Source organism: Peromyscus leucopus, chromosome 22, assembly GCF_004664715.2.
Source record: "Peromyscus leucopus breed LL Stock chromosome 22, UCI_PerLeu_2.1, whole genome shotgun sequence".
Lineage (NCBI taxonomy): Eukaryota > Metazoa > Chordata > Mammalia > Rodentia > Cricetidae > Peromyscus > Peromyscus leucopus.
The window spans coordinates 53630834-53702922 of NC_051081.1; positions in this window are offsets into that span (position 1 = coordinate 53630834).

Below are 72089 nucleotides of genomic sequence, written 5' to 3' on the forward strand. Positions count from 1 at the left end.
TAAATCAGCCACCTGCCAGGGCAGAGGCCGCCTGGCTCCGAGGCTCTGGGGCAGGGTCTGCAAGTGCCCCTTAGAAAGGAAGCCTGCAGCTCCCGGCACTCAGCACTGACATGAAATGTGCTGACCTCTTAGAATGTCTGACTGAGCCTCTGTCCTTGTCTCCCTAGTACAGAGGCCAACACCCCCCTTTTGTTTTTCATGGTTTCCACTACAGATTCTCAGCGTTAGACTCTCTTCCTGGCTCACAGAGGAAGAAAAATACATCCCTGAGGGGGGGGGTGTATTTCCCCTCAAGCACAATATTAAAGATGTATAGATATCTCCATGCAGTTAAAAGGCCATATTTTCACAGGACATCTCAGTACTGGTAATCTGCAAAGTAGGTATGTATAGAGGAATATTAAAAATTAGAATACCCATTCAGATTTTTTTCAGGACAATCTTAGTTCACAGTCCTCACCATGGCACGAAGGTGACCTTTGCAGGACAGTTTCCCGCTGGAATCCACTCCAGGGCAATGACCCGTTTCCCCAGCCAACCAGGGCTGGCATTTTTCAGGTGCCCTTGCACAGTGCTGGCTCCAGCACTTGGATGCCCGCTCCAGGGCCATGGCCAGCTGCCACACCAGAGCCAGGGCTGGGCGTTTCTCTGGAAGTTCCATGTCCACACGTGAAATGCAGGCTCTGGCACTCAGATGGTCAGTGAACTCCTAGAAAGTAGAGCTGACAGATTGGACTGAATTCACAGAACTAAGAACATCCTTCCCCTTTTCCTGTCTCCTCCAGTAGAAAAAGTGTCAATGTTTATACATTTTAATTGGGTTTTTTGAAGTGTCATTTTCTCTGGGAAATCTGCTGTTCTGTCAGATTCCAAGGTCCCCTGAAGCTCCATTTCAATCCACCTGTCACTGAAGTGGAAGGCACTTCAAAGTAATGCTGAAGGGACAGGACTCCATCATAACCAGACAACCCTGGGGGCTGGAGAGATGATGTTGTTGATAAAGTGTTTGCTGGGTGAGCAAGCATGGGGACCTGAGTCTGTCCTTAGAATCCAAGCCCGGTGGAGTACTTTTGAAACCCGGTGCTGAGGAGACGGCGATGAGCAGATCTCAGAGCTCATTGCCATCCAGTGCAGTCTCACTGGTGAGCTACAGGTCTGAGGGAGAGGTCTCCACAAACAAAGCAGATTGCACCAAAAGAGTGACCTGAGGCTGACCTCTGGCTTCAACACACATGTACACACATGTACACCCGCCCCCACACACGCATATGAACAAAACAATTTGACAGTCTCTGAAGGTGTATTGAGAAGAACCAGCAGCCTAGCTTCCACATGATCCAGGCTACATTCATCCACCTTAGTGGCTTCAGTGCCTTCGGGGTTCTGTTACAGTCTCCTCTGTACTTTGAAGACAGAACTTTTGGATTAAAAGAAAAGTTTATTTTTACTACGAGTAACAGTTTCCTTAACTGTTTCTTAAGATTTTTTTTTTTGATGTTGTCTTAGTCAGTGTTCTATTGCTGTGAAGAGACACCCTGACCATGGCAACTCTTATAAAAGAAAGTATTTCATAGGGGCTTGCATAGGTTTCAGAGGTTTAGTCCATTATCAGTATGGCAAGAAGCATACATTCACATAGGCAGAAACGGTGCTGGAGAAGGAGCTGAGAGTCCCACGACCAGATCCATAGGCAGCAGGAAGAAGAGAGGGACGTTGGGCCTGGCTTGGGATTTTGAAACCTCAAAGCCTACCCCCAGTGACACACTTCCTCTAACAAGGCCACACCTCCTAATGGTTCTTAAGTAATACCACTCCCTGATGACCAAGCATTCAGATGTATGTGCCTTGGAGGGGAGACATTCTTATTCAACCAGATATATATTCTAAAATGCAAGAAATTATGCTACAGTCTCATTCCAGTTAGCAATTTCTGAAACATCCCAGGCTCTCAGAAAACAGACACCCAAGAGAACCGGGATCTATGGGGGTTAGAAACAAAGCCCCTCCCCATTCCCTGTGACCAGAGTCATGGCTCCCATCCTCCCCAGCTGGGCAGGACCTTGGAAACAACTTGCTGCAGATGTCCAGACCCTCCAGACACTGGCTATCAACCATTCTTGTCGGCTCATGGATCCCCAAAGCCATCACGAAACTTAAGGAAGAATTTTCTTGGTTTAAATTCACTTAAGTCCAAACAGCAGTCAGTCGGAGCTGCCTGAGACAGTCTGGATTAACAGCAGCCTGATTCAGGAGTCAGACCCAGGAAGAATCAGCTATTGGCCTCACTGACCCACGCAAACCCTCTGCTGGTGCTAAACTCCAGCCATTGCCTTGACTCAAGGCTACAGACCCTCAAGTCACTGGTAATGTGGAGACTCCTGTGGGAATTCAATTAAGATCCCGTGTGGTGTCGGACAGAGAATGGCCCCCATAGGCCCAAATATTTGAATGCTTAGTCTTCAGGGAGTGGCACTACTTGAGAAGGATTAGGAGGTGTGGACTTGTTGGAGTAGGCATGGCCTTGTTGGAGGAAGTGTGTCACGGGGGATGGGTTTGAGGTCTCAGAAGCCCGAAGCCAGGCCTAGCGTCAGACTCTCCCTGTTGCCTATGGATCGGGATGCAGAACTCTCAAGTTCTTCTCCAGCACCGTGTCTGTCTGCATGCCCCCATGCTTCCCACCATGCCGATAATGGACGGAACCTCTGAAACTGTGAGCCAGCCCCAATTAAATGCTTTCTTGTATAAGAGTTGCCATGGTCACGATGTCTCTTTGCAGCAATGGAACACCGACTAAGGCAATTATGGACCGCCTGCTTGCTGCCCAGTAGGCACCCAAGAGGCTTGTCTCTCACCCCACAGAGCTGCAGACTTGTAGGTGGAAGGACACAGTGCTCACCTCCCGTTGCCCTCTTCGTCCCCCTGCAACATCTTTCAGGCCTCATGAAATATTGACAACGGAATGAGATTGAGCCTCATCTTGGATGCAACCCCCTAGCCGAGCCATTGGGAACAGATCTTGTATAACCTTGTTTGTTAGCTGAGGTGTGTGACATCACCAGCTCTGGGACTCTGAAGGCGGCAACACTAATCCTGTGTTCTAATGCAAAGTCAGAGCTCCATTTGCAACAGGCCTGCAGAAAATATTCCTGCTCTGGCTTTGCCATCCCAGACTAGGAATCCTGCTCCCCAGTCTTCTTCCATGTCTTTTTCATCGGGAAGACTAAAGGGGGAGATGCTCCAAGTGCAGGAGCTCACTCAAGCTCTCCTTGCACCTTTCCTTCCAGCCGCTACCCCCTGCCCCTCACAACCAGAACACACAAGGCCCTACTATAGCAAGCCCACAGCTCAGAAGCTGGCATCTGACTCCACATTTGTGCGTCCATGGCTGTCCTGAATATAGCGCCAAACGTCCAATACTCACTCTGTCTGTTTTGTTATTTATGGAGTTTTTGTTTGTTCGCTTGTATTTGGTTTAGGGGTCTTGACTGTGTCTTGTTTTTCTTTATTTTGAGGCCACATTTGTTGTGAGATTAATGGTCTCATATTGAAGCCTGTGAGTAATTGGCATTTACTAGACACAGGCGTGGAATTTTACAAGCCAGAAGGGGTTACACTGACTCTCTTTACTGTTTCCTGAGAAATCAACACCACCAGATTGTGGAAGGCCAATTACCACTGCACACAAGGTTAGGCTGCTTGGCCATGACAGCTTAATTGGGAGGTAAAAATAAAATTGAGAACAGGCATGCTGCAAGATCGTAGGCATTGTAGGGCTCTCAGCTTTTGGCATGGAGAACCATCAATGGACTTTGGGTGAATGGGTGAAGAAATGAATTAGATTTACAAAATAGCATAGTTTCCTTCTTTGCTATCTCCCTTCAAAGCATGGTTTGAAGTGAAGGAAAATACATTGATTTAAAAAGTTGTATAAGAGACAGAAGTGGCAGAGGTTTATATTAATAGATTGTGTGGGTAACAGGAACCAGGTGTCAAGCTTTTGATCTCATTCCTGTGAATAAAAGTATAGAATGAGTCCCTCAGCCTGAAGTATTGGAAGATGCTTTTCATACTCTCTACCTGCTCAGGCCTGGGGCAGCAGGCTGCAGGATCCTGGAATTACTTACCCCTGGCTTAGAGCAGCTATGGGACTCACCTGGGCTGGGGTATTCCCAGGTGAGCTGCAGAGTGGCTGTATCCTTCCAGGGCACAGTAAAGGATTTTCATGATGAGGAAAATCCCATCATCTGCCCTCAGAACCCAAAGATAGCTGTTTCGGCCCAAATTCTAGGGCTGGATTAGAAGACAGTTCCCTAAATAAATATGTCACTTTGTTGGAACTGTTCCCAGTTAAATGACACTCCCTGGGGTCACAAAGGAGTCCCCAAGTGGGCACTTCTTCACAAAAAGAGCATACGTACCCTACAAGCACGGGACAGCCCTGTGTGGCAGTTTGTAAGGACCACTGCGGGTGTTGAAAGTGTGCTCACTTCTGCTGAGGGATCTAGGAACTGGACACAGAGAAGGAATCGCCAGCTCAGCTCCTGCAGTCTTATGGAAAGTGATGTTCAGAGAACGTGCGTTCCAGGATCCTGGCAAGCAGGGCCTTCAGCCAGGGCCCATCCTGACACGTGCTGGGGCACACCCTGGGGTCACAGCCAGGGTTCATCACAGCAGTGTGATACCACCCATCTGTGAGTCTGTCTAGGGGATGAAGGCAGCAGACACTGCTCACAACATTTGCATTTCATGAGCTAACATTATTACCCTTGCTGTCACTGTGTCCAAACCAGAACAATCCAAAGGTGTAGAAACTCTCAGCTTGAGATTCTCCTAATTAACACATTGTCCACTTGGTAAGTAAAACTTTTTGTTTATACTTTGTGATTAGATGTATCTATACACAACACTGTAAGTAGAATAAAAGAAGCAAGTGTGCATATGTGTGTGCATGTGAGTGTGTGTGTTTGTATGTATAGATGTGTGTACATGTGTATATTTGTCTCTGAGTATTTGTGTATGTGAGTGTGTATTCATATGTGTGTGTCTCTGTATGTTTGTGCATGAGAGTGCATGTATATATGTGCGTGTGTTTGTATATGTGTCTCTCTGTGTTTATGCATGTGAGTGTATGTGTTTGTCTCTGTGTGTTTGTGTATGCACGTGTCCATGTGAGTGCATATTTGTAGGGAGGGCTCACTGAGCTCTTCTTACCTCAAACATTTGCACAGGTTTCATTACTGCTCCTCAAGGTCTTGCATAGTGGGTGGCATCATCTCTACACTTGTGTCTAAACCAATGGACACGGGGGCAGTGACATCCCCAACCTGCCCAGTGAGAACACAGGTCCGTGGGTTAGGGACAACGCACCTTACTCCCGAGTCCATGATCGTGTGTTGAACCTGGTGAAAGTATCTGTTCCACACTAATGGAGGACATGAGTGGGGCAGTAACCTGAAACCCAGTCTGCAGGATCCATCTCCTCTCTCAGAGACCCCCATCTTGAGCAATTCTCACCCTGGATGAAGGCCAGAATCCCCAGGGGACTTTTATGGAGCTGGCATGGCTGTGCTCCCGACCTGGGAGACTAGCACCTGGAGAGTTTAAGGCTCACCAGAGTGTGTGGTGAACAGGCAGGTGAAACACCTTCCTACCTGTGGCAAAAGGAACTTTCTTACCTGAGAACACAAAAGGTAGGGAGAAGGTTCAATGCCTCTACGCGTAGTGGGGACTTTCCCTGCCCTCTTACTTCTTTTTGGTAGGGTGGGTTGTGGGGTTTGAGACAGGGTTTCTTTGTGTTGCCCTGGCTGCCCTGGATTTCACTCTGTAGACCAGGCTGGCCTCGAACTCACAGAGATCCACTTGCCTCTCCCTCCCGAATGCTGGGATTAAAGGCGTGCGCCACCACCTCCCGGCTCCCTTTCACATCTAAACATGGGGGTTTTAAGTCCTTTTGGCTCTTGATACCACTGCCCTTGTGGGGACCGAGTTGCAGATAATTAACTTCTCCTCAGATTTTCAAATTGTTCGCCAACTTCCTAAGAGAGCAGGCTTGCTCCTTAGCCTGTATGATCAGTGTTGGCTGAGTCAAGTTTTACTATGTTGTTGCAATTTTTTTCCCTTTAGAATTCAGGAACAAGCAAGCAGGCCAAGTGGAGGCACATTTATTCTAGAAGGATTATCTCCACCTGCATCATTTGCCAGCTCTCACCCTGGGGAGGCAGACAGCATCAAAAAGGCACAGGGCATTTGGAGGGCGAATGCTTTGAAAGGATGAGTCTCTTTAGACTGCCAAATCAGACGTCTACCACAGGTTTTCCAGCTCAGGTGTGACTTTCCCAGTACTGAGCAGTTGTCCAGACCTTGGGGTCTCCTAGGAACATAGGCTCCATCTGTCCTGGAATTCAAGGGCACTCTGGAAGTCATGGGATAATTTACCGGGGCAAAGGACTGTTCATGCTCAAACTCTGGAGTCTGTTATACACACATTTGTATATAGTGAAAAACATGTATATATAATAAAAGGAAGGTAACTATAAGAGTCTAAGTGTGTGGCTTGGTATTTCTGTGTTTGCCAGGCCAGTGTGAGTCCCTGAGTAGAAAGTCAGGTCAGTGTTCTGACTCCATGATCAGGTCTGTGACTTGGGGTGGTCTCAGCTTCTCGTGACTACATGTGGCCTGCCTCTGTCTTTCAAGGGTTTTCCCCTTTACCACTGTCAAGAGCAATTCTGTGGATCCTGTGATGTGGTTCACCACCACCGATAGAAATCACTAATAACGTAGGAATGTGAGCATTAGGTCAAGAGCAGATACAAATACACTCCTGTCCACATGCACACTCACATTTAAAATAAACAAGGTTAACTCAGTACGGGAACCCCGGTCCTGGCTGCATTCCCAGAAAGTCTTGTTTTTAAATCTATTCTTTTGCACTTTCATATGTATGATATTCATTTCCATCTCTTCCCAGCAGGTCTTCTTACTTCAATGTCTGTAACTCCAGTGTGTGTGTGTGTGTGTGTGTGTGTGTGTGTGTGTGTGTGTGTGACATTACAGGCATACACCACCACATCCAGCTACTTGGTGATTTTGATTGGCTATCCATAGCCAAGTAACTTCCAGGGTCCCCACCTCACATGTGGCAGTCAGAGTGGGAACCAGAGCACGGTCCTAGTTCTTTCCTTTAATACTGCTGGCTCCAAGCTGGGCCAGAGGAAAGGGAAAGAGGACGGAGCGTGGAATGACTCCTCTGTTGCTAGAATATTTTTTTATGATTTGGTCACAGAAAATGAAGTCTATTGTGGCAGCACTCTGCTGTTTTTTTGGCTAGTGCTGTGATGACCGTCGCTTCTTTTATTAAGTGAACGTAGTGGGGATAACGAGGGAAACACCAGGGCGTAACCAGGACCAGGGGCTCCAGAACTCTGTGGAAGAAAGCCTGGGGGCATGGGAGATGACAGCCATGACTGCGTCTTTGGAAACATGCAGCTTCATGTTTACACACAGCGGAATCCACCACCTTCATAGTGAGGAAATGGATGGTCATTAGGCATGGACCTTCTGGGCAGTTTCTCAGAACTCTTGTGTGATTCCTATCTTTTTGGAAGTGCTAAGTGAGACTTGCTGGGATGACACTAAACACACATCACATGGATTTTTGGCATTAAAACTATGTTTCTTATCAGAAATTCAGTCCAACTCTATCTCAAGCTCTGTCCAGATGTTCCCCCTGTGGAATTTATTCTTTAGAGAATGGTGTTATAGAGCTCCACAGCCAGAGAAACAGTGACACAGGACAGGAGTCTGAACAACAATATTTACAACACATGGCAACACGGTAGTCTTGCAGAATAATGGGCTCAGCAGTACCAGGGAGGTTTTAGCTCTCAGCCTTGACCCTCACTTCTATTAAGAATATTTTCTGGGCCTAGAAGGATGGGTCAGTAGTTAAGAGTTCTTATACAAAATAAACATCCAGCATCTGGAAGCTAATAACCACTTATAACTCCAGCTCCAGGGGACCCACATCATCTTCTGGCCTCTACAGGAACTGTACACACATACACACACACACACACACACACACACACACACACACAATTAAATGTAAAAATGATATCTTTAATTATATATATATATATATATATATATATATATATATATATATATACATATATGCCATACTTCATTATGTAATGATTGTCCCTTGGTTGATTTTCCTGTTCATTAGCAGGTGACGACCTCCAGCCCTCACAATTACACATCATAACACATTAAGACCACTAGACAGCTGTTCACAACCTACCACCCCATCTGGTCCAGAAATGGGACACTTGTCCTTCTCTGAGCCGATCATGGCATCCTGTCCTTAAACATATCAGCTAGGGATAGAGTCTGCTTGCTAACAGTGATGTATTGTACTTGAATTTTGCTAAAGAGCACAAATGTAATGTTTAGAATTCTGACTACCCCAACTACCAAAAACAACATAACAAAACAAAAATAACACCAAGGGAAATGGGATGGATCCTGAGAAAGTGATTTACATGTGCATGGATTGATGGTGGTCATATTTACCCTCAGACTCACTGGGTTGGTGACATTAAATAGATAGCTATTTATACATCGGTAATATTTGTATAAATGGGCTAAAAAAGTAAAAGCAGTTAGGTAGTAGTTACCGCCACCTGTAAACATGCTTCTAAAGAGACTGTGGAAAGAGTCATTTGTGTAGAAAGCTGAGCCAGCATTACAAAAGCCTGATGTCACTAGGGTCAGAGACAAAAGAGCTGTGCAAAGTTTCAGAGTCAGTTTATTAACCATGGAGCACGCACACGTGTGTCCATAGACACGCTGAGCATAAGTGTCATTTTCAAACAGTGGGATGGGTAGAAAAGCAGATTAGAAGCGTACAGTTTGAGGAGAAGTGATCAAGATCCGCTGAGTCAGGCTAACAGCTGACACCCATGGCAGTACTTAATGAAAACATTTTACGTTCACCTCGATGAGACTCTGTGCCCTGGGAGGAAGACAGAAGTAAAGGGGGCAGATGTGAAAGCTGGGATCGCAGGAGGGCGAAGCTTGCATACACACTAAGTGAGGGCATTTCCAGAAGTTATGTCTTGCATGATAAGAATTAAAAACAAAAATACTCTTGGAATGTGTAGCTGTCCTGCGATGTGTCCTTTGTTTGGTGCACAGGGAAAAAAAAAATGTTTCCACAAGATGATGCAAGTTAGAGCCACTCACAAGTGTTATGTTATCCCGGGAATAGAGAATTGTGCAAGCAGTGGGGGACAGCATGTGCAAAGCTCAAGCCAGAAAGGTGTAACTTCTGGAGGATGTGCCAAGGAAGATGGAGTGAGGAAGCCCTGGGAGAGGAGGGAAAAGGCCATCTTTCCAGAGAGATGTGAAGGCCAGTGGATGGTCACTGAAGTCCTTTCGGCAGGAGACTGACACCTTTAACCATAGAACAAAGGTATGGGAGTAGAGAATGGGATGCAGGAAACCCAGGGAGGTGCTTTACTGTTATGGTGTCCTGGTAGGACCACAGTGCCATGTCCCAGACACTGAAATGACCATCAGGAAGTATGTGGGTCTGTTGAGAAGCTGTGTACAAAAGAATTTATTCAAAATTAAAGTGAAGGAGACAGAAAGGGAATAGGACCCACTTTGATTCATTGGCCATTAACAGGAAGGTGTGCCATGGTGTATACAAGGGTTGTATCAGAGTAAGAGTTCAGGTGGGTAGGGACAGAGACGCATCTTACCTCCTCCTGTGGCATACCTGCTCCTCTGTTATTGCACTGAACTCTTCACAGTCTCACTGGCGGGGAAACACCAAACCTTTTGATATGAAAGAGCATAAAACCTGAAACCCTTCAGATCTCACTGGTATAAAGCAACTGAGATGGAGTGGCGATGAAGCCGTAATTTAAATCTCTGTGAATCTGGAGTCACTTCTCAGCTGTCGACCACTACAGTGTGACACTTCCTGTTTACAGAACATCACACAAGCGTGATTACGCCGCCCTAGAGCCGGTGCTGCTGTCCGCCCTGATGGAGGGCTTGAGTTCCCATCCTTCAGTACAGGCTCCCCTCTGGGCATGGTGTGGAAACTAAAGATGTGAGTATTTAATATGCTGCTTACTGATGTGCTGAAGCCAGGTCCATGGGGTGAACTTTACTTGGGAAATAGCCCCGGACATAGAGATATCCCTTTCTTGTTTTGATCGTGTGCATTGTATAAACAGGAGCATGCACTACAAATTACAACTGGGGGCAAATAAAAAGAAGTCTTGGCTAATTAAAATACTAACCATTTGAATAAAATGATTCAGTTGTGAGACGCTGTGTTGTAAGCTCACATGGAACAAAGATTCGGCATGCAATGTCTTCTAGGTTGAATGTTCTGCCCCAAACATGTTTGAAGTCACAAATAAACATCGTTGCTTAAAAAAACAAAACAAAACTGCAAATGGAGATTAGGAGCAAGCAGACAAATGAGCCCTTTATAGAAATGGTTCTTCCTCCCTTTAACGCTGACTAATTGAGGACTGTGTGAGTCTTTCCTTTTTCTGTTTCTTTCCAGAGGGAGGAAGAGATTTGAGTTGGCCGAGATCCCATCACTGGCTGGAGAGGGGCCATCTGTCCCAGCTGCTGCGCCTTCAACTGCCACCACGATTGACAATGAACCCAGAGACCTGCAATAATTGTGACTTGGGCAGGTAATTCCCTCCCTTTAGAGCCCATCTGTGCCTGCTCTGTGCCTCTCTCCTGGGGACACCGCTCTCTAGAAGGTAGCAGAACTGCTTGGGCTCAGGATCGATCTTGGAGGAGAGTCTGTACCAGGGCGTGGAGACCGCAGCCCATAGAGCAACTGACAACGTGTGAGGTTGTAATCCTGTCACCGGGAACTCACCGCATCTGCCCCTCGGCCTGCGCTGCTTGGGGAGACTTGAACCAACTGTTTTTGCTTGCCAAGCTTTGCTTGTGAGAAATACGTATTTCTGGGAGTTGGTTTTTCTTTATTTCTTTGCTTTGTCGAATTTACCTTAAGACCTTTTCTCTTTTTTTTCTTTCTTTTTTTTAAGTGTGTGTGTGTGTGTGTGTGTGTGTGTGTATGTGTGTATGTGGTATGTGTGTGTGTGTCTGTGGCATGTATGTGGTGTGTATGTATGTGTGTGTATATGTGGTGTGTGTGGTGTGTGTGTGTGGTTGTATGTGGTGTGTTTGTCTGTGGTGTGTGTGTATGTAGTGTGTATGTGTATCTGTGGTGTGTGTGTAGTGTGTGTGTGTGTGTGTGTGTGGTATGTGTGTATGTGGTGTGTGTATGTATGTGTGTGCATGTGGTATGTGTGTATGTGGTGTGTGTGTGTATATTTGCATGTACATGCACATGCTATTGTATGTGTGCATGCATGATGTATGTGGAAGTGGAGATCAAAGGGCAGCCTCAGACTTCATCCTTGGAAATACTGCCAATCTTCTTTGGGACCAAGACTCTCATTGGCTTAGAGCCCGCCAATTTAGCCAGAAATCCTGGCTCTTAAACTGCAGGGTTCCTCCTGTCTCTGACTTCCTCGTGGTGGAACTACAGGGGCATGCCACCACAGTGGGCTTTTCACATGGGTTGTGGGTCTCTAAACTCAGGTCCTCATGTGTAGCCATGTGGTAATGAGGACATCTCCCAGCCTTTCTCTTTTCTTCTAATGTCTGGCTTCTATAAAGCAAAACAATGGTGTAGGACGCCATGCTTCCATCCTGGGATTTCACTGTAGCTGAACCCAGCAGCCATGACCTGAGTCTCCTATACTGAACATGACTCCAAGAGGTTTACTATTTTTATTTGGTTTTTTGTTTGTTTGGTTTGGTTTGGTTTGGGTTTTTAGTTTTTGGGTGTTTTTTTGTCTTTTGTTTTTTTACAACTTCAGAGTCTGAAAACACCCATTTCATGATGTGCCCTGCTGACTAGACACCACAGACACACACACACACACACACACTACATACACACCACAACCACCTGGTGAGACAGATGTGAGAGGCTCAGCCAAGGGGCCAGGCCTTGGTAGCGTGGAAGGCTGTCCTGCTGCTCGGAGCCTGACTATGGTCGGCATCTACTTCAAACGCAGGCGAGGGAGGCCGCAGCCACGTCCCCACGGATCTCAGGGAGCTTGCTAAAGTAAATCCTTCCCCTTATGCTGCCTGCTTCTAACGTTGTCTTGTTTTGTACCCTTGAAGCACATGAAATCTAGATCCCAACTGCCAGGAAAGCATGGAAGGAAGATGCAGGGTGACTAGGGTTAGTAGGCTCCCAGGATGCAGAGACAAACTCAAGACAAGCCTTTTGTTCAGTCCTGGTTCTGGAATGCCTATAAAAAAAAAAAAACAAAACTTGGTAATCCCACAGAAAGCATCACCTTGGCCTCGCATGAACCGTTCAGACACTGGTAGCAGACACTAGGGACGTGGTGACCTTGGCTCCCCACACATTCCTAAGAAAGCCTCACATGGCCAGACCAGCCAGTCTACAGGGAAGCTTTAGAAGGTGGGAGTTGGCCCAACCAGGATCAAGAGACGTTGCCTTTCTCTGGGGGCTGAGAGGAGGGTGGAGAGGCTGGAAACCACTCCTCCTAAAGCAAGAAGAGGGAGGAAGGGGTAGGCACTGAGCCTGAGAGTTCGGATTTTGCGCAGGGAGGGAAAGCCACAGGCTTCCTACTGGAAGGAGAACTGAGCAGGCCAAGTGGGCAAGCCAGAGCCAACAGACAAGATTGGGACAGGAAATTAACTCAAGGAAGCAATGGGGATGGTCTCTTCAGGCCACAGACCTTAGCAAGATCTCCACAGTGCCGCGAGTTCCACCTGTAGACACAGGCCCTCCCTTACTACAAAGTCCATCTTCAGTTCCTCAAGATGTAGCAAAAACAAACAGAAATGAGCAATAAGTGTCAAATGAGCTGCTTGGATGTGTTAGGTCGGGCTTAAGGTGGGCATGATGATTAAGGCTCTCCTTGGGTCAGACCTGTCCAGCCAACCTTCCTTATTTGGTGAGCCCCATATCTGAGTGAGAGACTCTGCCTTCAAAAACTGGGTGAGATCTGGATATGTCAGAACACGCCTTTAATCCCAGAACATGGGAGGCAGAGGCAGGTGGATCTCTGTGAGTTCAAGGCCAGCCTGGTCTACATAGAGCATTCCAGGACAGCCAGGACTAAATAGAAAGACTCAGTATCAAAAGAAAAAAAAAACAATGGAGGCTGAGTGAAGGTCAAAGGTTGACTTCTGACCTACACACACACACACACACACACAGAGGAATGAACACAATTCTCTCTCTCTCTCTCTCTCTCTCTCTCTCTAAGAGTTTTCAGACCATTGGTGAGATAACTTAAAATCTTGGAGCTGACGCCAATTCTCTGAACCTTAGGGGTAATTTTCTCCTTGTCCCTATTCTTCTAAGTGACACCCCTTCATTCCATGCTAATTAATTCCTTTCACTCCCTCTCTTCCCTCCCTAGCGGCTGCTTAAGTCACATCCCCTTTTCAATACCAGACTTGGGTCCTTTGCAATCTTTCCCTTTCTGAGCCAGTCCTTCCAATTGATGTACATTATTGTGAGCTCTAGAAAAGCCAATTTTCTAAAAATGAGCTTATTTTTAGATGCAGGACCATCAGCGTCATTACACGTTGCTTTGTTTGTCGTCTTGTGCTCTCTGGCGTTGACTGTTCTTCGGTCACTCTTTCCTTCATACACGTGTGCATGCATCGTGTGTAATTCCTTATCTATTCACAGAGCAGAAGTTCCACCTAAGCCACTGTTTCTGGGGATGCTATGTCAGGGAGGCCAAGTAAAACAGATGTGCCTCAGGTCTCCCATGGGTCAAACATCTGCCTGTGGGAGTTGATACAACATTTACAAGCTGTGAGATAGCTTGACCCAAGTACCAACAGAGTGGCCCCAGGTGGGGACAAGATGTACCTAATGATGGAGGATGGAAGGAAGGGAGTCCACTCAGTGATGCTTATGTCGCTGGATCCTAGCAGGGACTGGGACAAGTAGCTATAGTGTCACAGAGACTGAGGTGGAGGGATGTCATTGTAACTGACACAGGCATGGGAGGGTCAAGAGGAGGAAAGAGAAACGTCAGAATGGTGACAACTTGGAAGGGATATGCTTGAGAGAGAACACAAAAACCTAAAGGTGGCAACTGCTCTATCTTGAGTTGGCTAAGGGGGACTTTCCAGGGAGGTGAAGACTTCAGGAGAGCATGTGGATCTTCCCATGGAGTGAAGACTTCAGGAGAGCATGGTGGATCTTCCCAGGTAGGTGAAGACTTCAGGAGAGCATGGTGGATCTTCCCAGGGAGTGAAGACTTCAGGAGAGCATGTGGATCTTCCCAGGGAGGTGAAGACTTCAGGAGAGCATGTGGATCTTCCCATGGAGTGAAGACTTCAGGAGAGCATGGTGGATCTTCCCAGGGAGTGAAGACTTCAGGAGAGCATGTGGATCTTCCCAGGGAGTGAAGACTTCAGGAGAGCATGTGGATCTTCCCAGGAGGTGAAAACTTCAGGAGAGCATGTGGATCTTCCCAGGGAGGTGAAGACTTTAGGGGAGCATGGTGCATCTCCCCAGGGAGTGAAGACTTCAGGAGAGCATGGTGGATCTCCCCAGGGAGTGAAGACTTCAGGAGAGCATGGTGGATCTCCCCAGGGAGTGGAGACTTCAGGAGAGCATGGTGGATCTGTGTAGACAGGAGCAGTGTAACAGGGCTGACGGTGATGGAGGTGATGGAAGCAGAACACATCCCAGTATAGTCTCAGTTCTCAAATCTTCCGAGGGTAAATAAGGAAAACCCTGTGTGGTTGATATATTGTGCATCCCAATAAACTTATCTGGGGTCAGAGAACAGAACAGCCACTAGACAGACTTAGAAGCCAGGCATGGTGGCATACACCTTTAGTCCCAGGTCTTGAGATCTCACGTCTTGCTTGGGAAAGACACACGCCTTTAATCCCAGGAAGTGATGACAGAAAGCAGAAAGGTATATGAGGCATGAGGACCAGGAACTAGAGGTCTTTTTAAGCTTTTAGCTTTTAGCAGTAGTTCAGCTGAGATCCATTCTGGATGAGAAATTGTCAAGGTGAGGTTAGCTGTGGCTTGTTCTACTTCTCTGACCTTTCAGAATTCACCCCAATATCTGGCTCCCAGGTTTGTTTTAATTAATAAGACCTTTTAAGATTTGTGCTACAGACCTGATGCGTCAGGTGTTTGTCTTTTTTTTTTTTTTTTTTTTTTTTTTGGTTCTTGGGGCTTGCTTCACCCTCTTAGGAGCTGAGCAAGCCCTTCTGCCCACCTCCAGCCTCTAAATCCTCACAGTGTTTGTCAGATCATGTCCACCATGAGTAGGAGAAACTTGAGATGCTCCCATTGCCTTCTCCACAGCTGGCCCAGGGATTTCCCATTCTGCTCTGTGTGCCTGGAGCCCTCTGTGTGATGAAGTACTGGCTCTCTCATCACCTGTCAGCACCTCAGAGGGATGACTAGATACTGATCATCAAGCACTCTAGTAAAGGCACGCACACCCCACATGGCTTCTTTCTGCGGTGCCGCTCTCTGGTGACCAGAAGTGGGAGGGTCGCCATGTTCCACTGTCACTCAGTTGACTTTCTCAGAACACCGCGCCTAAGACTGATATAAAAATGAGATGTGGTACTTGGGCCCCTCTGCGTGGTGGGTTTTGTTTGTTTGTTTGGTTTGGTTTGGTTTTTCGAGACAGAGTTTCTCTGTGTAGTTTTGGTCTCTGTTGTAAATCTCACACTGTAGACCAGGCTGGCCCAGAACTCACAGAGATCCACCTGGCTGTGTCTCCTGAGTGCTGGGATTAAAGGTGAGCACCACTGCCGCCCGGCTCTGGGTGTGTTTTGAATGATGCTTGTACAAACTGTGTGGTTTTCATAGGTTACTTATGTCTCCACAGTAAGCATCTGCACAGCCCTTCTTCCTCAGTTCTGTATGACACTTTCAAAAGGACACCCTTGAAATGTGTTAACACCTGAGGGTAGGGTGTGTGTTCCCTCTGACACCACTTCCCGGTTCTTGCTGGGACAGGTACAATTTGTCTTTCCCCTCACAGGATCAAGTTTGGGTTCTGTTTGTTCACCACTTTTAATTTGTGACCAGGTCTTTCTCTGTAAATGAGGCTTTAGCTATAGATTGTGTGGAAGCTATTTTCTTGGATCAGCTGTAGATATGCTGTCTTGTTTCAGGTATTTCTGATGATAATGTTGGTGAGTTCTTCTACCACAGGCCTGAGTAAGAACTGACTTAATTCCATGCTGTGTTTTGTCCTGCTCCATTCATGTAAAGGATTTGTTGCATCGCTGAATATTTTAGACTCATGAAGGCCATTGACGCTATGCTTGAATATTTCCGAGCATAAATAATTTGATTTAGAACTATTGTGGAACAGGCTTGTTTTGATACCATTCTCATAGCGTGAGTCATCAGGAAGACTATTAAGGAAGGTTCTACTAAGATACTTTATTAAATGTCTGTGATTTGGATAACACTATGGAGAAGCATATGAACAAGGTATGGCATGCAATCTTGCCCTCAGGAAATTTTACACACATATTTACAAGATTATCCTTATTTATAATATGTACCTGGATAGTTTTTAAATTAGAAAAAAAAACCAGTGTGAAGAAAGTCTCATAGACAGCAGAAGTAGGTTCCCATTTTGTTCTTCGTGATTCTAAGCATTGGTGTGCACCTCTCTCCCTGTGATCACTCTCCAGTGGATGGTGATACTTTCTCTGTGTGTAGGCACTACAATTTTCTTCTTCATCTGTCCATCAGACTGTGGGGTCATGTGCAAATCTTCACTATAGGAGGAGGATGTACTGTAGGTACCCATTTGAGACATGCATTCCATTTCCCCTAGGGGTGCAAACAAGGTGGATTTATGGGCCTTCTATGAGTCATGTTATTAAATTCTTTAGAAACACTCACTTTTCCATAATGCCTGAGCCAGTGTGTGTTCCTGACTGTGTAAGCCTTCCCTTTTTACCATATTCTAGCCAAGATCTGTTCACTTTTGACTGTTTGATAGTAGCCCCCCTAGAAGGTGCAGGATAGCACCTCACTGTGGATTTTTTGCATCTCCTGCTGACAGCTGTTTCCTACCCATGTTGGCCATCATTATGTCTTCTTTGGAGAAGTTTCTTTTCAAGTCTTCTGCTCATTAATCAGATCAATGATCAATTTTACAAATGGAGTTGAATCTGATATTAACCCCAGAGGTACCACTGCAAATATTTTCCCTCATTTATAAACTAATGTTTAACTTTTGCTATTCCATTTGCTGTACAGTCTTCTATTGTTGGACTGATATATTGCTGTTTATTTACTTCTGGTTCTGCAACCTGAATGTCTGTCATACTATGGAAATCATCATTGGCAGGGCCCATGTTAATGAGCCTTTCGTGTTCTCCCCCAGGGAATCTGTTATATCTGGTCTTGCATTTGATTCTTGCTCATCTTAAATTTTTGTATTTGTCCATGATGACAATAGAGCCAAACATCATCCCTTTGCCTATAGAAATGGAAGGAGAGGATAATGCCTTACTGAACTGGTAAGCAGGCCCTGTCCCTGCTGCTCATGTCCTCTGGCCTCCCTGTGTCTATTTCAAGGTTGAATATACTTGATCTGTGGTTTTCACATAGCACTAATGATATTTTTCACACTGGGAAGAAAATGTTTGAAATCTCAGAAACTCTGCAAACAGATATTTCAATTATCTCTAAAGTTACGCCCACCATGACGTGATCAAGAGAGAGACGACTGTTGGTCTCCATACTCAGATGGAGATCATCGCAGAAGCAAACATCTGAACATAATTAGTGCAAAGCTCCCTCCAGGCATCTTTCAACGAACATATAGAATAACACAAAGAAAAAATGAAAAGCACCATGTCTAAGTTCTTTGTCAAGGAAGGGTCTATCAGGAAATGGCCAGAGTGGCTTTGGTCCATTAGGACTAATGTCATCATTTATTTAAAAAAAAAAACAAACATTGATGGTAAACTTGGACCAAGAAGACTCAAAAGAGAAATAAATTTTAAAAATGTTTTCAGCCTTCATTTTTAGACAGTTTAAATTCCCCTGCAGATCCACGGCAGAGGTTTTCCTTACATCTCTGGATTTCTATTGAAGAGAAAAAACAAACAAACAGAAAACCAAGAATATGGGGCTGGAGAGGGAGCAGAGTAACACAGTCAGTCTTCTGTATACAAAGCTCTATGTTGGAAGGTGGCCATTTAGAAGCGGCACCAACTGGGGGAGCAGGGTCGCATTTTGGTAGGCAACCGTGCCTTTGGTGACAACGGAGCAATCCATGGGCAATCCAGGACCAGACCAAAGAAAGGGAAAGCTCAAGTCAAAGGATAGGTTTGCCAATGGAGAAAAGAAGGAAGGGAGCTTCTGAAAATGCCCCAGTAGATATGGCATGCCCTTTCTCTGGCAGACTGTATGCCAGGCTTCCTTCTCACAGTCACAGATGCTCATCAAACTGGAATGTCACTTTGTGTGTGTTGGGGGGGGGGAATTGAGACAGAGTTTCTCTGTAAAACCCTGGCTGTCCTGAAACTCACTCTGTAGACCAGGCTGGCCTCCAACTCATGGAGCTCTGCCTGCCTCTGTCTCTGGAGTGCTGGGAATAAAGGTGTGCACCACCACCACCTGGCTTGGGATGTTACATATAACATGAAGTTATATGCCCAGAGTCCTTGGCCCCTCCCTCACTAACCATCACAATACAAGCTCTGCTTGCAGGAAGGGCAAAGAGCAGAGGCCCCAGTACAATATCTCTCGTCCACTAAACCCTGCAGAATCAACAAGCTGACTCAGAAGTAGGTCCTGCCCCAGCTGGATTTTTGAGGGGAGTGTGGTCTAGGTGATGCTCTGCCATGCAACCCCACATCCCCTGACTATAGGCACCTGAGTCTTGTTCAAAGCTGTTGAGTTGTCGTGTAGCAGGAGGTGACTTTGTCATCGGTGTTGGCCATAGGCGCTAACGCCACATGTGTTGTTCAAAGCATCTGATTGGCTAATGCTAAGATGATTCTGTGGTTGACAATCGTTCTCAAAGGTTCTGAACACAGAATTCAGAGGTCACCCTGAAAAAGCACCTTTCATCCATGATACACAGAACGGGAGGGAGAGAGATTGCCCACAGCAAGATGAAGGCAGGTTGAAGAATTAGCAGAGTACAGGATGGCAGTTCCCAGAGGCTGGGGTGGTCATGGGACAGTCAAACCTTCACTTCGGTAAGAGCTCCGTGTCTGAGAAATCTGTTGCATGACATGGTGGGCGGTTAAAGTACAGCGTTGCACTCTTGAACACGCTGTCAATTTTTCACCTCAGACAATAAGTGAACGTACGCATCTGACATTCCACAATGATGCATCGTGTTTCAGATTATCATGTTATAGACAAGTACAAATAACTGAATGATTCTTGGCAATTAAGATAATTTTTTTAAAATATATGAAGTTTGGTTAAAAGCTGTTCTTTAACAGTTCAGTAAAATGATCATGTTAAAAAAAATTTTTTTTTTTTGAAGAGTTGGCTATAGTTTCTAAACGCCCAAATTAGAGGTCTGTAAATTATGGTCTTTGGCCACAATGTCATTTACTTTCTGTTTTTATAAATGAGGCTTTTTTTTTTTGGCACACCTTCATGAACATTTATTCACACAATACCATGGATGCTTTGTTCAACGACCCCAGAGGTGAGATGTTACAACACAGTATATCCACGAAGGCTTAAAACTGTATACACTTCTTCTGAGCCTACTGAAAATATTTGCGGAATCCTTCTCTTAAGAGAGATGGAAATACAAAATCAGAACAGCAAAAATAAGTCACCTTTTGGGAGCAGACGCACACCACATGTGCACACCACAGCTAACACCTTCTGCGTCATGACTGAGGAGCCGTGAGACCTTTTTTTTTACCAAATCTTCACTCAGTAATTACAAATGTTATAACAGAGATTGCTGTATTGTGTCTTGTGCTGGTGATTAAATTTCCAGCTCCTAGTTGGGAGAATTTTCAGGCTAATAGGCACCCTACAGTTCATTGAGTCTGTGTCCTTTTATATGAGGTATCTCTTTCATTAAATGAGATAATGAAATCAAGGCATTGGTGACTTACTGTCCTGCTCTGCTCAGTTCAGGAGCCTTGAGTTCTTCTGGCCTCCCCTTGACATCTAGTCCATAGCACTCCATACTTCTTGACGCCTGCTTAATGGATTCACTCAAGGAAGTTCTATGGCATCTTCAGTGGCCAACACCCAACAAAACAGGTGAATGACCTTAAAGCAGCCTCTGCTTTGAGCGGGTCTGAGACCAGGCAGTCAATGGGAAGAAAAATGACCTAAGTCACTTCCTGGTTTAACCTTCATGGGACTAAGATTCCGGAAGACTCTGCCAAAGAAAGTCCCATGGGAGCCATCCTCAGGGAGGAGAGCCCATAGAGCAGCACCCCCCTCCACAGATGGTAACACAATGAGAACTGAGCTGAGCCGACACCCGAGCAGGTTCACCACAGTGACTGCAGTCCCACAACTGTGCTTGTGTGGAGCCCTGCGGCTCAGCATGAAGGGGGTTCACTGAAAATTAAAATGACAGAAGCCAGCTCCAAGTGATGAAAGTGAGTTTTCAAGGTCTATGAGGTCATCAGCCTTCCTCGTTATAGTTCTCTCCTGCTCCAAAGACAAGTCAGTCACACTCTAGATGGAAAACTATGACTCATCAACGGCACCAGTGACAGTCGCTGTTAGCTTTCACTTGTGTTTGTCCTTGGTAGCACACAGCAGCCTGAAATAAATATTGGTGCTACATGAAAATGAACTTGATGGTCTGATTTCTCAGCCTGTAAAATTAAACAATTATCAGCAGTCTAGGCACACACACACACACACACACACACACACACACACACACACACACCAACATAAACAGAAGATATTAAAACTAGCAGGAGGGGCTAGCTCCCATAATACAACAGCTGTTTATGAAAAGCCCCCTTGATACTTGAAAGAATGAACTCCCCATCAGTTTCTGTCTTTGTGTCCATGGACCCTAGGAACTATACTGAGTTTAGAAGAAAATAGTGAGAAAGATTAAGCCTCCTGAATGGGCTCACAAGGAATCCCAGGAGAGTGTCACTCAATTTTCTGCTGATATGGTAAAATGCCTAAAGAAATCAGCTTACAGGAAAAGAGACTTGTTTCTATCCTCAGCTTCAGAGGCATTGGTCCCTGGCTCCGTTGCTTTTAAAGGACTGAGCAAAGTCCAGAGTCAGTGTGAAAGGTGTCAGATTATAATGAAGACCACAAGTAAAGGGTTCCAACTGGAAGACCTGGGGTCTGACAGACACAAGCCCACTTAGGTACTCAGAGACAGAAAAACTGAATGGTTGTGGGAGGCGGCTCCTTCAGTTCTCCAGGCTAGCAAGAAGTCTGGGCTTTAGTCTCAACTGATGGGAGTCCATTAGGGTGCTGAAAACAGGGGAGGAACGGAGCTTGAAACAAGGCAGAGGAGCCAGAATCTGTATTAAGTACTGTGGGGGCTGCTGAGATGGCTCAGCGGATAAACACTCACCAAGCCTGACACCCTGGGTTCTGTACCTGGGAACTAATGTAGTGGAAGGGCTTTCTGAGAACTAGAGACCTGGGGAGATGGGCAAAGTGCATACTGTGCAGCTAGTGGACCAGAAGGACCTGAGTCTGGATCTGCAGAACTCACATAAAAAGCCAGGAATGGTAGCACATACCTCTAAACCCAGGCCTGGGGAGGCGGAGACGGGTGGATCCTGTGACCTTGTTGGCCAGACAGTCTGGACAAAATTTTGAGCTCTAGGTTCAGTGAAAGACCCTGTCTCAAAAAGTGAGGCGGAGAGTGATTAAGGAAGGCACTCAGTGTTGACCTCTGACCTCTACACATGCACATGTGAATGAATACAGAGAGAGAGAGAGAGAGAGACAGAGAGAGAGAGAGACAGAGACAGAGAGAGACAGAGAGAGAGACAGAGACAGAGAGAGAGACTCATTTTGAGTTGAGGACAGCAAATAATAGGAAAAGACAGCCTAAGACCAGGTAGTCATACTTGAAGGTAACAGCAGTGGAGTTGAGAAGCTGCCATATAGATGAGGACTGAATAGCAAGAGTAAGAGACAGCAGGTAGGCTGAAGTCTTAGGCATGGATACTGCAGGAAGGGGGAGAATAAAGGATATTTGCTGATGTTACTTAAGAACATGTTAGTGTAGTGTGCACACACATGTGCTGTTAACTGCTTTCTACCTCTGTGCTTGCTGATATGTTATATATATTTTGCAAATCCATTTTTCTTTCCTGGGAACTATTTCATCAAAATATAAAAATAAAATAAGATGCCAAACTCGCACTGCCTTATCTAAACCTGTGAGACAAATGTATGCACATTAGTCCGTGGCTGATTGTTATTTCCACTCCAGAATCAATGCATGGGGGAGTTCTAGTGCAGCCACATGGATATGGAGAGGAGACTGAGAGGACTCCAAGAGGGCTAAACCATTCTCAGAGGCACACTGTCATCACCGACCTTTCAGCCTTCAGCCTTCATAATTCTGGGAAGACAAAGCTGAACTCTGTCATTAACCACATCCCCAAAGACTCCTAAGTTCATAAAAGATAGACCAGAATGTTTGGGGGAGCTTTGCTATTGGTGCATTCCTCAGTACATAAACAGAGCCTTTGACAAACTGCCTTGAACCAATGGGACCAGACACTCGGAGCACCGCACTTTTTACTCGAGCAGACCGTTGCCCTCTGCTCACAGGTCTCCCTACAAGGGCAGGGATGTTGGCACTGAACCCTCTCACCTACAATTCTCAGTCGTAGAGAAAAACCAGAAAGATGTACAACATTTGAATCTGCAAGCAAACCCCACCCACCCCAACCAGATAGAGGTTTGTGACTTATTTATACTTTTATTTCCTGCTCTGAAGGAGAAACTCTACATTTTCTCACCTTCTCAGTAGGCTCGCGACTCCAAGCTGAATGTCTACCCAGTGGCAAGCCACTCATTATCTGAGCAGTCTGGGGCCATTATCTTCACAGCAATGTATTAATGCGAGGCCATTAAACAAACGGGGTGCTCTTTGGAAATGGTTGATGAGGCTCATTTTGGATTATGAATATCATATTTATTGCTGTTTTATGTGTAATACTCAAATTGATGGTTAATCCTTCTACCAGCAGCTCATAGTGAGGACCATTAAAAGGGGGGTAGTCATTTTCCCCCTTTTAAATAGGTAGGATGTGACCTAATTTTAATAGGAAAACAAACAAAATGGTTACCTTTTTAACACTTTTGAAACCTGAAGCTGGGAAGATGACTGCTCAGTGGGTGAAACGTCTGGCATGCAAGAGGCACAAGGACCCGCGTTCAGATCCCATGTAACACCAGATGTGTAGGGCACACCTGTAATTCCAGTGCGCTCACAGGAAGATGAGAGCAGACAGAGACAGGAGAGTTCCCAGAAACTCATGAGCCAGCATGCCTGTGTGCAGCCATGTGAAAAGCAAGAGTCCTTCTAGACAAGCCTGGGACTTTCATGTCAATGTGAATGTCAGACTAGATAGGAGAGCTGGGGCCACATGGAAAGATCGTATAGAGCAGTGGGCCTCAACCTTCCTCATGCTACGACCCTGCAATACAGTTCCTCGTGTTATGGTGACCCCCTAATCATAAAATTATTTTTTATTGCTCCTTCAGAGTTGTAACTTTGCTACTGTTATGAATCATAATGTAAATATCTGATACGCAGGGCATCTGATATGCCATCCCCAAAGGGGTCGTGACCCACAAGATGAGAACAGCCAGCAATAAAGAACAATAAAGCAAAAAAACCCAATTGACAAGTCTAGAACCCGTTCTTGTGGAGGGGATAGACTCAGCAAGGGATTCAGGGCATGGAACATTCCTTAAAAGCCAAATATTTTCCAAGTACAGCTCAACTCAACGGTTCTTATTGAAATACCATGAGCAGTTAAATTTCACCAAGCTCCTCAAACTGAGGCCATCTCTATATTAGCATCATTGTGACAAATCGGTTGTGATGTTATTGCATTCTGAATGAGCATGGATAGGATGTTTGTAGTTGAGAGTGTGTATGGGAAGCCTTTGTCTTGAGGAGCCACCATCATCAAAGTTCTTGGGACAAATGGCTTCCCATAAAGACTATGCTAAGAAAACCTGGAGCCAGGGAGTCATAGATAGAAAAAAAAATATCAGCAAGACTGCAAACAGAAATCGTAATCCAGTCATTTGAAGAAATAAGCTGTATTGCTACATTATGATGAGGTACTAAAATCTGTTCACCTGCAGTAGATAGAATCTTCCAGAGCAGCCTGGGATGCTTAGACAGATCTATCCATGCTGTTCCTTTGCCTTTGTAGTGAGGACAGACATACTGCTCAGCACAGCCACCAGAAACACATGCGACTTGATGTGAACTGGAGTGACCAAGGAGCTGAGTTCCTCGTTGTACTTTTAAGTGATTGACTTAAAATTCCATGAAGCCCCTTGTGGCTGGCAGAAACCATCCCCACCAAACAGGATAGTGGTTACAAGAGCATTAGACTCCTCTGAGCTGGACAGCTGCTCCTTCATTCAACTGATCAAAGTCATGGGATATGTCCACTCCTGAGTTTGGTGATGATGGATAAAGGAGCGATGATGGTGAGACATGGATAAAAGAGTGGCCCCACCCTGAGAATCCTGCATCTGGTAGGGGACAGAGACAAAGAATGAAATGTGCACCAGTCTCTGGTCTCTGAGGCAGAGGGGAAGATATATGTGAGCAGTGAATTTAGATGGACTCTGGACTTGGAGTGGTTGGAGTGAGCATGCATTTGGAAGACTGATTTGTTTTCTTTTGCCATTTTAGAGACTGAAATTTATCAGGAACTGAAACATTTCGCTCAAGGCCCTGAAGTTTGAGGAGTCCAAGGACATGGGCATCTACTCAGTATCTAGTGAGCTCTCCTTGCTCCATTTAACACAGCAGAGGCATCACACAGCAAGACTCATCAGTATGCTAGCTCAGAACTCCCTCCTTTTCATAGAGTACCCAAGGGCATGATGTGGTCTGACCCTCAGGACCTCACCTAGTTTATGACTATAAATACCTCCAAATGCCCCACCCCCAATTGCATTAATATGTGATTCTCAAACATGAGCTTTTAAAGAACATCCTTAAACTATAGCAGTAAAGAAAGACCAACTAGGACATTCCAGAGAGAAGAAATGTATAAACCAATAGTAGAACGCAACATTGTATATAGCAAGTTAGCTATATACAATATTGCTATATCCAATACATCTATATACAATATAGCTATATACAATATAGCTATATCCAATACATCTATATACAATATAGCTATATACAATATAGCTAAATATAATATAGCTATATACAATATAGCTAAATATAATATAGCTAAATACAAAATACCTATAGAGGCAATAAAGCTGCTTCCTCTGAATTCTAACATTCTCTCCTGGAAAGAACAGGAAGGTTCACGACACTTGGCAAGTAGAGAGTGTCACAAGTTCAGGAAGCTACTGAGTTTAGATGATTCTCAGAGCCCTGCTCAAGATTACATATACAGTAATGGTTGCTGGGGAGAGACGTGGCTTCAAGGCATGCAGGAAGATCCAGAGAGTCAGGTTTCATGAGCATAACCCATGCTAGGTGGAATGTGGTGCTTCAGATGCCTCTGAATCACCCATGTTCTTGTGAGTAACTACAAAAAAAACCCATGGTTCACTCAGCCACACTTGGGTGGCATCATTCTTTAGGTCTGTCATTGTTGAGCTATCTGTGGTAAAAAAGATGTTTTCTCTTAGATTCCCAGGGAAAGCCACACATCCTGTGGCACCTAGATGCAAGGAAACCTCTCCTTCACACTGCCTTCATCTGAATGCCTGTTCCCCGTGAAGCTTTTGTGTGCTTACCACTCAACCCACAGGCTTCTCCAGGGTCCCCTTCCCTACATGTCTGTGTTTCTACTCTGGCCAGTTGCTATGGTGGTATTGTGTTCCCCAAAATATTGTGTACCCTAATAAACTTATCTGGGGTCAAAGAACAGAACAGCCATTAGATACAGAGGCTAGAAAATGGTGGCACTCACGCCTTGAATCCTAGCATTCTAGAGGCAGAAATCCCTCTGAATCTCTGTGAGTTCAAGGCCACATTGGAAACAGCCAGGCTTGGTGACTCACTCCTTTAATCCCAAGAAGTGAGCCTTTAATCCCAGGGGGTGATGGCAGATAGCAGAAAGGTATATAAGGTGTGAAGACCAGGAACTAGAAGCATTTGGCTGGTTAAGCATTTGGCTGGTTAAGCTTTCTGGCTTTCAGGCAGCACAGTTCAGCTGAGATTCATTCTGGATGAGGACTCAGAGGCTTCCAGTCGGAGGAAACAGGATCAGCTGAGGAACTGGTGAGGTGAGGTTAGCTGTGGCATGTTCTGCTTCTCTGATCTTCCAGCGTTCACCCCAACACCTGGCCTCAGGTTTGATTTTATTAATAAGACCCTCTAAGATCCCTGCTACAAGTTGCTATTCAGCTGACAAGTGCCAGTCCCTGTGGCTCATAGCCTGCTCATGGGAGACATTCCTATTGAATCATCATGTGACTAAATATCAAGAAAAGCAGTTAAGAGGAGAAAAGTTGCATATTTAAACATTAGCAAAACAACTGCAGGAGTCTGGAGGAAGGGCCATGAAACAGAAAGGGTTTTGTTGAATTGCTCTGCATTCCATTTTAAAGACCAAATCTGGAAGTTGTATCGAAGGCATACATCTTCGATTTGTATAAGAAAAATAACGCTCAACTCAGCCAATCTACACTCAGAGAGATCTTGGCGGTATGTCAGTATTTGGCAAATGGGTGTGAATTTTTATCTTTTCCTGTGATAGTAAGATACTGAAGACACTGTGTATCAATTTTCTGACATGTTGTTTACGCCAATTTTTCAATTAACTGACGAATTGCCTCTCTGGTTTCTATCTTGTTGTGACCTCTATACTGAGCAGTCCATCATGGCAAGAGTTTAGTGTGGCATGGAGATAAAAAGGGGCTCTATGGAGGACAGCGCCACGCCCATGATCAAGGCAGTTCGTGCTTCACTAGTCACAGAGGCAGAACAGTGGATCAACAGGGTCAGAAGGGAGTGGATCTCCCAAGCCACAGCTGCATTTCATTCTAAGGAGATGGGACCTGAGCTGAGAGCGTGAGATACAAGAAGCTTCATGAACAGGCTGAGAAAGCAGACATCAAGTGGTACCTTAGCAGTAGCAGCAAGAAGTGGAATTAGGGGCTGAAGAGATGACTCAGTGATTAAGAGTATCCAGTATTCTCCCAGAGGACCTGGGTTTAATTCCCAGCATGGACTACTCCATAATCCTAAAATTTTCTTTGTATCCCCATAAGATACAGCGCCCCCCCCCTCCAGCAGGAAGTAGTAAGAGAAGCTACGCCCAAATTCCCAAATTATATGTAATTTTACTTTGTTAAGGTTAAAACCTTCCTTTCTGAAAAAAAAAGGGGGGGGGGAAGTGCTGTGGGATGTTCTGTATGTCCTGTGGGAGCCCGTTCTCGGGTTCCTCGTGATTTTACCCATAGAGCTCATAAGGGTCTGTAACTCCAGTTCCAGGAATTCAATGCTCTCTTCTCACCTCCTTGGACACCAGGCAAAAACATGGTCTACATATATACATGCAAGTAAAACAGTCATACACATAGAATAAAATAAATAATTGTTTTTTCTAAAAAGAAAGTGCAATTGTTCTGTTCTTAGAAATCCAGCCAGGATGGGAGCTGAAGACCTGAGTTTGATCCCCAGAACACATGTGAAAAGAGACGAGGAGGCCATGGTGGCAATGTTTGTAATCCCAGTGCTGAGGCGGTGGAGACAGAAAGGTTGTTATGGCTACTGCCCAGGTAGACTGGCTGAATTGGCGATGCCCAGGCAAGTGAGAGACCTTGTCTCAAAAAAAAACAAGATGGAGAGCAACTGAGGAATGACAGCTGAAGTTGATGTCTGGCATCTACATGTCAGCATGCACACACACATGCAGCTGCACATACATGCACGCTCACAAACACACACATGCACACACATATGCATGCACACCACACACGAAGCACCACACACGAAGTGAAACTGAAGAAGAAATCCAGAGGAGACACAGAGTGAACCAGAATGTTCAGGGCAAAGACATCTCAACCTGTCATTGGACTTGTATCCTTTCCTCATGCACATGGGATGTGAGAGGGTAGAATTGAACCTACAACTGTAGAAGGAACCCTGGACAACCCACAGGAAGCAACAGACAGCCCTCACGGATGACCAGCCTTTATGGATGAAGGCAAAGGCATGAAGGAAGGGAAGGTGAGAACACATGTCAGCTGACCAGTCAGGGTGTGAACTAGGTGAGCACATCTGGGAAGCATGGCCTGAGCAAGACTCTACATCTCTGTGCCGTTAGACCCGTTCTAGACATCAAAGCCCATGTTGCTAGTGGCTAGCCATGCGAACACAAGAAGCATGTGGTATTTCCAGCAGGACTGCGATTTTCCTGTCTCACAGTTTTTAACTCAGCGTTATGACTAAGTTGCAGATATATGCTAATAAGGTACATAAATATGATACGATATGTGAATTTAGAGTGACACATACCTAATCCTTCTCTTTGTTGTGCAGATATGGGCTGTGAGGTCAGAGACCTCTGGGTGAAGATTTGGCTTAGTGAAGAAAGGGTCGTCAGCAAAAGGGAGGAGTTGCCTCATGCCAGTCAGGGAAGGCACTGAGCCCTTGGCAAATTTCCTCTGAGGTCTGAATGCCAGTCCTTACAGGGGGATCGGGATCTGTCCCTGGTGCATGGGCAGGCTTCTGGAATCCAGTGCCTGTGGTGTGACACCTTGCACAGTCTTGGTGCAGTGGGAAGGGGTTTGGACCTGCCTAGGCTCAGTGAGCTGGGCTCTGCTGACTCCCCATGGGAGACCTCGATTTGGGGGGTGTGGGGATGCAGGGTGGCTTGGGAAAGAGGGCTGGGGGTGGGAGGAGGGAGGAGGGGTGGTCTGTGGATAGCATGTGGAGTAGGTAGAAATTTTCTTAATAAAGAATTTTAAAAAAAGATTTTAAGCTGTAATAAATTTCAAATCCATATGTTTTGTTTACATATTCCAGGTCCTTTCTTTTTGTAACAATTTTACTGTATTAAAGTTTCCAATAAAAAAATGTATGTTAAGTTTTTTTTTTTTTAAATGCCTTCCAAAGAAGCTAGACAGTTCGATAATCAGAGAAAGGCTCTTTTGTGAACACACTGGGCACATTCTAGGTGTCTGGTGCCTCAGGGTCAGAGGTTAATGGCAGTTAATCTATTTAATATTTTAAAATTTAATTTTATGTGTATGGATGTTTTGTTCACTTGTATGTCCCTATAGCGTGTGTATGTCGGGAGGCATGGGATCTCCTGGAACTGGAGTTACAGAAAGTTGTGAGCTACCACGTGGGTGCTGGGAATCAAACCAGAGTAAACCAGCACTCTTCCTTACTGAGCTAATTAAGACCTACACCCCCAGCTAATGCATCTATATACAAATAACGGCATGGCTAAGCTTTAGATGCCTCTGCAGTATTTATAAAACAAAGGCAGAATAAACTTACATGCACCTGTGTGTATTTTATAGAGAATAGTATTTATCATGACAGATAATAAAGTCATAATTACAGCTACACATAAAGGGTTAATGTATGAGTGTGGGTGGTGCTGAGAAATCTCACGATCTGTGATGACAGGTCAGTGTGCCTTTTCTCCGCCATTTTCACGTCACTGCAAAAACAAGCAACATTTTAGTTAACTGGGTGTTAAAGGACCAGTAGCTTTGCCCGAGGTCTGGAATATTGTCTCAGTCATCCTTATAAGCTTTCAGAACTTCCGTTTTACACATCAACATTCAATGCATTCTGTGGTACAATTTTTTTTCCCAGAGCCTTCAAGAAAAGGATGGTTTTCTTTCCTATCAAGGCCTCCAGGGGTGTCAGAGAATACTGACAACTCAAAACTTAAATTCCAGCTTCTCTCCTTACAAATGTCCGGGAACATGTTAAGTAATTGTCTAAGACCTTATTCTATATGTGAGCTTAATAAAGGCCGCAACCCCAACCTCCTAGTGTATCAGAGTAAACACCAGCATCGTGCAGCCATTTTGCACAATGACCAGTACGTGATAATAGGCCAATAAACATTGGCTATTACCACAGTACATCAAATAATTACGTCTGGGATGATTAGAAAATACAAACAACACCTTGGAGGTAATGATGAAGGTCGACTGCAGGTCTGACATGTCAGGGAAGAGCCTGATAATCTTTCCATCAGGGCTCAGCACACTGTATTATTTATAGAAACAACAGCTCTCATTATTGTTTTTAAATGGAATTATGTGCTGGGGACACAGCTCAGTGGAAAAGGCACCTGGATTTGATCCCCAGAACCCTGTAAGAAGGCTAGGGTGGTGGACTGTACTTGCAATCCCCTGCACTGGGGACGTGGAGCCAGGGAATCCCTGGGACTCCTTAGTCACCCAGTCTAGCCTGTCTGATGAGTCTCAGGCCAGGGAGAGACCTTGTCCCAAAACACAAGATGAATGATGCCTGAGGAGGGTCACTCAAGGTTGTCCTCTGGCCTCCACCCACATGTGTACCGACATGAATATGAAAACGCACATGTATATAAGCACATAAATATACACAAAACAACACAACAGATTATTTGAATGATTACACAAATTTGGAACAGTCAGCTGAATCCTAGAGATACTCACAAAGTAAGAGTTTTCTAGTCCATTGACCATGAGTGGGATCAATTCCAGAAAGACTCTGTCATTAAGTAGGGCAAGTCTAAGGGTCTATATGATCCTCTCTAAAATGGAGACTCCTGGGAGTAAGGGAGCCATCACCATGGGTCTAGGTGGGATCCATCAAACACACTCAGACCTCAGGACTGGAGGTTCCACAAAAAGAGGGGAAAAACAAACAAAAACCTAAAACCTCTAAAGGCAAAATTTATCTTCTGATCCTCCCAAAGGACCATCTTCCATGAAACACAAGCCTTCTGAGATTGGCCATAGGAATCATGACCATCTGGGGACAGGAGTAGGGAATTTCCAGCCCAGATAGAACACGGATAAGACAGCAGAAGGCCAAAGAGCAGGGGAAGGGGACAGCTGTCGAGGACAGAGAGACTGCACCTGCTCTGGTGATCTGACTCACAAGAGGCCAGCAGAGGGGTGGAGCTGGGTAGGACCAGACAGAACCCACACTGACCACACAGAAGGCCGTGGGTGGCATCAGGCAAGAGGAGCCCAAGAGCCCGGGTGAAGGTCTGCTTTTTTCAAGAAGCTGCAAGCCCAGAAGAGATCTGGACATGGTGAGAGAGCGCTTCAACCCACAAACACCCAGGAACAACCATGGTGACTGCCCCACTCACTGCTTCAGAGCCTTGGTGGTGATGCGGGGGTGGTATGTGCATTGTAGGGCATCTGACAGCACCCTGAGCATCTACCCACTCGATGCCAGCAGCAGCCCACCCCTGTCTGCAGCTGTTTCCAGATGTCTCTTGCTTGAGGAACATGGTCAGAATAACCTACAGAAAGAAGCTCCTGTTTCTCACTCATGAGGTTTCATCTTGGCTGAGAAGGGCTTTCAAGGGAGCGGCTGGTGTTTCCGGACCCGACCCTTCCTCAAGTTATGAAAGCAGGTGAAGGCAGCCATGCATTCGCAAGCATGACAACACACACAGCAGGTATCATTCATTGATTGTTTTCCTTGAACCTTGTGTCACCACGGGAAGCCCACTGCACTGTAGTGAGGGGCCGCTTCACCTCTCATGGGCTGTGCCTCCTTCCTACTTATATCCCGGAAGCCCAACAGGGTTTGTGACAATGCTACTTTCTCCATGAACATTTATTAGTTAGTTAGTTAATTAGTTAGTTAGTTGTTAGTTAGTTGAATAAAATAATGAATGAAGCAAGGAGTAGGACATAGGAAAATGTGTGCTGTCTATACACCATAAAAGACTCCTCACCAAAGGCCACTGTGCATTACTTGCTCTTTCTGGCCTTGTATTGAGCTGGGAGTGCCAAATTTAGCACAATGATTCCCACATCTACAGGAGCTCTCACAGGCAGAGCTGTGAAGCACAGGCTTTTTCCAGATTAAGAGTTGATGTCTAGTTCTCCAAACCAGGGGCTTGCTCATGCAGCCACCATGAGCCAATGAGCAACATGCTCGCAGCCATCGTGGGTGACATCTGTTCCCATATTTGACATGCTCTCTGCAGCCAGGACAGGGCTGATCTTCAGGCTGCTGGTGCCAAACAACGCATGGCTCTACAGCCTGTGCCGCTCTGATGGATGTGGCCTCTTCTTTACAGCTGGGTATGGCTCGAGCCAAAAGGTTACCGTCCCCTTGAAAAATGAATGAAACATCCATGTGTGCTGCTGTGAGTTATCAAATGGGTCCCCATGAGTTACCAAAACAGACAGCATTTCAAGGAGATTCTCGTCCATTTAGACACAAATATTCTCTTCCCTAAGAAAGTTCTCATGTGCACAGAGCACAGCAAGGAGAGCTCTGACAGCGTGCAGAATGGCAATGGGAATCTAGACCAGTTAGAGAGAGGCTTTGATCTGCCTCAGTCTCCAGAAGCCACAGAAAAAGCCCCAGGTGTGGCAGCATACACTTGCAGCACCAGCTCTGGGGAGGGAGAGACCAGTAGATTGCTGAGGTTTATAAGTCAGACAGCATGGAGTTCTTGGCGAGTTCCAGGCTGATGAGATATGCTCTAGAAAAAGCAAGTAGACAATGTCTGAGAAGCAGAAGTTGAGGCTGTCCTGTAGCCTCGGGATGTACTCACATGTGTACGTATGCACCCTCACCCACACATGCATCTACACATACATGGACACGTGTATAGTTATTCCCATGTTTGCCTGTACACACACACACACACACACACACATACACATGCATAAATTGATGCATACTCTTCAGCCAAATCAACTATCTTAGTCACTGTTGTACTGCTGTGAAGAGACTCCATGACGAGGCAACTCTTGTAAAAGCAAGCATTTAATCAAGTGCTTGCTTACATTTTCAGAAGGCTATTCCATTATCATCATGGGAAAAGCATGGTGGCATGCATGTGACTGGAGCAGTAGTTGACAGCTACATACACCGAGAGAGAGAGAGAGAGAGAGAGAGAGAAGAGAGAGAGAGAGAGAGAGATGCTGGGCTTTTGAAACCTCAAAGCCTGTGTCTAACTACAAGGCCACACCTCCTAATCCTTCTCAAATTATGCCACTCCCTGGCCTCTGGGAGCCATTCTTATTCAAATCACCCCCATCAATCTTCAGTGGACCACCAAACACACAAAAACAAGCTGTGCAGTGCCTGAGGCTGCCTGTGTTGTGTCCCCTAGGGGGGCGTTGAGTCCTGTGTCCATCTCTTTGTTTTATGAATCACTGTTATGCCCTCAGATGCCACAATTATTTTCAAACAGTTCGATCCAGCCAGCTTTAATCATGCCAGGCACGAAGGCACGAGTGGTCACTGCTTTGCCTGAGGTGCCTGCTGGTTTTGTCCTAATAAAAACCTGTGTTCTAGAGATGATAGCAGAATGTCCTGGGTGTGTACCAACTACATCACTGTGATCCACAAGGACCTGCACAGCCCCTAACACACAACCCTGCTTTGCCTTGGAGACTGGAACACCTCATCACCACTTTCCTCTCCAGGGTCCTCCCATGCAGTAGCCACCTCAGCGGTGGTTTTGCTTTCTCAGGCTTCTGTTACCCCTGGTTGATCAAGGTCTGAAAACATTAAGTGGAAAAGTCTAGAATTGGTAAGTTTTATATAATATTTAGTACGGTATATTAACATTCCATTTTATTAGTTATCGCTAATTTCCCACTTGCATAACTTATAAACTAAACGTTATCAAACTGTGAACTACAGGAAAAGGCACTGTCTATCGACAGAGGACCACCTGAGGCTCCCAGAGCCCATCACCGGTCCTGGAATGTGTTCTCTTTGAATAAGGCTGTCACTGCCGTCCTTCCAGCTCCGTCCTCCCAGCAGCATGGCCTCGTCCCTTCCCTTTATTCTGCTTCAAACGGACATCCCTTAGATATGACACTTTAGACAATTTAATCACAAAATATCTGATTTCATGGGCTCTCCAGTGCTCTGTAAGCCCATTGAGGGTCAAAAGCATGGACTTTAGAATGAGTCTGTCTGGTATGAGAAGGCTCCATGCTGCTACTGCAGTTCAAACAAGACAAAAATGCTCTGGCTTTGGCAATGGACTGTGAGCAGCCTTCGGGAGGCAAGGCCAGTTGGTGGGTGAAGACTGTTCACATGGACAGCCCATGCAATCTGCATACGAGGGTGGCCAGGGCTGGAGAGGCTCAGATGTTGAGCTTGCAAGTGACAGGATCAGAATTAGAAATACAGGTCTGATTATCCAGTATCAGTGTCCCCCATGCAGGTGACTCAGGAGAGGTGGAATTGCGTGCCCAGCTCTGCAGCACGTGGGTGTGGGGAAGTCATTATTAGTCTTAGCCTCTTGATAGAGGGTATTTCAAACAACTGAGACATAATTTAATTGTCATAGACCTAAACTGCTGGCTTCTTTCCCCTGTGACAGTAGGTAAGGGACTCTGAACTGAGCCCAATGCCACCCACACTAAGGCAGGCAGTGTCTCCAGATGTTTCCCGACTGTCACTGTTTCTCCTTTGAGAACTTTCTCCCATAAAAGCCTGCTCCAAGAACCTTGAAAGTCATCACTGCTACCTGTCTCCAGAGCTTGAGCTCATGTCTCTGGAAGCAGCATCCTCCATCCATGCATTAAGTTTAGGCTTAGCTGAGACACTCCAGTCACACTGACTCCATCCTTTATGTTCTGGTCCTCCACAAAGCCATAGTGGTGTGTGTGTGTGTGTGTGTGTGTGTGTGTGTGTGTGTGTGTGTGTGTGTGCTCGCATGGTGTTTGCAAGCATATGGCATTTAAATAACAGAGAAATCCCTTTGCAAAGCAGCTTTCTCATTCAAGGTCACTTGGAAGAATTTTTGAATCTAAGATATCCCAACTTTTGTGTAATGCAAGATCCAGCTTCCTGTCACTCTTGGCATCACACTTCTCCAAACACTCAGCTCTATAGGAATTTAGACCTCACCCTTAAAAGGGCATCAATGTATAACCATGGGTTGTTCTAACAGAAGTGTCTAAAGGCATTTGATGATCCGCTTAACAACACACACTTCTAAACAACTCTTTTAAAGATGGAAAACAATGCCAGTTATAGCAGCCCAAGCCTGTAATCCCAGCACTTGAGAGACAGAATGTGCACTGTGTTGGCCAATTGTGATGTGCTGTTTAAGCTTGCTGAAAAATGGGTTTTGAAAGTGGGGTAGACCCGCTGCCCCAATTGCACATCTGAGCGTGTTTGTCTCAGAACTTCCTCAAAGATAAGCCCTTTGTCTTGAATTAGACTGCCCCCCATCCAGGATCTGTAATAGCAAAAGAGAAAAACAAAGAGCAGCTAGTGGGAATTTAAAACATCAAATCCTTGAGAACAGCTATATGGCAAACCATTTCTAACATATTACTATTTCTTGCTCTATAATATAGAATTCCCTGCAGCATAACGAGAAGCCCGAAGCTCATCCACAGATACAAGCTCAATTGGAACCTCCAGCTGGCTGCCTCGTCTTCCCTAGTCAGTTTCCGCGGGATGCTGTAAACTCAATTTAATAGCGACGCCTTTGTTTAGTCTCTCTATCAGAATGCCCCCTTTGTCATCTGTTGGATGCTGCTGTAAGCTCTTTTTGGATGATCTTTTGCTGTCTATCTCCTGCTTCTGTCTGTCTGCTACTCGCTATTTGTCCTTTTTACTTTTGCTGACTTTTATACTTCACAAACTCCTTCACTCAGAACTGAAAGTCTGCCTTTCAGCTATAGTTGGTCATTCTCTGGACTCAGCAAAGCAGGAGGGTGAAAAGAATTGTCTTGAGTCCAAGGACAGTCTAGGCTGCGCAGTGAGTACCAAATAGCCTGGGAGAGGGTTGGAAAACAACTTTAAACTTTCAGCTTTAAAGAGAAGGAGGAAGAGAATGAGAAGGATAAGGAGAACAGGTGTATTGGAGGGTAGAGTAGCTGCTTTTCTTGTTACTAAGATAAAATACCTCACAGAAGTAACATAAGAAAGGGAGAGTTGATTTTTAGCTTGAATTTGATAAGGGAGACCTGTCTGGAGACGCGGAGGCAGGAACGTGAAGCCACTGGTCATCATGTGACCACAGTTAGTAAGTAGAGAAGACTATGTTGTTTCTTCCTTTTTATTCAGTTCAGGACCCGGCCTGCTGCATGGTGGGTCATGTCACCTCAGTTAATCTGGAAACACCCTCATTGAATGCCCATGGTGATTCCAAATCTTGTCAAGTTGACAACGAAGATGACCCATCATAGGAAGGGGAAAGTGGAGTGGACAAGTAGAGGAACAATCCACAGGAGCCGATCACTGGGCAGGAAGGATAGGGAATCCTTCTATTCAAAGGCAGAAAGTTACTGGAGAGGTGAGCCCTCAGCCGCCTCAAAGTCAATACCACATTGGCATAGACTTTTCAGTTCTTCTCATGTTTACAAGGAAGCAGTGGATGTTGGTGATGGTTGGAAATGTGGAAGATATAGGTGGACAGGGAACAGTGTGCAATTCCTTGTCTCTGTGATATAGGAAGGATTGTGTAGCCCAATATAAAAGGAAACTGTGCACAAAATCCCACACAGGAGCATTCACTATAGCAACAAAGGAATCGATTTGCTAAGCTGTAATTGTTTTTATATTTACAATCTCACCAATAAATTAAGGTTTAGTGCTCTAATTACACTGTGTATTCCAGGACCTGAACGTGCTGGGCTCACTCACTCTACAGCTGGCAGATGGTGTAGAGCAGATGATTCTCCTGTGGGGAGCTGTGGAACTCTACAGAGAGGGAGATAATTGTACACAGTAGTTCTTAGCTGTTCTGGCCATGTTGATGATTCCAGCCCAACAGTCCATCACCTACAATATCTGTGTTGCATCCTCATTTTGAAAACTTCACATTTCTCATTATCCATCTTTTTAGAACTCAATTTCACCGTTACACAGAAATTCAGGTGTATTATTAGAAAACATATTGAGAATGTTTCTGTTAACTGATGGAGCCTATATGTCCTTCAGGTGGATTTCTTGCTCTAACTAAACGCTTTTCATTCAGAAACTTGTAGAGAAGTTCTCCTAAGCCTTGAGTGGCTACTGAGCAGCTGAACCCAGAGAGCAGACCAGACTAAGATCACTGCACAGATCTGGAAGAAGGATGTAGGAATTAGATGTCAGCACTGACATGCACCGTAAAATCTTCTTAAAAAACGAGAAGGCCAGGCCAGGTGGGGGTGCTGCACGCCTTTAATCCTAGTACTCGGGAGGCAGAGGCAGGCTGATCTTTGTGAGTTCGAGGCCAGCCTGGTCTACAGAACGAGATCCAGGAAAGGCACAAAACTACACAGAAAGAAACCTTGTCTCGAAAAAACAAAAACAAAAACAAACAACAACAACAACAACAAAAACCAAGAAGGTCAAGGGTGATCCAATACACACACAGAGTCACTGGTATTTCCAAAGTGCTTGGCAAATTCCAGTTCTCATATGCACAGAATGTCCTCTCATGGATGGAGTTGGGGCCAACATCTTACCAGACATGTGAATTGACCCAGATAAAAAGAAAGCCTGATCCTCTCTCCTGCTCCTTACTATGAGGCCCCCTTTAGGACACAAGATCCAGTGACAGGAAGCACGTGACCATTCTCAAGGGATTCAGTTCTACCTTGGACTACATCCACACATTCCTGCTTCTGGCACCTGTAGCATTAACAGTTTCCTAGCAGAGCTGTGTCATATGCTTGCCTATCTGCGTGGCTAGAATTTCTAGTTTGCTGAGACCCAGATAACAGCTATTATGGAGGAAAGAAAGTTGGGTACATGACCTACTTGACCCTCAGGTTTCTGGCTACTTTGAATGTATTAACAATTCTACATATTCCACTATAAAAAATATAATTAAAATAATTAATAATGTAAATAAAAATGTTTATAAAATTTCATTGGAATATGACAACTTCAAATAATGCCCTCCCTTGTAGACTCATAAAACAAATCGTCATTTAAAAACTTTTTTTTAAAAAAAAAAAAATGTATCAAATGCCGGTTGGTGGTGGCACACACCTTTAATCCCAGCAATCTGGGTGGTAATCTGGGTGGCAGAGCCAGGCGGATCTCTGGGAGTTTGAGGACAGCCTGGTCTACAGAGTGAGATCCAGGATAGGTACCAAAACTACATGGAGAAACCCTATCTCAAAAACCCAAATAAAAAAAAAAAGTATCAAACAAGCCTAAGTTATGGGTTTTACTAATGTTAACTTGTTTTTAAATATATGGATTTTTTTTAAAAATTTTGACTCTATGAATATTAAATATTAAATTTTTCTATCACAACTAAACATTTTGGTTTTTTATTATAAAGTAAAAATCTAGAGCTACCTTTGTGGTTATTTGCTGTGTTGCCATAATAAAACACTGTCCAAAAGCAACTTTAGGAAGAAAGGCTTTGTTTGGCTTAAATCTTACTATTGAGGCAAGGCAGGAACCTGGAAGCAGGAACTGGAGCAGAAGCCATAGGAATGCTGCTGGTTTGTTCCCAATGGCTTGTTCAATCGCCTTTCTTATATACTGTGGGAGAACTTATCTAGGGACGGCACATCCCACAGTGTGCAGGTCACCTCTGCATTAAGTAATAATTAAGAAAGTGTCCTACATGCACAGCCAGAGGTCAGTCTGATTAAGGGAATTCTTATTTATGATTCCTTCTTCCCAGATGACTATAGATCTATGCCAAGTTGACAGCTGAAGCTAACTATTGACACTGTGGGTGTTAACATATGATAATGAACACATATCTTCCTTATCCACCTAGATTAGAAGAGGTAGGATGATAGTTTCTGCAGCCTGGGGACCTGGATGTAACTAAAGAAATGACTCAACTCTTTGTGTATCTTGGGCATTTTCTCAGAGCTTGGCATTTATAGGTGGCTTTTAAGTTTTCTTTATTTTATGTGTATAAGTGTTTGCCTGTGTGTGTGTATGTGAACAACGTGCATGCAGTGCCTTCAGAGTCCAGAAGAGGGCATCATATCCCCTGTTATAAATGATTAGGAGCCACCACATAGGTTTTGAGAGGTGAACCCAGGCCCTCTGCAAGAGCATTCAGTGATCTTAACCTCTGAGAAATCATTCCAGCTCCCAACTTTTCTTTCTCAAATTAAAAACTCACCTGTACCATTAAGTGACTGTGTTAGAGTGCAGGGGCTTTTCACAAAGGGATATGAAACTTTCCAAAGAAGAAAGAGAGAGAGAGAGAAGTCTTAAATGTGTCTGTCCGCATTATGAATCTGTCCGCATTATGAATCTTTGGTTAAAAAAAAAAAAAAGAAAAGAAAAAAGCCTGAGAGGAGAAAAACAAAAGCCAAAACTAAAACTAAAAGATTTGAGGATTTCTCTAGACTCATGACTTCACAGGTGTCTGTGGCAACTTGACTCTTGTTTCTTGCCACGGTGAGGCAGAACATCATAGAAAACATGTGGGAGAACAAGAGGGGTGGTTTCATCTCTTGATGAAAAGGAAGAGAGAGAAAGGCAGGGGTTGGGTAAGATCTGCTTCCAAGTATATGCCTGTGCCAGTGAGCTACAGATTGGCCCTACCTACTGGTTTCCAGCCATCCCTAAAACCCCATTGAATTTTGACTTAATCATCCATGGATTATCATATCAACTAAGTCCTGGGTCCCTTCTGATCCAGTCATTTTTCAAAAATCTCACTCTGAAAATTCCAAGGGGAGCCTCAGTTGAATGACTTGGGGCAGAGAGGCATTTAATATGCAATACATAGATTCTTTCCCTGGCTCCTAAGACTTAAGTCTACATCATAGTGCAGAAAGCAGCTACTTTATCTCTAGGTATCCCCAAAGTCCTGGTAAGTTCAGCATTCCTCCAAAGTCCTAGTTCATAGTCTCCACTGAGACTGAAGGAAAACACTCAGCTATGAGCCCCTACAAAGATCAAAATACAGATTACAGACTTCCAACATGGCAGAGAGCCAACACCCCATAACCAAAGGAAGGAACATGACACCAAGGAAGGATTCAAGCAAAGCAAGATTGGAACCCAGAAGGGCAAACATTCATCCCTATAGCTCCATCCCAGCATTTGGAACATGTGGTCTTTTGATGCAATCCTCCAAAGGCTTGAACAGCTACATTCCTGTGGTCTAGCTGGTAGCACCCCACGTGACCACCATCTTGGCCAGGAGCTACCTACTAGCTTTGGCTTTCCTTGGCAGGCATTCATGCTCCTGGCATCTCTCACTTCCTGGAAGCTCCATTGTAACATTGGCTTCCCTCTCACAGCTTCACACATTGCCATACAGGAGCTTACATTGCCTGGAAGCCCAGATCTGCCTTAGAAATATGAGTGGAAGCCTCTATGACCCCCATCATTCTTTCATTCTTCATGCCTGCAAAATAAACAATACATGAACAATGCCAAGATCTGTTGCTAGACCTAACAGTATTCAGTCCCATTTGGACCACAGCTGCAGTGGCCTCTGGTTAGATGGAAATAAACTGAGTGGAAATATATTGTATGGAAATGAATTCCAAAGAAACAAATTCTTAGACAGCCCTACGTGATCAGGATGCCCTGGGGCTCCCTTCCCACGAAAGATCTCAAGAAAATCTTTCAAAGGAGTCTATACCCTTGATCCTGCCCTGAATGTAGTTTTGTTGACACCTGAGATATGCTCATAGCCTCCCTCTCACCCAAGTTTAAAGTACTTGGCTACTTCTGGGACTGCAGCGATGACTTGATGGTCAAAGTGCTTCCTCCATAGGAATGAGACCTGAGTTCAGATTCCTAGAATCCACATAAATGCCAGGTGGGCGTGGTGGCCAGCCTGTGATCCCAGCCTGGAAATGCAAAGACGGAGAAGCACCAGAGTGAGCTGGGTAGGAAGACTAGACACATCAGGGAACTCTGGGAAACCTTGCCTCCACGAATGTGGGAGAGTGAGTAAGGATGATTCCTGACATCAACTGCAGACTGCCTCGTGTGTCCACATGTGAGAGTCAGGGCACACACACACACACACACACACACACACACACACACACACACACACACACCATATATACACAGGAAAAGAAAACAAAACAAAAATTACCTGACTTTTTTTTTTTTTTTTTTAATGGAACTAATGCCAGACCTTCCTTGGCAATGTGTCTTCTTTCATTCATGTGGTCCATTTCCTGACAAACTGAAAGCTTTTCAAGTTCTAAGGTTTCATGTTTTATGCCCAGTCCTCACTGTAGATTTGGCTAAAAGCAGCCAGCAGTAGCCATGCCACATCCCATTTGCTCTGCTGTTTCTAAATGCCCCCTCCCCTGCAGAGTCCCTGAGCATTGGTAAAATGGAGGCAGATTCTTTGACCTCATGTAAGATGAACAATCCCAATTCTCAGTCCAAACATGACATAACAAGCCACCTGCAAAAAGCAGCTTAAATGAGGGGAAAAAATGGTTTATCTTTCCTGGGCTCACAGTTTCAGAGAGCCTGATTTGGGTCTGAAATCACCTGGTTCTGTCTGTTCTGCACCAGTGTGGTAGGAAAGGGGGCCGTCATAATGAAACGTAAGTCTGCTTATGTCATTTAGACAAGAGGGGAGGGGCTGATGTCACCGTATAAGACTCAAAGACACCCCATAGTGGCCCACTCCCTCCAACACTTCTAGAAACTACTCTCTAGTTCCACCAACTTCCTCTCGGTAATAGCAATAGACGATGGGTTCATCCACATATTAGCCCTTTGGCTATATCAGAGACCTCTTCATCAAATAATTTCCTAAATCTGTACCCCTCCAAACATTGGATTTGGGGCCAAGCCTTCAGTGTGTACATACTAATACTCTGATGTAAGCATGGCTGGCCCACAAAAGTTAAACAGATAAAGATGACAGCTCATTCCAAGCAAAGATGTTAGCACTTCTAACAAGGAGGACAAGATCACCAACTTCAGTCCTTTCTCAAACACTGGAGTGATGGAGCTCAAGAGAAAGCTGAGTAGTTACAATTACTCCCTGCTCTTAAAAAAGGTCCAGAGTTCAGGAGAGCTGTATCTGACCCCCCCACTGACTGCAACACTCTGGAAGACCAAGCCCTGCACCTCACCAGAGCAGCAGAATAGAGCTAACCCTGTTCTTGCACGTGTGGTGAGCCAGCCCCAAAGTTGTGAGCATGGGAGAAATGTCCCCATTCCACATCTGTCTTGTGGTAGCCTGGATGGGAGAATTATGCTCTCCCTGCCAGCCATCAATGTCTGAGGTCGGTGGGAAAGCTGGCCCTGTGGTCATAAGAGTGGGAGAGCCAGCCCTGACGCCCACCAGCTGCAACGCCCAGGGGAGCAGGCCCTGCACCCTTACCATGGCAGCACAATAGAGCCAACCCATTAGCACAAACGTGGGTGAGCCAGCCCCAAAGTTGTGATCATGGGAGAGCTGTCTCCATTACCCATCTGTCTAGTGGTGACATGGGTGGGCGACATCAATGCCTGGGACAGGTGGGAGAGCTGCCCCAGGGTCATAAGAGTGGGAGAGCCAACCCTAGTAGTGCGGGTATGGGTGAGCTGGCCTCAAAGTTGTAAACACAGGAGAGCTGCCCCCATTTCTTATCTGGCAGACCAACTCTACAGCTGCCCAGGCCCAGACCCAGGCTTATGATTTGGCCTTCCCCAACACCCACCCCATCTATGACCTGCTGGAGCATGTGAAGGGACCTGACCTGCAGACCCAAAGCTGCAGAATCTCCACAACACAGGCCAACAAAAGGATTCCCAGGAAGAGTCTTAATGAGGACCCAGCATTGACTGTGTAATAGAAACCAGAGGCCTCGAACCAGACCAGTGACTTTGCAATGAACATTTGCAAGTAAAGACATGGACAAAGGGGTCCACAACATGACTTATTGTGTCATGTTGCAGTTTCTGTGATGAGATTTTTTATTTTTTCCCTTTTTTTACTTTTTTTTTTTTTGCTTTTTTCTCTCATTTTTTTAATTGGGGAGGGGGTGCAGGGGCAGAGGGCAGATATAAAGGGGAAATGAATGAAATCAAGATACATGGCATAAAAGACACATAGAGCCATGTTTCTGTCACAGACCCTGTGTTTTTGTCACACGAAGTTCCCAAGAGTGCATGTTGGGGAGCAAATCATCCGTACACACCCTTCTCCCTCACCCTTTCACACTCATTCACACTCACGAACAATGCCACAATCTATAAAAAAAAATATCTAACAAAAACAAGAGCCACTGATTCCAACAGGGAACAAATTTGGGAAAGAAAATCTGGTGTCACACAGCAGTCGTGTGCCAGTCCATGTGCATGCACAGGTCTACACTCGCCTACCTGGAGAAGGTACCACTGATGGGACCACAGGACTGTAGTTCACCTTGGAGTCATTGCAGGAGACAGAAAAGGACAGTCAGAACCTGGCAAAATCCAAACTCTACCTACATCTTGAAACAAGGGTCGAGTTTTCACAAAACGAAGCATCAGTGGACTAGGACAACTTTCTGAGAACTTGGTGCAGGATGCCAATGTGGAGATCACCTCGACATGCATTTTGGGTAGAGGCTGGAGAAGACACGCTTGTGGAATGGGCTCAGATGTGGACAGGGAAAGAAGTGTGAGCTGAAAGGTGAGCATCACAGAGATGACGGTGAGATGAAAGGTGTGCTTTGTCTTGGTTAGTCTGATGTGGGTTACTCAGGAAGGGAAAATTGGTGACACAGACCAAAGGGTGTCAAAAAAGGTTCACATCTGAGTGGAGCCAGAGGGATGAATGTGACTTGGATCCCGGAGGAGACTCGTTCAACCCTGGGGTGAGAGGGTCCTGGCAGAGCAGAGAGCACAGACTAGTTAACCCTGAGCTTAGGTTTTAGAAGGAATACAACAGGAAGTGAGGTTCAACTGCACTGTATTGGTGGAACAAGAACTCAAATGTTTTAAGGTAATGTGCACACAGGCACAAAAAGCACATAACACACACACACACACACACACACACACACACACACACACACACACACTGTCTTAGTTATGGTTTCCGTTGCTATGATGAGACACTAGGACCAAAGGCAAGGTGGGGAGGAAAGGGTTTATTCAGCTCATGTTTCCACCTCACTGTTCATCCCTGAAGGAAGTCAGGACAGGAACTCAAGCAGGGCAGGAACCTGGAGGCAGGGGCTGATGCAGAGGCCATGGAGGGGTGCTCCTTACTGGCTTGCTCCTCCATGGCTTGCTCAGCCTGCTTTCTTATAGAACCCAGGGCCACCAGCCTAGGGATGGCCCCACCTACAATGGGCTGGACCCACCTCCATCGATCACTAATTAAGAAAATGCCTTACAGCTAGATCTTCTGGAGGCATTTTCTCAGTTGAAGTTCCCTCCTTTCAGATGATTCTAGCTTGTGTCAAGTTGACCTAAAACCAGTCAACACACACACACACACACACACACACACCACATACTCCAGCTCTCTGTTCTTTGCTGTGAGCTTTCTCCTTGGAACACTTCCAGTCCCCACATCCCTACTCACATGGTTATAGCACACTGCCACACACACCAAAACAGAGCCAGATGAGAGACAAGGAAAAGAGTATCTCAGGCAGGCATAGTGCAACAAATTATCTGAACCAACATTAGGAAGTAAAAGAAAGAAACCTATCTTAAAATTTCATGATGTTTACATTTACAGTTTTAAAATGGATTTGTTGGCTTCTTGTGAGTTCAAGTTTAAAACTTAAAAATAAATGTCCACAAAAAAATGTTTAATAAATTAAAAATAAATAAATGTCCACATGAGCAAGTTTTCAAACAGGTCTTTTATGCTATGTCCTGGTCAAACAACATCTAAGTCTGTCTTCAAATTCATTTAAGTTAAAAATGAACTGTGCGTGAGTCACTTGTTGGAGAAAACAAAGTAAACTTGAAATCTTTAAGAGAAAAGCCAACATTTGAAAGTCTTTTTTTAAAATTGTAATTAGAAGTTTGTTAATCTGTGTAAGATGTTCCTCAGAGGAGAATCTGTCACTGTAGTTAGATACTGAAAGAAAACACTGTATTGCATAGATGCACAGTTAGCATGTGCTAATTCAAAAGAAAATAATAAATTTACCGTGTTCTCTTCCCTAGGTGCGATAAAATATAAGCAGGACTCAGCAAGTCGGGAGCTGTGTCCTGGCTGCCAGTGGGTGATTTTGATGGACTATGCCAGGGAAAAGAGTTAAAGAAGAAAATAATCTAATATTGACAGTTTATTTTGGTAGAGTTCTATTTTCTAAATTTTTTAAATGATTCTACTCCCTTATGTTATGATGATTGTGTGGTTGACAGTACTACTGTGACTAAGATAAAATGGAAAGAAATGGTGTTTAAAAGCAGCCACTTTTAAATCAAAATGCATCAACACTTTTTAGAAGTGTTATTTTCTGGTGTGACCAAACCAGTAACAATTCAGAGATACTTTGCCAGTCCTGCCTGTGGGCCACTGTCCCGGGATTGGAAGTGAGCCCTGGTTTTTAGTGGGGGTGAGCACCCCCTGGTGGACTGAGGAAGCAGCTGGATGGTCCAGTTAGGGATGGCAATCAGGGAAGAACAGCTTTATCTTCCAATTCACCACACGCTCTGAAGAGGGATCTTTAAGGAGGCTCCACTTTTATACTTAAAATTTGAAGCCACAAACTGAATGGCAGGGTACGTATTTCACGTCGGACACATTTTACACTGTCCGACGTGAAATACAGACTTCTCGCTGGAATTCAGTTTAAAGATGGTCGGTGTGAAAAACTGGCTGAGCCCTTAACGGGAAGAAAAAGAGCTGTCTTGACTTCCTCCGAGCATCTCATATTGTCCCTGAAGTTTCATCTCAGAGTCTGTTCATACTCACCGGTGGGAACTGCAAGAACTCATCGTCTCACCCACACTCTCTCTGACAGTCTACGTCGAATGTTCTCTACAACACATATTTTACTCACATACTGTAAGGGCATTTAGAATGTACCTCGCCTTACCTGCCCTATTTTACAGGTGAGAACTGAAGTCCCCACAGATCACAGTGTCCCAAAGGACCACACAACACGGGGACAGAGAAAGCCTTGCGGAGCTCACTGGGCTGCGTGGTCACTGGGTCCCTCTCAGACCTGTCTGGCCCTAGTCTTGTTGATGCTGTGTAAAACAATTCACAAAGTTTCTTTGAGAGCCTTATATTTAAAATTGCTACAGAATCCTTGCTCCCAGTGACTCGGCCATTGGAAGAAAGTCAAAAAGCACCATCAAGAAGCCTTTCCTCTTCTGCCTCATCTAAGGTTCTGGTGGATGAACCTATAGCCTCAGGACCCTTGGGCAGGTGCTCTAGCACTGAGATACGTCTCTAGGACTCTGGAACACCTTGAACTGAAGATCCTCCTGCCTCGGCCTCCTCACTAGCTGGGATTGGAGGTATCTTTCTATAACTGGCAATGTGGCATTTTCTGGTCTGACAGACTTCATCTGTGGAGCAGGTATCGAGATGTGTGACTTACCCGCTCGGGGCTGTGTTTGGAATCCAAAGTTTGCTGTGAAAATCAGAAACATCTGAAGGTCACTCCTACCCAACCCACAGCACTTCCCTGGACCATCATCACAGCAGGCTTTTCACTGGGACAAGAAAGAGCTTGCTCTTAGGCAAAAGGGGGCAGTCCTTGCAACTGGTGCCATTTGAGAGGGGATTAAAGGGGAGAGCCTAAAGCCTTGAGGAGGAATGTTCCTCCTCTCCAAAGCAACAATCTGCCTCATTCTAAGGAAGCCTGGGGCTAGGATTTGAGAAAGGGCAGGGGCCCATCTGCCATTTAGCATGAAATGTGTTTGTAGATAACCGTCTCTGCTAAGTTCTCACAGGTTCAGTTTTACTCTGAAAGGAAAAGAGCTGAACCCAGAGTAGTGTTTAGAAGATTGTCTTTAGAATCTGCTCCTTGCCATCAGATTTTAAAATTCCCCATTTGTAAGTAGAGTGGTTCAGGCTGTTTAGAAAAGATGTGGATGCTCACACATCCCATCCACACTGGAAGACCTTTGAAAACCCACAATTTCCTTACATCCCTTAGAGAAGAGGATGAGGAATAACTTTTTGTTAACATGAACACAGGGATGTGGTCTGTGACAAGTAGGCGGTCCTTGGCATTTTGCCTGTTTGTTTTTGGTTCTTTGGTTTTTCGAGACAGGTTTCTCTGTGTAGTTTTGGTGCCCATCCTGGATCTCGCTCTGTAGATCAGGCCGGCCTCAAACTCACAGAGATCCACCTGGCTCTGCCTCCTGAGTGCTGGGATTAAAGGCGTGCGCCACTGCCGCCCAGCTGGTTCCTGGTGTTTTTGAGAGTGAAGAAGATAGTGAAGGAAGTATTTTTGAAACTATTTTGACTGGTTTGAAATATGATTTAGAGATGTTTGTGGAGGTGGGGAATGAACAGGAAGAAGCAAAGGACCTGGACCTGGACAGCTGGCGGCTTATGTGAATGTGCCTGAAAGTACTGAAGATCTGCAATCCAAATAGAATAGTAGGGATCAGAGTCCTGGAGGCACCCACTGAGAGTCCCAGGTTCTTGTTTTTAAAGACAGAATTGCACCAGGGACACATCTAAGACAGTAAAAATGGAGACTTTTTTTTAGGAAAGCAAGCACTGAGAGCAGGAGCAGGCAATTGAGCAGAGTGAACGCGTCCACTCCAGGGCTCTGGGCCAGGATGCTCCTGACCTTTTCTTCTGTTTACACAGCACAGGCTTTCCTTGCCGTGCTCTCCCTGTTGTGTGTAGCCTGCGTGGGGAGGGGTTCCCAGTCTTCTTGTCCGTGGGTTTCTTTCACATCGCTGTCTCTCCACATCCCTGCTCTCTTTCCACCAGATGAGAAACATCAAGAAAGAGATCTGTGTACCTGTTGCAAACAACCTGAGGTGAATACAGAGACTGTGACTCTGCCCAGTGTGGCTGCGGCCCTGGTCTGTGCTCTCTTCTTCTCTGTGTCCCTAGGGGGGTCCTGAATTGTCTCAGGTTGGCGCCAGCCAGCCTATAGGAGGCTTCCACATCTCCAAAGGACTATGAAGTCACCTGCTAAAGCAGACTCCGGATTCACATCTTTCCTCTGAGCTACAGGTCCTTACCTGTCAAGTGTTGCTTAGGAAAACATGTTTTCCCTGATGCTGTCCTGAGTGAAAAGCCATCCTGTGGAGCATTTCTATGTATAAAGTGGTTGAAGTCCTTTTTGACTTTCAAATCAAGATAAACTAAAGCCTTGGCAAAGTCAAACTAAAACTGAGCACAGTAATGGGATCTCAGGCTGCATAAAACTTGACTTCATCCCTCACAAGGAAGCACATAGCCTTCCAAAGGAGCTCTGCAAAGAGAATTGAAGTCTAATCCTACAGTACTAGGTTATAAAAATACATGTGTTCTTGCCCCTCATAGAAGACCTCAGTTGAGAGCTGTATGGAAACATACTGTTGAAGTTTCTCATACTTGCTTAGACTCTCCAATCTCTCTTTCGATCTCTTTGATCTCTCCCTCATCCCTGCCAACTCCCTCTTCTCCTCGCTTGTACATGTGATACAGTAGAAATGGCTTGATGAAAATCAGGTGCCAGTGGAACCCAAGTGGGGTCCAGTGAGTGGCACTCCAAGAATGGGTGCAGGTGCAGCAGGTCATACATGAGCATACCAGCAATCAGAGAAACTACTCTGGGGAGAATTTGCATTTCTGGAACTTAGCGTAAGGGCTTTGCTGAAAATATTATCTCCATCTCCCTGAGAGTAGATGCAGGCATGCATGGATGAATATAGGGGGTGGCAAGCCCTGGAAGAGAGGGCCTGGAATGACCAGGAAGGGGAAGACTGAAGGTAGGAGAGGAAAGATGAGGCAGGACGGAGAGGGCTGGAGGCAATGAGGGAGGGGTAGAAAAGCAGAAAGGAAGCAAAGAGGAAGTAAGGTAAATTCCCAAGGATGGAGGCCTTCCAGCTCCCAAACAAAGCATTTAATAGGAGCCAGAGTTCCTCCTGCTCCCTTCCATCTGCAACTGATAAAATACGAATGAACATCAGACCAAGCTTCCTTGGGTACCACGTTCCCCCAAAACAGGCCCTGTGAATGAACAACAGACAAAAGCATCCACAGGCACCAGACCCCTGCGACCTGGGTCTCTACTTCCCTGGAGATGAAGGTCCTCACAGGCTGACATCCACCTGCAGCCACTGTGGGACCCATCAGCATCCCCCAAGAGTGGCCTCTCCCTGGTGACTCTCCATCCTGACCAGGGAACCAGTGTGAAGGAAGGGTGGCACTGACCTCCTTCCATAATTTCAGCCCAGAGGATGCCAGTATCATGACCATTTAGCTGACTTTTATGGCATTTCCCCACTCCTTGGTTTGAGAAAAAATGTATTGTGGTAATGTAAAATGGCATGTGGATGTACGATATAATATTTAGTGTAAATAAATATACGTCCATGTAGTTTCATGCATGGATGCATAGTTATAACACATTAGTGTGGGGTATGGCGTGATGTACAATAGAGAAGCAGGGCAGGCTCTTGTTCAGCACACACTGTTCATGTCAATCACAAATCAAGGTCTGCTCAGAGTCAAGTCTGCTCAGAGACTTGGAAATCTGTGGCTCAGCACAGGCTCAGCCCTGCAATATGACCTCACAGCAGTAGGGATGTCGATGCTTGTCTTAAAAAGGTGACCATGGGTGATCACCGCTTTTCCATGAGGCATGCCTCAGTAGGAAGCATGTTAAGGCTCTGAGACATCAGGAAGCCTGAGAAGGACCTGCCCTCAGAGTCTATTCCAGCTCTCTTTCTGTCTAGGAGATGCAGTGGGCCTGTCTCCATGTGCCAAGCTCATCCCTTTTCATCTGCTGCCATGGGGTTGGTCACCCTGGAGCTGGATGGAATGTTGATGAACTGCCCCCCTTCCCCGCCCTCCTTGCTAGTGAGCCACTTTGATCCCGACAGAAGCAGCTTTTCCCTCTTCTCCTTAGTTCTGCAGGTGTGTGTGCTGCCCTGAGACATTTGCACAGAGAATAGTTCTGCACACAGACCCTGTGTGGAATTGTCAAAGGGAGACCCCCCCAACACACACCCAATGAGGAGCTCCATGGAAACACAGCAAAGCTGCACTCACCTTTTTCTGGTCTTTTCTACCCTTTTATTGAAAATAGAGGTTTTTTTTCTTACACGATATATCCTGATCACAGTTTCCCCTCCCTTTATTCCTCCCTGTTCCTCCCCCACCTCCTGTCCCATCCAGATCCATCCCCTTTCTAACTTTCATTAGAAATGGGTCTTTGCTTCTTCTGCCATTTGTGCCCGGTGCCCAGGAAAGTGTGCAAAAAAGTGAACCTTCAGGGTTCGAAGAGTAAGTGAAAGAGAATGATTTAACACATCAGGGCACAACCTCTGGGTCTTAAATATACACTCAGGAAAAGGCTTCAGGGTAAGAAAAAATCTTGAGATCTTAATGATGATCCACTAGTGTATTATTTTCAAAGTTTGTATGATTGACTATGTAAGACAACATCTTCCTTTGGCTGCTTATTCTGTGAGCATTTCTTTCAAGGTGTTACATAGGTATCGTGGTTTATTATCAGAATATATTAAAATGTGGGAGGATTTTAAAATAAACTCTGTGTTAATGAAATATAAGAGCCATCCATTTCAAACCAAAACTAAATGTCTTCAGGATCTCCAATTCTAAGACATAGAAGTGATCAAAGTTATAAAAGGGATCAATGTCTAGCAAAAGAGATCAATGTCTAGCAAAGGAACTCCAGGAAGAGGAACATGGAAAGTTCTGGGAGTTTCTGGAAGGTGTGTTTTACATGCTCTTTTTGAGGACAAGCAACACCCAGATGAACAGGGCCAGTACCTGCCTTGGAGACCTTTAAATAGAAGGAGCAGAAACGTCCGCAGAGTATCAAGGCCCAGAGTATCAAGGCTTTTGGGCATTTGCATTTTTCCCTTTAACCTTTGAAACGCACAGTCTCCTATCCTAATCTAAGGTCACTCTGATGTGTTTCCATACACCAAGTCACCCCCACGCCCCACTGAGCCGTAAGTTAGCATCCGTCGGGCAACACTGCTTAAAGTGGTTTCTTCTTCCTTTCTCTACGTGGCTCTGCAGAATGGGACAGGAAATTACTTTTAAAGCCATTTGACTGATGAAGGAACTGAGAGAAAGCTTTTCAGAAGAAAAACCAGCTTAACATTCCACACGGGAGTTGTCAGACAAGGACACTCTGAGACCAGTTGGCTCTTGAGGTCCCTCCCTCCCCAAAGTAAGCAACATTTCCTAGAAGAAACCAGCTTAACACCGTGCTCTGCACCTGTGGCTCTTCCAAGTTCTTAATGTTGATGAAAGCAAACCAGCTTCGGTCCAGATTGATACATATTTAATTATATGTCATATATATGTATGTATGTATGTATGTATGTATGTATGTATATGTGTGTGTGTTTCCTTCTTCCTCCCTGTGGTGGTTTAAGAGAAAATGCCCCCTGCATAGGGAGTGGTACTATTAGTATTAGATTGTGTGGCTTTGTTAGAATAGGTGTGACCTTGTTGGAGGAAGTGTGTCACTGTGGGGGCAGGCTTTGAGGTCTCCTATGCTAGTTTTGTAGGTTTCAAGCTATGCCCAATGTGGACCTAGACTCCTTCTGCTGTCTGTAGATCAAGATGTAGAACTCTTAGCTCCTTCTCTAGCACCATGTCTGCCAGCACACTGCCATACATATCCCACCATGTAGATAATGGACTAAACCTCTGAACTGGAAGCTAGCCCCAATTAAATGTTTTCCTTTATAAGAGTTGCACAGTTATGGCATCTCTTCACAGCAATAGAAACCCTAACTAAGACAGTCACCAACTTTTACTTCATCAAACTAGTCTCTCTGGGTTTCATCCATCCCCCATGTTTCCCTGTTTCTACTGTCAATGCACAGAAGTTTGGGTGTATGGGAGTAGATGCACTCCACACTCTATAACTCCAACTCTTCCCTTCCCCAGCTGAAGATTAGTTTGCACTCATGGAGTTAAACAGGAAGCCCATATAGATGCACCAGAAATTCCATCAAGATTTCCCAAGAAGCCCAGGTAGACTCACTAGGAAGCCCATGACCCACATACATAGACCCACAAAGAAACCCATGTAGTCCCTCCAGTAAAACCATGTAGACCTTCCAGGAATCACACACAGACTTGTGAAAAAAACCATGTAGATATGCCAAGAAGCCCACGTAGACACACCAGGAAGGCCACATAGACCCACATGCAGACATGTCAAGCAGCCTGTAAGGACACACCAGAAAGCCCACGTAGACTGACCAGGTGCTTTATTTGTATTCCACAATTGTTTACCTGAATACTGAGGTGTCTCCAGATCCACTTCAAGTTAAATAATGTCACTCCTGGCCATCATAAAAGTGTTAGCTGTCCTGAGTCCTAGGTCCTGGATGATAGAAAGTTATGGGTTCAAAACTCTGATAGAGTGAGTAGGGTTCTGTGAGTGTTGTTGTATGTAGCCTGCATGTAAAAATAAATAAATAAAATATGCAATCCTATAATCCACACCAGAGATGTGAGGTGGTAGGCAGCACACAGCAGGAATGGCTGTTGCCCTGGATGGCCTTCTGGACTTCTATCAGAGACTGCTCTGTCAGAATTTTGTCAAGAGAGCCAGTAGAAGCAAAGACTATGAAAGCTATTTTCAGCTCATCCCTCAGTAAGCAGCTATGGACTTACTTGACAAAATTCAAGCAGCCAGGACACAGACCTTCTCTATTTGGGAGAAAAGAAAACTGAAGCAAGCAAGAAAGGCAATAAGATTGCCCTCTGGATGAGACGGCCCTAAGGACTCCTATCTTGAACTCACATCCTCGGCAGAGGCCACTTGTGTTGACAAGTGAACTATCAACAGGGATTAACAGTCCAGTCCAGATCTGCACATTCTTATAAGCCACAAAGGAAGTTTAAAACACAAGTCCAGTTAGAGTGGGGACTGCCTGGGCTGAAGCAGACCCCTGGGAGTATAAAGACATTCAAGTCCCCTCCATGTTTATCTCTCAGTGCTGGGTAAAGCATTTCCGTATCTGAGAAGGAGACTAATTCCAAACTGGTCCCCATTCACCCCCAGCTGCATCATTTCTTCAACAATGCAAGCAGAGGAAGAGGAATGTGTAAGACCATCTGTGACAAGGAACTGAGCCGGGATTCCCATCAGCTCAATGGCCAGAGCCAGTGACATTAAGAGACAAACATGCAAACACCAAGTGTAAAATGTGGGTCTGGGCTAAGACACACAGAAGGGTAGCTAGTGGTCACTAAAATCTAGAGATAAGAAGGAAAAAACACACAGATTAAAAAAGAGAGAGAGAGAGAGAAGAAGTGTAGTCTACGGGCCTGCAGAGCAAATGATCAAAACCTTAAAAACATACAGAGAGAAACAATTAACCTCTACGAACAGAATTCCTTCTCAATAGAAACTTCTAGAAGACCGTGGCCTGAAGATAGCTTGGACAGGAATGTAAAGATGTTTGGCCTTTTTATAAAAATAGACATCTCATTAAACAAAACAGGCCTCTACTCTACACTTGTGGGTATACATAAAATATATCATATTTAATGGAGCAGAGTGCAGGTATCATGATATTCCAACCTGGTAGGTAGAAGATTTGTTTTCTGTGATAGTCATGGATTTGTTTGCTTTAATCAACCTCTGGTCCCTTAGAGGTAGGAGTTCAGAAGGTTCTAGATTCTTTATACCAGGTCCAGACATTGTCTTACGGTAATATCAGTGTGTCCACCAGGCTGTGTCCTGACTAGAAGGCTTGGGGAAATTCCTACTTCTAAGTTCACTGGTGCTACTGCCATAATCTAGATCATCGTTGTCATGGCTGTGAGGTCTCTGCTTCCTTGTGGGCTGTTAGCCAAAGTCACTCTCCTTGAAAGGCTGCCAGCATGCCTCAGATATGGCTTCCTCCCTCTCCAAAGCCATCAAGAGCTGGTTAATCGCTCTGCACTTCAAGTATTTATGAGACCAGGCTGGGCCCTCTTGGTGCTCTCCTTTGTCAAGATGTGTCTCATTGTGTCCATGGCCCCCTTGCTCAGAGAATCACCAATGAGGGAAGTCTGTTGTACAGTCATATCGAAAGCTAGAGGGTTAGAGAAATTTGCACCAACACATTGCTTGTGAAATAACAGGAAAACACAGTGTCTTGTCTTATCATGAATTAGTTCTATTGAGAAAAATCAGAGGATATGTCCCTGTCTTATGCTACAAGAACTTAACGAATGTTTCTATCACCCACTAGGGGGGTGAACGGGAATAACACAAGAGAACTGAAGAGGAACAGGGAGGAGGGTGGAAATGGTCAAAGTGGACGATACCTTGTACATCCCTCCCTCCCTTATGAAAACCGTCACTCCCTTTATACACCAGGAAGACACATCAAATACCTATGTGGATGCCTGTCTGTGTATTTGCTTATGTGTGTGTGTGTTGTGGAAATGAGTGGGTATGTATAGACTAGTTTGCTTTCTGATGCTGTGACCACCATATCAAAAAGGAGAGAATTTATGACATCGTACAGATTTCACTCCATGACTGGAGTCTAAGGCAGGAACTCGAGACAAGAACCTGGAGACCGGAACTGAAGCAGAGACCACAGAGAAACGCTGCCTAATGGTTTGCTCGGCCCACTTTCTCATACTACCCTGGGCCACCTGCCCAGGGGTAGCATCACCCATTGTGGGCTGGGCCCTCCCACATCAATGATAAGTCAAGAAAATATCCCACAGGTTTCGTAGGCCAATCCTGTGGAGGCAATTCCTCATTTGAGGTTTCCTCTTCTTAAATCATTCTAGTTTGTGTCAAATTGGCCAAAAATACATGGGTACGTGTATATATACATATATGTGTGTTTGTATATTTATATATGTGATTACATGTGTAAATATCTATACGTGTGTACTCACGTGTGCTTAGATGCATAGATGTGTGTGGAGCTATATATGTATATATGTGTGTGTGTATGTGTGTGTGTGTGTGTGTCTGTGTGTGTGTGTGTGTACACCTATGCCTATCGAGACAGGAAGGTAACCAGCAGGGCTCTTCTGGTTACAAGTTTTTCCTGATTTCAAAGCAAGATACCTCCATTTTTTCATTGTGTACTGCCATTCAGAACTGTGTCCTATTCTTTCCCTCATACCACAAAGACCGTGGACATGTTCAAGTTTACCCTCCTAGGCACACTGAGTCCATCAAGCTCCTCCCATGCAGAAGCTCTGTAAACAACTGAGTGCAGCCAGCATCATTTTCAGAACATTCCTCTTCCAAATGAAGCATGCCACTTCTGAATGACATCACCTTTTCTTCCTACCCTCGACTCTCTCCAGATACAAATGATCTAGAATTTCAGCCTTTAGGAGTCAGGGCAAGTTCTCTTCAGTTCACCGACAGCACTGAGGGTACAGGCGGGGAGCTACCACATCCAGCGGCTGAGCAGTGTGTTCCTATTCTGTCCCCAGGTGGAATGTGCAGCCTGACAAGGTGACTTGCAGCAGAGCTGGTGGATGTCCACTCATCAGGGTCACTCTGCACAAGAGCTGACCCCCGGGGTTCGCTGAGCTGAGCTGAAGCACCCATTGGAATGTGTGGAACCATTGTCGTTGAAGAAGCAGGAAACTTTGGACAAGGGTGTCATCCTCCAACCTTCTCAGTAGCGGCAGCATCCAGAGCACGTGATGCCCACTGTCTACACTCTCTCAGAGGGGAAAACTAGTTCGAAGGCCTGGTGAATAAATAGCAGGAAGCAGGCATCGCTTAAACATCTGCATCTCACAGGTACGGAGGAGGCTGGCTGGTCCTAAGCAGTGACCAGGTCCACACAGGCAGCAGAGATCCCAGGAAACACGTTGTAACCCATTGCTCATTCTAAACTCCTAACAAGTATCTAGAAGAGGGCTGGTGAAACAACCCTGTGGATGAAGTATTTACAACACAAGCATGCAGGCTTCATTCAATTCTAAGAACCCAAATCTAAAAGCTAGTCATGGTGCCTTGTGTGCGCGAGTGACCCCAGCACTGGGCAGGGGAGGCAGGTGGATCCCTGAATTCATTGGTCAATTATTCTAACCAAAAAAGGCAAGGCTTCGGCCAATGATAGAGCCTGTGATAATAAAGGAAGTGGAGGGTGTCCTCAGGAACAACACCCATACATACATACATACATACATACATACATACATACATACATAATGTGTACAGATATGCACACCAACAAGCACACATACTAAATAAATATATGAATGTATCTAGAAAGAGAAAAAGAGAAATTAACAAAGATGGCCCCCGTGCTGGAGGTTGGTGAAGTATAGCCAACACTGATGAGTGCAGAGAATTAGCCAAAAGTGGGTCCATCAGGGAGCACTTGCCATGTGGGTAAGGTAAGTGAGATCTTTTAATAGCCATTAGATGCCAAACACATGCATTGTAACTGTCAAGCAAACAAACAAACAAACAAAAAATCCAGCAATGCCAAAATCTCCTTTTATTGCATTCTTAAATGAGTTTTCTCCCATTTGGGGGAAAATATAGGCAATTGGCTACCTGAGGTCCTTCTTCCCAGGGTTGCCCACCACAGACACTGTGATATATCCTGAGGGTGAGTGTCCCAAGTCTTGATCCTATAATGAATCTGAATCGATTAGCGTGCAAATCCCGGGAACTGGAGTGCACAAAGCTCTCAGTGTCGCGGGTCTGAATGAAGGCAAAGTGTCATTAGCAGAAGCTCCCTCTACCCCCCCACTTCCCAGAAGCTGCTTTCTTCTAAATCTGCCTTTAAACATGATCTCATCCCGACCTAATGACGCTGACTCACAGACAGGATGAGGTAAGACACTTTGGGTAATGCATCACCCGGTGGGTGGGTGGGTGGCTCATGTGAGGGTCAGCATCCACTTTTGCTGCGACAGGCAGCTACAAAGGAATGGCAAAAAAAAAAAAAAAAAATGTGGCCACTGATTCAGGACAGGACGCTGTGGCACCAGAATGCAGGAGAGGCCATGGTTTGCTCAGTTTTCATAGCACCTAATAGTTGTGTAGATTTCTCAACAGGGAAAAAGAGGGAAATAACATTTTTAAGTGGTAGGTTAGAGTATATACAGAAAGAAATATGCTGCATAATGTGCATGCATAATGCATGTGCTTTACATAGAAATGCATATTAGTAAATAATGCATAGTTCAGGATATGATGACTCATATTTATAATCCCAGTACTCAGGAGGCAAAGGCAGAAGGTTCCTTGTATAGTCAAGGGCAGCTTGGTAGTCCATAGTAACAGACCCGGTCTCAAAAATGAATCTTAAAGAAAGAATAAAAGTAACATGCAATTCTGCAGGGTGCAGACCATGCTCAACCAGCTAGGTCAATGTCATTTTGCTGTTAGTCTGACATTCTTATAAATATGAAGCCTTGGGTTTGTTGTATGAACTACATACAGTAGAAACACTTAGGTAACATATCAGTAGGCACTGGAGTTCTCACAATCCTGCTAATAGAAGCCAGAAGTCCTAGAGAGTCCCTGTGTTCTTTATACTTGTAGTAAGAGTGTATTTTCTTTTTTTAAAAAAGTTTTATTTTTATTTTTTTAAAGTATACGTGTCTGCATGGGGTAAGGGAGGGTATGACTGCCCAAAGGAAACAAGAAAGGGAATTGGATTTCCTGGATCTGGAGTTACTGGCATTGTGAGCTGTCTGATGTGGATATTGGAGCCCAACTTGGATACTGTAAGAGCAGTATGAGCCACCATCTGAACCATCTCTTCAACTCCAAGAGCGTATTTTCTAGGTTCCAGCAAACCTTTGGAGTAGATTGCTGTGGATATCGCTCTGTATAAATAAAATACTGATTGGCCAGTAGCCAGGTAGGAAGTATAGGCGGGACAAGTAGAGAGAATAATTCTGGGAAGTAGAAGGCAGAGGCAGGGAGATGCTGCTAGCCGCCCGACATGAGAAGATGTTAAGATACTGGTGAGCCACGAGCCACGTGGCAACTTATAGATTAATAGAAATGGGTTGATTTAAGATATAAGAACAGTTAGCAAGAAGCCTGCCACAGCCATACAGTTTGTAAGCAATATAAGTCTCTGTGTTTACTTGGTTGGGTCTGAGCGGCTGTGGGACTGGCGGGTGAGAGAGATTTGTCCTGACCGTGGGCCAGGCAGGACTGGTGCACCTTATAAGGGTTCGACTGGGGCCTGGGATGATGGCTTGGGGGTAAAAGCATTAGCTGTACAGCAACAGGACCAGAGTTTGGATCCCAGAACACATAACAACACTGTGTAGGTTTAGTGGTTCTCCTGTACTTCCAGCCTCAGGCGGCAGAGACAGGGGCTCCCCCGAAAAAGCTGGCTTGTGAGACTAAACTGTGTAGGCAAGCATGAGAGGACCTGTCTCAGTGAAGAAAGTAGAGGAGCAATGGAGGATGACTCCCAACATCACCTGGAGGCCTCCACACATGTGCCTGCATACAAGTGTGTGCACATATAGATGTGAACATCGATAGCACATGCATGCCTCACAGATGTACATACAAAGAGAAAAAGACAAAAAGCATCCTTTGACCCCAGTGGGTGTGCAAACATTCACAGGTGGTGAGAGTGACCATCCTGTCTGCGGACTTGATGTCCTGTGGTTCCAGGTACCCTAAAAATTCCTAAAGACAGGTCTGGTTCATAAACAAGACCTAGCTGGCCTTTGGCATGGAAGCACCATATTGAGCATCTGAGCTTCGGCTCCTGCTGCCCTGGAGCCGCTGAAGTACCTAAGAGAGAGGACAGACTGACCAAGGCCAAGGCAGGAGAAGCAGAACAGTCCCAGCTGCAGCAGCCAGCCAGAATGCTACTCATCTGCTCCTCAGAGGAGAGGCTGCCTTCACACACCTGCTCCAGATGGGACAACGTGAGGTCACAGTGGGCTCCTCCTCCACCCAGCCCAACTGCAGCTGCAAAGAAGATTCTCCAAGAGGACAGTAAGACTTGCCTATGCGATCAGAGACATCTTGTCCGGCTCATGAAGAACCTCAGTGATTCTCCACCTCACTGCAAGAAGGGACGGCAAGAGCTGGCTGCATTGACAGCAGGGTTCTGGGAAAGCGGGCTGGGGAGGAGGAAGCCTGACTCTTCGGGACAGGAGGAGAATGAAAGCTCAGCAGATTCCCAGAAAAGGCCAGAGCTGAGTTCATGAACCTCTTTGCAAACTGAATGATCACACTCAGTTATCTCCAGAGTGGAATATATGTGTTTTTCCTTAAACTCCATTTCAGAGAAACCATTAATTAAATCACAAACGTTGGTAATGGGGGAAATGAGATTATAAAGCACTGCTTCTCTCCTCTTTTCTTCTGACTCAGCATGGCACCCCAGGCAGAATGGCCAGACTTCAGGCCTCCAGCACTCCTGGACTTCTGATTTGTGAGTGCTGGAGTTCTGTATTCACCCTTCTCTGACTTGTCCAGAGAGGTTTGCGTACCATCTGGAGTCGGCCTCTTCTGCTTGCTTTGCCCAAAGGCTCACTCTTTTTTGTCTGTCTTCTCAGTCGCCTCTCAACCCATAAAACTTCTCCCCTGACTTAGATATTTTCCGTTTATAGCTTGATTTTATGCAAAAAGCAGCTGCATTAATTTCCAGAAGCATTGATTTGTGTGTGATAAGCCATGTGCTTACAAAGCTACTTTACAGTGATGAGTTTGCCTCACTGAGGTGAAATATATTTTAAAACATTTAATATAGAAACACATGCAGAGAAATAGATTATTGATAGATAGATAGATAGATAGATAGATAGATAGATAGATAGATAATAGAATAGAAAGATATATGATAGATACAGATAGATGGTAGAATAGAAAGTAAGATAGATAGACAGGTAGATAGATAGATAGATAGATAGATAGATAGATAGATAGATAGATAGATAGATAGATAGGCCTTGAATATTGCTGTTTAAAATCAGTAGAATGAATGAAGTTCTTCACAGTATGAAAACCATATTTCTGGAGCTAGAGAGATAGCTCGGCATGAACACTACTGCTCTTGCATAGGTCCGGAGTTTGATTCTCACAAAGGTCAGTAGCTCTCAGATGACTAGAACACCCTTTTCTAGACTCTGTGAGCACCAGACACATATATGGTACACATACATACACATAAAGCAAGATAACTAAACCTTTAAAGTACAAAATGTTGAGTGCACTTGTCTTTTCTTCCACTCAAGATTTCCTCCAGGCCTCCCAACTCGGTCTGTATCTTTTCATTCTAACTTGCTCTCTTATTCATCTCCTCAATCAGCAGAGGAAGCATAGACTGTGCCTAGACGTCTGTATTAGAGTTCCATAGAGGACCAATAGAATCAACATGGAGTATAAAAGGGATTTATTAGCTCGGCTTCCCTGATTCTGCCTGGGTAGTCCAATGGTCTGGCTACTTGGTGGCAAAGCTGAGAACCTGGTGACTTGCTCAACCCATAAGGCAAGATGCCCCAGCAATCCCAAGCTGGTAATAGAGGTCTGGAGGATTCCTGAAGAACTGCAGATCTTTAGTGGGAGGTAAAAGAAGCTCCATCCTGAAGTCAGAAGAAGCAGCATCAGCTGAGGAGTAGAGGCACCCACCAGCAAGGACTGAGGCAGGCAGATGAAGAGCACTGCTTTCTCTTCAGGCCCCTTCATGTCAGAACTGGAGCCAGAAAGCCTGCTCCATGGGAGACTCTCCCCTTTCTCCTCAGTTCCTCTCTAAGCATCTGAGTTCTACCCGAAGGCGTGCCTCTTAGCTGACTCAAGATCCAAGCTCTAGTTGAGCTTACCCTCAAGGCTAACCATCACAACAAATTTGAAGGAGCGAAGATGAGTGGTCGGATTCTACAACCTCAAGGAGTTTAGAGCTCAGTGGGGGGGGACGGGACACAACAAGACCAGAACATTCAGAATGTGCAGGTCCCTTAGGGTGCAAGCACATAAGCATAACTTTGGATCATTTGATCAGGTGAACTTCCGTCACTGGGCACGCCCTTCCCGCGTGAAACGAGATTCATGAAATGAGAGGGGAGCAGTGTTGTGTGCTGAGCCCTCAACCAGGCCATGCATGAGGTATATTCAAATATCTGTAGCTGGCTTGAAAGCCGCCAAGTTGGATATATCACAGTCATGGCAAATTACACTGAAAATTACCCACTGCAACCTTCAGATTTAGTTCATTTTGCATGCAGAATTTCTGAACCTCCTGAGACAGAACAGGTTGACCAAGCCAGCCGAATGCAAAGCATGGGGCAAGGATGGCTTCAGTCCAATCACCAGCCGTTTGCTACCTTCACCGCATCTCAATATCACGATTAACCCTAGAACTTCCTGCCAAAAGGGAAAAGGACATAAATCCATCTACATCCCACAGAAGCACAAGACATACTCACAGGTGGTTACCTGGCTCCCTTCACTCTTGTACGATACAGAGCAATTGAACTCCTTCATATTCTAACAGACTTTAAAAATAAAGGATGGGAAGGGCGTGCAGGGAGCCCTGGCTGTAAATATGCTCCTTTGCTATGGTCTTGAACCCCATAGTTCACTGCCACCTCAAGCTCATCACCTCCTCGCCCTTTAGCCGGAGCCTCCTGCTCTGCTGGACTTCAAGACCTAGAGCAACACTAGCCCACAGGGAAAGGGAACGGGATTTAGTTCATTTCAGAAGAGAGATGATGGGAAATCGGCACTCCAGGGGGTTATGTGTCTCCCTCACTTCTGTCTCAGCTCCTCAGAGAAGGATTTGACTTGTTTTCAAAGCCTCAAGAGGGGAAATTGGGGTTCCAACACTACCCCCCCCCAGCTGCCCTCTCCTTATTCATCATGTACCCAATCCTGTGTGTTATGGGTCCTAATGGTGATCCACTCAGCTCTTTGCTCCCACCTCTCCTGGAGATGCAACCTTCCCTCGCTCAGCATTGAGACCTCAAGTCTCCTTGTTATCCGTGGGATCCGCAGGTCTTTCACAGGGATGTACATGATGTGTGGAGTTGACGCTCATTACTCTCATCCCTCAGTCCAGCTGCCACTATCCACCTACCCTACCCCTCTGCGTATGCACACACGGGCATGGCATGAGTGTTCCCGAGTGTGTGTAGGTGCATGTGACATTCAGAGGTTGACAATGGGTATCTTCCTTGACAGCTGTCCACCTCTTTAATCAGGCAGAGTCTGCTGCTGAACTAGATCTCATGGATTCACTGCTCTGGCTTAGCCAGCTTGCCCTAGGGATCACTGCCTCTGCTTCCTGGTGCTGGGATGGCAGGTGGGCTGCCACGCACACCGCCATGCTTGCACAGCAGACGCTTCATCCACGGAGCCGTTTCTCCATTCCCTGTCTTATGAGTAGACTCGCCAGAGTTGGGCCATCAAAATCAGTGTAATCTGAGGTGTGTCTAACAGTGGTGTTTTGCTGACAATCACCAGCTCTTACTCTCTTCCAGCTCCCTAATCCACTGCATCCAGGCCAGTGGTGTTTTGGACTGTCTATGTGGGTCACATGCAAGGTATGCTAAGGTGCCCTTGGACACCTTGGATTGTATAAGGCTCTGACAGCTGCAGGGAGGCATGAAGGGTCGAGTCTAACTGTCAGATTGCTATTACTCCCTTTGCTATAGTCTTTGAACCTTTCTACAATAGACCTGGTTCCTGGATGCAGAGCCTGAGATGGATTCTCATTCAACATTCCTCAAGGACCTGCTTTCCGGAGAGAGTGGAAGGAGCAAGGATCCAGAATATGGTTGTCTTTGCTGGTAAGCGTAAGCTTGGTTTGATACTACACAGTCTCTGCAGCATGGAGAAAGAAAAAAAATTACTCTCCTCTCGACCCAAGAGCTTGGATTTATGGTCTCTGATAGGGCACTGGGGCACTCTTCTGGCATCTTGTGGCTAAGCCTCATACTCCTGTCTTACGGGAACAGAATTTGCTGGAGGATCGGTGCACAGGAGCGGCTGTCCCCACAGCACCAGCTTTCCATCAGTCCGATGTCGGATTGGTTTACATGCGTCGGTTTCTTCACAACTCTCACTACAAATGTAGAAACGCTCTAATTTCTCCACCCTGAAGGGATGGTTTTGCAGTGAGGGCCATTCTTATCTTCTCAGAAGCCTACCTTATGTATCTACACGGACGTTCTTTAGAATGTTTCAAGACATCAAACCAGATCATTTTTTTTTTAATTAACAGTAGTTTCCCGACCACTAGTACCAATGTTTTCCCCCTAAATATTGAGGCATGAATTCGTTCTACTGATGGAGAGGAAGGAGAGCTGGGAACCCAGTGGTGAAGAAACAGTATTCAGATGCAGCAGCAGCCCTTCACAAAAGCCTGGTTACCAACCTGATTCTACTTGTTCTCAACGTGGCCGGTTACACGATGACACCTAAATGCAGTGACCTAATTGCCCCCAGCTGGCACAGTAATCCCAGCAGACTCATTTCTGACCTCACTCACATACCAGGCCAAGTGACTGATTGCTTCCACCTGTACTCAGCACCCATCAGGCCACTCACTAAAGCTGACTTACTTCTCTTGAGCACTCAGCCAGGCTTCCGTTGCTGTCTCAGTGGAAGAGGCCATGTAACTAAGGTTGAACAATGGAGTTTGGGTATCAGGAGGACCAGTCCAGATCTGTGGCACAGAAGATACCACAAAAACCTCATATTAATCCTCTCTTCCAGATAACACAGAAGCACGCCAGGAAAACACCTATGTAAAGATTCTGAAACATGTGGTACACACACACACACACACACACACACACACACACACACACACACACCCCTTGAGCTCCCATGGCACAAAAGCCTCCATTGTGCTTTACCATTGAGTATCCACCCAGTAGTTAGAAAGCTGCTAATCATGCTTAAGTTGAAATAATATGAGGAGGTTTGGTTGGAAAGGAACTATTTTGAAGAGTGTAGGATACAAGGAACATACATGAAAGAATGCAGGGACCTTGCACTACTACTGGTCTGGTGGACAAGCAGAGGAGGAACTAAGAAAATAAAGAAGACCCTAGACAGGACAGACCTCTTTGTAGTATCAGGGATGGTCATTCAAGGATAAAGGCAGTCTAACGATGACCTCACACCCTTACATCCCTTCCCTCCCATCTCCCAGAGGAGCGTCTTGTTGGAAAAGACAGGAGCCATGGAATTGATAAGACCAATATAGGTCAACCTCTTGAATCAGAGAACAAGGTTGCCGTCAGATCTGATGGTCAGTAAGAGATCAATAAAAGTCACTCTGGGACTCATTTCTTCTATCAATTAGTGATCCCTTGAGGATACTACCCCTAAGTAATGGGAGGAGGGAGCAATACAATATGCCCCCACATGCTAAAAAGGACCATACCACATGAATATTCAATGAGGGGAAGCCACTAATCTCATGGAAATTTTGTACTGTTAGAAATTCTATCTAATACTGCCTCCAATCTAATTTCCTAGCTCTTCCATCTATCTGAGCATCTATCTTCTCTATGGGGCTGCAGAAGATGAATTGAAGCCCTCTGGCACATTTCAAGGTCCTGAAAATACTCAAGGAAGCTACAGAGTCGTCTCCACATTTTCCTTTCTCTTGAGTTCCTCTGGTATCTATGTAGTGGGGCTTCTGAGCCTGCTGGCATTCACTACACTTGTCTGACTTTGTCACATGCTCCCTTGATATTGTTCCTCACACACTGGGTGGCTAAGAGATGACCCTGGCATGCCTTATCTATGTCACGTATAGAGAACCTGTTTTATCCCTGATTTTTAGATAAAGACAAATGACTTGCAGTATCAACATCACCATGTCACATCCTGGATTGTGTGGATTTGATAACCACTCTCTCTTCGTTTGCTTTCTGTTGCTGTTATAAAACCAACCAAAAACTAACTTGTGGGGGAAAAGAGTTTGCTTGACATACTGGTCACAGTGCATCATCAAGGAAAGCCAGGACAGAAGCTCAAGGCAGGAAACTGGAGACTAGACCTTCCCAAGGATGACACTACCCACGGTGCAGTGGGCCCTTCAACATCAATCACCAGCGGTAGAAATATTCCACAGACGTGCCCACAGGCAGGTCAGATGGAGGCAATCACTCAGTTGAGAGTCCCCTCCTCACAGTGACTCTAGTTTATGTCAAGTTGATGAACACTAACCATCAGATACCCTATCAAACCAGGAGAGAGCTCTAAGACCTTGACCCACATTCAGGGAGCAGTTAGAGGTGAGTGGCCAATCACTTTAACCCTAACCCTAGCCCTAACCCCAACCCTAACCCTGACCCTAACCTCTACAGCAATTGTTCAACCCCATGCTCTAAAGAAAGTGGCTAGCCTGAAATGTAGATAAAGTGGACAGTTACAAAAAAAAAAAAAAAAAAAAAAAAAAAGAACACTGGACATTTCTGAATGGCAGAAGAGTTGACTCCTGATCCAGATTAAGTGTGCCTGGACAGTTCCACCACACTCCAACAGTGAGACCCTTGGTCTGAGACACCAGAGAGGACATAGGTACTGAGTAATGTCTCCTGACCCCAGGAGAAGGACACCTCTGAAAGGGACAGGTGTACATCTTCCTCCCCAATGAAGGGCAGCATGAAAATGTCAAACAAGCATGCAAGCACACATGGGCACACACACACACACACACACACACACACACACACACACACACACACACACACACACACACGCACACACGCACACACACGCGCACACACACACACAGTGGGGAAAAAACCTTCAGACTGACAACCTAATATTTCCACACCTGTGAAAGAAAAGCCTCTTTCTCTCACTTTCAGTAAAAAGTATCCATGCATAAACTTGACCAGCTTTTTTCCTTTTCCTTCGCCCCCTGTGGGCTTTGCTCGTCTCCTGAAGGGAGAATGGATTCCCCAGTTGCAGAAAATCTCTTACTTAGACACACTGCAGCTTCACGGGGGTGGGCACCACAGCCTTTTTTTTTTTTTTTTTTCCAGCTCTGTTCTGTGGTTCTGGTTTTGTTCATGTTCATTTTTCCTTTTGTGTCCCTCGCCACCAGGGCTATGTCAGCACTTAGGCTGACCCTGCAATAACTGCTCTGAGGTCACAGGGTCACCCGACCAGGGGCAGGTTCCCCTCACTCCTGTTTACAGTCATTTGTGCACTGGGTATGTGGCTATTGGATGTTACTAATTGTGCCCCTCAGTAACTCGCAGTGACCTCCAGACCCTCAGCCTCCGCTCCCCTTCTCTCTCCTCCTGTGAGGGCCGTTTCCGCCTTTGTTCTCTACCCGAAACACACCACACATTATCTTCAGAGAACTGACCATGGAAATGCACGGCTTGGTAGGAACCAAAAGTGATTAAAAATTAAAAAAATGTATTGTGAATCTCAAATACGTCCTTGTTTAATGATGAGATTGTATTTGGTGAGTATGAGAAAATCAAACATGGACTTGTGGGTGGAATCTCTTCTCTTCTCCCTCCTTCCTCCTCTCCGCCTTTCTTAACAAACTCAAACCGGCAATTAACAGCAACTGACTAGTATGTGGTACAACCAACTGACTAGTACATGGTCTCGGCCTTCATCCTGGGCCATACTCAAGGCAGGAGACTGGAGACCAGACTTTCCCAAGGAAGACACCACCCACAGTGCCGTTCACACTGTGAAGGAGCTGGGGTACACAGCTCAGCAAACATTCCTCCAGCCTCAGCCACCCAGCTGCAGCAAGGCCCCTGCTCCTTCTGCTCTCCCTTCCCCTGAACCGGAGCTCAGAGCCTGTCTACTCTGTGACTCCAAAGGAAGAAACAAGAGGATTCAGCTGGTGCCCTAACTGCAGAGAACCCCGAGGTGAATGGCTGTCTGGCTATGGCTGAGGGCAGCTGGGCAAAGCTGCAGAGACATGCCTCAAAGCCATCACCTGCCCCAGTGTGACCCAGAAGCCGTGCATCCCTGGAGGGACTTGGAAGAAAGGGCTTGCAAGGAGCGTTGAGAGGCAGGAGGCTGTGTCTGGATAGTTCAGATAAGGAATATTTAATTAATTTAGGCAGTGATAATTAATAACATAAGCGGAGTTAGCATAGCTCTTGCATTGAACCTACTGGTAGTTACTTAAATGGCACTTATCTTGTATCTTGACTTACAATGCTGATATAAATTAATTACAGTGCACAATAATGTTTACGAGCAGGTTGATCGTAATGTTTATTATCCAGCTCAGCACAGTCTGGGAGTAAAAAGAAATGCTCTCAGCAGCTACGCAGGGTCACTAGGAATAAACCAGAACTGCGTCCGGGAAATGGCACCATATGGCCACCCTATTCATGAGGAAGGTTATTGTTGGAGAAAGCACAATTGGCTGGATTGTGTTCTAACTGCCCCAGCTGCACTTGCAGTGGCCGAGGAAGCTTGTAAACTTTCCCTGGCTTGGACAATGCTTGTGCTTCCCCCTGCTAGAGGATCAAGAAGCTGAGCTGTGTGGCCATCCTGCCAGCTGGAGTAACACAGCTGGAGAGCTGGAGGTGGCCTTGTCCGTGACGTGACGCTGTGTGCCGGGTCGCTGTTGTCAGGGTTAGTGGGATATGGCTTGAGGAGGCCTCTCCTTTCAGCATAGCTGCTGGCTGGTTGGTGCCCACAGAAAATTCAGTTCTGCTGAGAACGTGAAAACCACACATGGCAACATTAACTAAACAGGAGCGCTAGAGTGAGGAGTCAGTTGTTAACAATCAGTCCTGCTTTCCCAGAGGACTCAAGTCCAGGTCCAGGACCTACGCTGCATGCCTCACAACTGCCTCTAACTCCAGTTCCAGGGGATCTGACACCTCCTCTTCTGGCCTCCTCCATCACACACACACACACACACACACACACACACACACACACACACACACACACACACGGTGTACATACACTTGCCCCCACACATCAACAGACAAACAAACAGAGGGAAAACCGCGTAAGCACTCTGGTTCTGGCTACAAAGTAGTTTTATACTCAAATCAACCATTCTGAGCTCCGGTAACTTTACGTTTGAGTTAAAGAGGATGAATAAAACGCGCCTGCCCTTTGAGAGGAAGGAGAAAGAGTGCCTGACACAGAACGTGAGCAAGTGTGGAAAGGTGCTCCCGAGTACTAACAGTAGACGGCTTCGTTAGGGTGCAGTATTAATGCAATCACCGACATTTATTTGAGAGACAGGCACAGCTAGGGAGATGGTGCGGCGGCCAAAGTGCTTTCTGCTCAAGTACCAGGACCGGAGTGCAGATTCCCAGTGCCCGACTGAAAACTGGGCATGGAACCCATGTCTATAATCCCAGTACTAATGGACGGAGACAGGCAGATCCTAGGCACTCACTGTCAGTTCATCTAGAGGAAACAGTGAGCTCCAGGTAATGTGGGAGACCCTGTCTCAAATAATTGACAAAGACACCTGAGGTCTCTCTCTCTCTCTGTCTCTCTCTCTGTCTCTCTCTCTCTCTCTCTCTCTCTCTCTCTCACACACACACACACACACTCACATGATGGTGGGGAGAGGATAAAGATGTATCATCTTTGTAAGGTATCAGTTATGATTTGCATTTTATACCCAGTCCTCCTACCCATGAACAAGGTAGTCTCTTAATTTCCTAACCCTTCAGTATGTTACATTGCACTTCTGTTTGCAAAGCTGCATTGACATCTCTGATGAAATTCTGACAGTTCAGACACGTGGTTGCCAATTTCTCTGCTGTTCGTTTCTCCAAAAATTAAAATAATGTCTCTGTTAGTTGTTTTTCTCATCGCTGTGACCAAATGCCTGGCAGAAGCAACCTAAGGGGAAAGGAGTTTATTTAGCTCAAGGCACAGGGAACACAGCTCATCCTGGGAGGGGCTGTGTTCATGGTGGGCCTGCTCACATCTCAGCAGAAAACCAGAGCGCTTGGCCCAGGACTGCAGCCAGGCTACAACCCTGAAATGACACCCATGAGCTCATGTATCTAGGCCTCTTCTGGGACTCTTCCACGTTCTCCCTGAACAGTGGCCCCCAGCTTGGGTCCAAGTGTTCCGTGCTTATGGGGTATGGGAGCCCACAAAAGTTTCCTAGTGAGATCTGAGCTTACTTTAGACAGCAGGGCTGTATTAGAGGATGGCTTGACCACCTGTATGTTGGGATGGTCTGCACTTGGCTGTGCTGAGGGGAGGTCTTTTGCTTCACCCCTTGGCATTCCTTTAAAAGCCCTTTAGAAGAGACAGAAGGGGCTGGTGGGCTTTGACCCAGGCCCACCTGAGGCTATCCTGTGTTTCTATCTGTCTCTCTCTCCTCTATATTTCTATGTAAATATTTCTCACTTCTCCCTGCTCAAGAGTACCCTGGGGGGAAAAGTGGGGGCAGGGCTCCCCACAGTGGGCCTTCCCCACTCATACCATCCCAGTATCATCTTTACAAGGGCTGAGAACTCAGGATGGAGCCCTGTCAGTTCTGAGCACTAACGTGTCCTACCATGGAAGCACCTGGAGTTCCAGTCGGGTCGTAAGATACCGAAGAAGCACACTTGCGCATCCTGCTAGATTCATGAAAATGGGCTGTGCCCTGCAAAATCTATTTGGTACTTCAACCTGCTCCATGGTTTTACTTTATGTATTTGGCAATTGTTTTCAGTTACGCTGACGATACACACCAAGTACTATTCCTATGATTAAGTGAATGAAAACATAGTTGGTCCCCCCCCCCTTGGTGTAACATGGTGGCTTGAGAATAGAATATAACTTTCATTGTTTTAGAATTATGCCATACATGGAATGAGTTTTGATCACATCTCCCTCCTCCCTTCCCCCTCCATATCTGCACCACTAATTTTCCCTCCCAAGTCTGCTAGCATTTTTTTTTTTACACACTGAGTCCACTCGTGGTACAGGTATGTGAAAGGCTATAGAATCCTCTCCTAGAGCATGGGTTTTCACATCCTTCAATAAAACTGACTCTCCCTCCCCCAACAGCCATCGATGGCCAGTAGGTCCTCAGATACCGCTGGGACTTTATAAGTCCTTCCAGTGTGCCTGCTGTGATGTGGACTGGCTTGATCTCGTACAGATCTCGTTCATGCAGCCGCAACTGCTCCGGGTTCCTGTGTGCCCGGGCCATGCTGCTTCTAGCAAACACTGCTTCATACCCATCCCCTACTGTCTTTGGCTCTCACAGTTTGTCTGGTTTGACCACTGATCTCTTTGGGTTGGGGTATGTTGCGGCTGTCCCATTTATAGCTGAGTCCTCCACTGTAACTGTTTCAGCTGTCATCTATTTAAAACAAAGATATAAAAATAAGTACTTTAATACTATATCCAGTTACAAGAATAACAGGAGTATGTTCTCCTTAAAGTCTATGACCTGTGTGGCTAGAGACTATGTCTGAGTATATTTTGATGTATTCAGGGCTCTGTTAAGTTGAAGTTGTGACAGTCTCCGGCCGTAATGAAGATCATTGTCCACAAATTGTGTTTTATGTTTCCAGACTTTCCTGGATCTTGCCTCTTACCTAAGCATGAACACCCACTCTTCCTGAGCAGGTTTCCAGAAATCTGGTGCCTGCGTGTGAAGACATCGCCCTGTCATTATCTCCTGAGCGCTGGGTTTCTGTAGTTCGTCACAGGTAGCTCCAACCTCCCTAGGATATCAAAAGACCCACCTCGGGCCTCCCAGGGTTAGGACAGAGACTGTGTGCGTTCTTCAGACCTCACCTACTCTCTGCTCTCCCCACAATGTTCCACAACATGGCTGTACAACTAGGAGCTGGAGAGAGTGTGGAGAGGAAGGACCAACGCCGTGACAGCAGGCCTGAAGGAACCAATCGTGACCTTGATTCAGCTGGCACATCCCTATCTCTGGGCCTCACACTGAACAGTCTGCTGCCTAGAGGATATGTTTGAAACATGCACACGGGGTCACCCTGCATAATGCACAGGGAGATGGCAGCAGTAACCGCAGTTGTTTTGACACGGCTTACATCTCCCTTGTCATCCGTGAGTCACTGCACTGACACCTCTCTCTCTCTCTCTCTCTCTCTCTCTCTCTCTCTCTCTCTCTCTTTCTCTCTCTCTCTGTCTGTCTCCAGCATCAGTGCTTCTACAGACCAATCACACCCCATGACCACAAAGACGGCACCAGGAGAGAACACAGAAGGAAGGATGACTGACAGCTGAGGGGCAGATCCCACCAGAAATGGAGGCTGTGACCTCAGGTGTGTGTGTCAGGCAGAAGGGCCTCTGTTATACAGCTTTAGTCTCCCCTCGGTGACTACAGGGACAGGAACAGAATGTCATAGGAGAGAGGTTGGGGTCAGGAGCAAATGGGATGAACAGGGAATGAGAAGGAGCCACCCGAGGGCCAGGCTGCTGTGATGTGGTCCGTAAGATGCTGTGGAGAAGCCTGTGTCTCTGCTCTGCCTTCTGACTGGCTCAGTAGCAGTCTGGCTTTCCACCCTGGCGAGAGTATTCACTTCCAAGAGGTATCTTGCACAGTATGGGGGTCCATCACCTTCAGGCTGAAACTCACAGTCCAGAGGGTTTTGGAGAAGACAGAAGATGCCAGGCATAGTGGTACACACGTTTAATCCCAGCACTCAGGAGGCAGAGGCTGGCAGATCTCTGTGAGTTCAAG